Source organism: Monodon monoceros, unplaced genomic scaffold (genome assembly GCF_005190385.1).
Source record: "Monodon monoceros isolate NGI ecotype Baffin Bay Population unplaced genomic scaffold, NGI_Narwhal_1 Super_Scaffold_7, whole genome shotgun sequence".
Taxonomy (NCBI): domain Eukaryota; kingdom Metazoa; phylum Chordata; class Mammalia; order Artiodactyla; family Monodontidae; genus Monodon; species Monodon monoceros.
In genome coordinates, this window is record NW_021703784.1 from 61798168 (window position 1) to 61859115 (window position 60948).

General features: G+C 36.5%; 1 protein-coding gene and 1 non-coding gene across 2 annotated transcripts; both read left to right on the forward strand.

The window, feature by feature from the left end:
- The first annotated feature begins 10856 nt into the window (after positions 1-10856).
- On the forward strand, positions 10857-54940 carry IPO7 (importin 7). The gene is made up of 25 exons (XM_029208362.1): positions 10857-11075; positions 23413-23494; positions 26489-26642; positions 27771-27929; positions 31359-31515; positions 33295-33384; positions 35583-35677; positions 35800-35884; positions 37692-37826; positions 38475-38574; positions 39330-39406; positions 39790-39906; positions 42579-42668; positions 43079-43244; positions 43438-43598; positions 44696-44824; positions 46633-46699; positions 46783-46908; positions 47337-47434; positions 48586-48681; positions 49375-49595; positions 49688-49893; positions 51073-51279; positions 52652-52768; positions 53823-54940. The coding sequence occupies exons 1-25, from the start codon at positions 10992-10994 to the stop codon at positions 53918-53920; spliced, it is 3117 nt and encodes a 1038-aa protein (XP_029064195.1). The 5' UTR covers positions 10857-10991; the 3' UTR covers positions 53921-54940.
- LOC114887824 lies at positions 42812-42995 on the forward strand. The gene has a single exon (XR_003791589.1). It is a non-coding gene; the product is annotated as a small nucleolar RNA SNORA23 (small nucleolar RNA).
- Positions 54941-60948: the final 6008 nt, after the last annotated feature.

Genomic DNA, 60948 nt, shown 5'->3' on the forward strand with positions numbered 1-60948 from the left:
AGAAAAACAACTAAATGAAGTGGAGATAGGCAACCTTCCAGAAAAAGAATTCAGAATAATGATAGTGAGGATGATCCAGGACCTCGGAAAAACAATGGAGGCAAAGACCAAGAAGATGCAAATGTTTAACAAAGACCTAGAAGAATTAAAGAACAAACAAACAGAGATGAACAATACAATACCTGAAATGAAAAATACACTAGAAGGAATCAATAGCAGAATAACTGAGGCAGAAAAACGGATAAGTGACCTGGAAGACAGAATGGGGGAATTCACTGCTGCAGAACAGAATAAAGAAAAAAGAATGAAAAGAAATGAAGACAGCCTAAGAGACCTCTGGGACAACATTAAACGCAACGACATTCACATTATAGGGGTCCCAGAAGGAGAAGAGAGAGAGAAAGGACCCAAGAAAATATTTGAAGAGATTATAGTCAAAAACTTCCCTAACATGGGAAAGGAAATAGCCACCCAAGTCCAGGAAGTGCAGAGAGTCCCATACAGGATAAATCCAAGGAGAAACATGCCAAGACACATGGTAATCAAATTGGCAAAAATTAAAGACAAAGAAAAATTATTGAAAGCAGCAAGGGAAAAACAACAAATAACAAAGAAAAATTATGGAAAGCAGCAAGGGAAAAACAACGAATAACATACAAGGGAACTCCCATAAGGTTAACAGCTGATTTCTCAGCAGAAACTCTACAAGCCAGAAGGGAGTCACATGATACACTTAAAGTGATGAAAGGGAAGAACCTACAACCAAGATTATTCTACCCGGCAAGGATCTCATTCAGATTTGATGGAGAAATCAAAAGTTTTACAGACAAGCAAAAGCTAAGAGAATTCAGCACCACCAAACCAGCTCTACAACAAATGCTAAAGGAATTTCTCTAAGTGGGAAACACAAGAGAAGAAAAGGACCTACAAAAACAAACCCAAAACAATTAAGAAAATGGTCATAGGAACATACATATCGATAATTACGTTAAACGTGAATGGATTAAATGCTCCAACCAAAAGACACAGGTTTCCTGAATGGATACAAAAACAAGACCCATATATATGCTGTCTACAAGAGACCCACTTCAGACCTAGGGACACATACAGACTGAAAGTGAGGGGATGGAAAAAGATATTCCATGCAAATGGAAATCAAAAGAAAGCTGGAGTAGCAATTCTCATATCAGATAAAATAGATTTCAAAATAAAGAACATTACAAGAGACAAGGAAGGACAATACATAATTATCAAGGGATCAATCCAAGAAGAAGATATAACAATTATAAATATATATGCACCCAACATAGGAGCACCTCAATACATAAGGCAACTGCTCACAGCTATAAAAGAGGAAATCGACAGTAACACAGTAATAGTCGGGAGCTTTAACACCTCACTTACACCAATGGACAGATCATCCAAAATGAAAATAAATAAGAAAGCAGAAGCTTTAAATGACACAATAGACCAGATAGATTTAACTGATATTTATAGGACATTCCAAAAACAGTAGATTACACTTTCTTCTCAGGTGCACACAGAACATTCTCCAGGATAGATCACATCCTGGGTCACAAATTAAGCCTCAGTAAATTTAAGAAAATTGAAATCATATGAAGCATCATTTCTGACCACAACACTATGAGATTAGAAATGAATTACAGGGGAAAAAACGTAAAAAACACAAACACATGGAGGCTAAACACTACGTTACTAATAATCAAGAGATCACTGAAGAAATCAAAGAGGAAATCAAAAAATACCTAGAGACAAATGACAATGAAAACATGATGATCCAAAACCTATGGGATGCAGCAAAAGCAGTTCTAAGAGGGAAGTTTATAGCTATACAAGCCTACCTCAAGAAACAAGAAAAATCTCAAATAAATAAACTAAACTTACACCTAAAGGAACTAGAGAAAGAACAACAAACAAAACCCAAAGTTAGCAGAAGGAAAGAAACCATAAAGATCAGAGCAGAAATAACTGAAATAGAAACAAAGAAAACAATAGCAAAATCAATAAAACTAAATGCTGGTTCTTTCAGAAGATAAACAAAATTGATAAACCGTTCGCCAGACTCATGAAGCAAAAGAGGGAGAGGACCCCAATCAATAAAATTAGAAAAGAAAAAGGAGAAGTTACAACAGACACCACAGAAATACAAAGCATCCTAAGAGACTACTACTAGCAACTCTATGCCAATAAAATGGACAACCTGGAAGAAATGGACAAATTCTTGGAAATGTATAACCTTCCAAGACTGAACCAGGAAGAAATACAAAATACGAACAGACCAATCACAAGTAATGAAATTGAAACTGTGATTAAAAATCTTCCAAAAAGCAAAAGTCCAGGACCAGATGGCTTCACAGGTGAACTCTATCAAACATTTAGAGAAGAGCTAACACCCATCCTTCTCAAACTCTTCCAAAAAATTGCAGAGGAAGGAACACTCCCAAACTTATTCTACAAGGCCACCATCACCCTGATACCAAACCCAGACAGAGATATTACAAAAAAAGAAAATTACAGACCAATATCACTGATGAATATAGATGCAAAAATCCTCAACAAGATATTAGCAAACAGAATCCAACAACACATTAAAAGGATTATACACCATGATCAAGTGGGATTTATCCCAGGGATGCAAGGATTCTTCAATATACACAAATCAATCAATGTGATACATCATACTAACAAATTGTAGAATAAAAACCATGTGATCATCTCAATAAATGCAGAAAGAGCTTTTGACAAAATTCAACATCCATTTATGATAAAAAACTCTGCAGAAAGTGGGCATAGAGGGAACCTACCTCAACATAATAAAGGCCATATATGACAAACCCACAGCAAACATCATTCTCAATGGTGAAATACTGAAAGCATTTCCTCTAAGATCAGGAACAAGACAAGGATGTCCACTCTCACCACTATTATTCAACATAGTTTTGGAAGTCCTAGCCTTGGCAATCAGAGAAGAAAAAGAAATAAAAGGAATACAAATTGGAAAAGAAGAAGTAAAACTGTCACTGTGTGCAGATGACATGATACTATACATAGAGAATCCTAAATGTGCCACCAGAAAACTACTAGAGCTAATCAATGAATTTGGTAAGGTTGCAGGATACAAAATTAGTGCACAGAAATCTCTTGAATTCCTATACATTAGTGATGAAAAATCTGAAAGAGAAATTAAGGAAACACTCCCATTTACCACTGCAACAAAAAGAATAAAATACCTAGGAATAAACCTACCTAGGGAGACAAAAGACCGTATGCAGAAAACTATAAGACACTGATGAAACAAATTAAAGATGATACAAACAGATGGAGAGATATACCATGTTCTTGGATTGGAAGAATCAATATTGTGAAAATAACTATACTACCCAAAGCAATCTACAGATCCAATGCAATCCCTATCAAATTACCTATGGCATTTTTTACGGAGCTAGAACAAAAAATCTTAAAATTTGTATGGAGACACAAAAGACCCCGAATATCCAAAGCAGTCTTGAGGGAAAAAAACAGAGCTGGAGGAATCAGACTCCCTGACTTCGGACTATACTACAAAGCTACAGTAATCCAGACAATATGGTAATGGCACAAAAACAGAAACATAGATCAACAGAACAAGATAGAAAGCCCAGAGGTAAACCCACGCACCTATAGTCAACTAATCTATGACAAAGGAGGCAAGGATATACAATGGAAAAAGACAGTCTCTTCAGTAAGTGGTGGTGGGAAAACTGGACAGCTACATGTAAAAGAATGAAATTAGAACACTCCCTAACACCATACACAAAAATAAACTCAAAATGGATTAGAGACCTAAATGTAAGACCGGACACTATAAAACTCTTAGAGGAAAACATAGGAAGAACACTCTTTTTTTTTGCGGTATGAGGGCCTCTCACTGTTGTGGCCTCTCCCGTTGTGGAGCACAGGCTCCGGATGCACAGGCTCAGTGGCCATGGCTCACGGGCCCAGCCGCTCCGCGGCATGTGGGATCTTCCCAGAACGGGGCATGAACCCATGTCCCCTGCATCGGCAGGCGGACTCTCAAAGCAAGAACACTCTTTGACATAAATCACAGCAAGACCTTTTTTGACCCACCTTCTAGAGTAATGGAAATAAAAACAAAAATAAACAAATGGGACCTAATGAAAATTCAAAGCTTTTGCACAGCAAAGGAAACCATAAACAAGATGAAAAGACAACCCTCAGAATGGGAGAAAATATTTGCAAACGAATCAACGGACAAAGGATTAATCTCCAAAATATATAAACAGCTCATGCAGCTCAATATTAAAGAAACAAACAACCCAATACAAAAATGGGCAGAAGACCTAAATAGACATTTCTCCAAAGAAGACATACAGATGGCCAAGAGGCACATGAAAAGCTGCTCAACATCAGTAATTATTAGAGAAATGCAAATCAAAACTACAAGCAACTACCTCACACCAGTTAGAATGGGCTTCATCAGAAAATCTACAAACAGTAAATGCTGGAGAGGGTGTGGAGCAAAGGGAACCCTCTTTCACTGTTGGTGGGAATGTAAACTGATAAAGCCACTATGGAGAACAGTATGGAGCTTCCTTAAAAATCTAAAAATAGAATTACCATATGATCCAGCAATCCCACTACTGTGCGTATACCCAGAGAAAACCACAATTCAAAAAGACACATGCACCCCAATGTTCATTGCAGCACTATTTACAATAGCCAGGTCATGGAAGCAACCTAAATGCCCATCGACAGATGAGTGGATAAAGGAGATGTGGTACATATATAGAATGGAATATTACTCAGCCATAAAAAGGAACGAAATTGGGTCATTTGTTGAGACGTGGATGGATGTAGAGACTGTCAAACAGAGTGAAGTAAGTCAGAAAGTGAAAAACAAATATCGTATATTAACGCATATATGTGGAACCTAGAAAAATGGTACAGATGAACCGGTTTGCAGGGCAGAAATTGAGACACAGATGTAGCGAACAAACATATGGACACCAAGGGTGGAAAGCCGTGGGGGAGTGGGGGTGGGGGTGGGATGAATTGGGCGATTGGTATTGACATGTATACACTGATGTGGATAAAATTGATGACTAATAAGAACCTCCTATATATTAAAAAAAAAAAAAACACAAAGATTTCCCCCTGAAAACCAACAGGGAGATCGTTCAGTATATAAGAGGATTTAAAGGGAAAAATGTCACCCCAGGGGTGCTGCCTCCACCTCATATTATCAGAAGAACCAGATTTATGCACTCGGAGCAGAAGTACCAATTGTTTTCCTTCATGCTGTGGACTTGGATAAGAAAAATGTCTCCTCTCCATAATCTCATCATTTACTTTGGCTCCACCTATGTAGCCCTTACAAGAGAATTTGCTAATTTTGTTCTCCAGGACCAGAGGGCCATTGATTTACTTGGGTGGTCGAAGGACACCTACTCTCCTGATGAACATTTCTGGGTGACACTTAACAGGATTCCAGGTATGCGGAACTTGATTTCCATTCTACATAAAGTCTGGAAGCATTGTGTATGTGTGTGTGTGTGTGTGTGTGTGTGTGTGTGTATTTTACACTTTAAAAATATCTTCAATTGCATTATATATATTTACCTATGTTTCCAGCTTTATGGACACCCTGTAGACTGTTTTGTGTGTCTGTTTCAATGGAATCCATATAACATAAGTTACAGTTTTTACATATCAGTTCCAAGGCCCTGTCTTTGTGACTCTGAAGGACAGGCCTTTGGGGGTGGGACTCAAGGTAAACAGAACTTTGCACTTCCACAAAAAAAAAAAGAATTCACACAGGGGTTGTAGGGAAGGGGAAAGGTAGAGGAAATGATGGTATGAACAGCTAAACAAAACTTTTGCCCAGTTTGAGAGTGTAATTGTAATCGGGTGCGGTTAAGTTACTTGACTCAGGTTATTTAAAAGGTAATGGTTACAGTTGTTTAAAGCAGAAAATAAGAATAATAGGGCATCAAAGTTAGTGATGTCATATCAGTTGGCATTATTTAAGAAACTTACAAGCACAACTGAAAATTCCCAGTTATCAGTCTAGAAATGTTCACAGACATAGACTATAATTTTTTTTGGTAATTAAGTGATTTAAATTTAAGATTTAAGATTAAGATTAACAGATGGTAGACTCCTCTCAGCAGAGACAATAAAAAAAGACTTTACAATTCTTCTCAAAAAAAAAAAAAAGACTCAAGACATTGTGATATTGGCATAGGGACAGATAAATAGATCAATGGAACAGAATAGATAATTTAAACATAGATCTTCACATAGGTATTTGGGCAACTGATTTTTCAACAAAGTGGCCAAGTAAGTCAATGGTCAAAGGGTGAGCTTTTTAACCAACTGCACTGTACTAACTGGATATCCATATGCAGACACAATTAACTTCAATGCTTACCTCACACCATACACACAAAGAATTAATTCACATTGGATCATAAACCAAAACATAAATGCTAAAACTGTAAAATTTCTAGGAGAAAACATAAGAGAAAATCTTTACAATCTTAAGGTGTGAATGATTTCTTACATAGAACACAAAAAGCAAAGTTATGAAAGAAACAATTGATAAATTGGACTTTATCAAAATAGAAAATCGTTTTTTGAAAGATCAGTTAAAAAAATTAAGACACAAACCGAAGGAAAATATTCACAAAACAGAAATTTGACAGAAAGAATTGTACCCAGAGTATCTTACAACCCAAGAGCAGTAAGGCAACAACCCAATTTTAAAAACAGTCAAGGAACTTCCCTGGTGGTCCAGTGGTTAAGATTCGGAGCTCCCAGTGCAGGAGGACCGGGTTCGATCACTGGTCAGAGAACTACGTCCTGCATGCCACAACTAAAGATCCCACGTGTGGCAATGAAGATCCCAAGTGCCACAGCTAAGACCTGGCACAGCCAAATAAATAACTGAATAAATATTGAAAACAAAACAAACCAAAAAAACCAGGCAAAACAGGGAATTCCCTGGTGCTTTCGGCGCTTTCACTGCTGTGGCCTGGTGGTTCAATCCCTGGTCAGGGAACTAAGATCCCAAAAGCCACGTGGCATGACCAAAAAAAAAAAAAAAGACAGGCAAAACTGTTACTTTTCAAAAGATGATACAAATAGATACAGTAGCACATGAAAAGATGCTCAACATTATTAAGTCATCAGAGAAATGCATCTTGTACATACCATTACACATCCACTGCACTAGATAGACTTAAATTATTATTTTTATTTATTTGGCTGTGCCAGGTCTTAGCTGCAGCCTGCGGGATCTAGTTCCCTGGATCAAACCCAGGTCCCCTGCATTGGGAGCATGGAGTCTTACCCACTGGACCAACAGGGAAGTCCCTAGACACACTTGAAAAGACTGAGAATTCAAACTGTTGATGAAGATGTGGAACAATGAAATGTCCATGATGGCTGGTGGGAATGTAAAATTGTACAACCAATTTTAGAAATCGTTCGGCAGTATCTTATAAAGTTACATATACACTTACAATGCAAACCAGCCTTTCCATTCTTAGCTATTTACCAGAGATATGAAAACATATATCCACACAAAGATTTGTAAACAAATGTACATATCAGCTTTATTCACAATAGGCAAAAACTGGAAATGACTCAAAGGGCCACAGATGAATGGATAATTGTTGTACGTCCAGTCAATGGACTGCCATTTAGCAACAAGGATGACCTGATGTACTCAACATCATAGAAATAATCTCAGAAGTGCTACAGTGAGTGGAAAAAAAAAAAAAAAGCCAGACATAAAAAGTGCTTACTGAATGCTTCCATTTATATGAAACTCCAGGAAAGGCAAATCTGACGGGAATAGAAAGCATATGTGTCATAGGGCTGAGCACGTAAGAGGTGACTGGGAAGGGCTAATGGCTAGAATCTATATGTCGATTATGGTGGTGTTACATGGGTGTATAACTTTGTGAAAACTCATTGAATTTTATGTAAATTATACCTTGATGAAGTTGATCTTTAAAAATTTTTATATGGTTTAGGTCATAAACTTCAATTTTGTGTAGGTCAGTGTACTTAAAAGAAATGCAATAAAATGGTCTTCATGTGACAGTATCAATACAAGGTTGTCTTTTACCTTTCCTTGCATATACTAAGCTTTATAAGGACATCTATGTACCAAACTGTTGAAAGTGCACACTTACTGCTGGGAAAGATGCTCTGCAGAATGTCCCCATTTCTTCACTTTCTTTAACTTTCCTTCCTTGCCCTCTTACCTTCCTTTCTCCTCGGCCCTTTCCTTAATACCAGTACCAATTTATGTTTGTACTGAGCTTTATAATTACAAAGCACTTTCCAACCTCATTGGATTCTCAGAATAATTTTGGGAGCCTGGTATGGAATTATTTCCTCAATTTTTTTTTTTTTTTTTTGCTGTACGCGGGCCTCTCACTGTTGTGGCCTCTCCCGTTGCGGAGCACAGGCTCCGGACGCGCAGGCTCAGCAGCAATGGCTCACGGGACCAGCCGCTCCGCGGCATGTGGGATCCTCCCGGACCGGGGCACGAACCCGTGTCCCCTACATCGGCAGGCGGACGCTCAACCACTGCGCCACCAGGGAAGCCCTAACATGGTGCTTTTTCTTTTAATCTTCACACACTTATTTATTGAGCACACACTCATTTCTTTTCTTTTCTTTTTTTTTTTTTTTGGCCGCGCCGCACCATGCTGAATGCAGGATTTTAGTTCCCTAACCAGGGATTGAACCTGGGCTCCCTGCAGTGGAAGCACGGAGCCCTAACTACTGCACCACCAGGGAGTTCCAAACAGACACTCATTTCTTTGTCTGCCAGAAAGAGATAGATACGGTCCCTGCCCTGGAGGAGCTGACATCTAAATTTCCAGTCATATAAGTCACATTTTGTGTGTTACTAGCTAAAAATAAAAAAAACCCTACAAATTAGTTGGGTGTGCTAATCACTCTGCCAACTAAACTCCTGAAGGGTCGTGGAGCCAAGCTCCTCGTATGGATAAAGGAACTCTGGCTCCCTAGACAGGGTCTAGTACCCTATGAGCTATACTCTCTTTGAAGCATGAGACACAGGCCCCCACTCCAGCTATAGACCTGCAAACCTTGCCGGCTCCCAGTTCCCAGCACTATAGCTTAAAAACCATATTTCCCCCACCACTCCTTCACCGTTTCAGTTTCAGGCACAGGGAATTAACATTTTTGGAGCACCTTCTTTGTGTCAAGTGCTTTTACATACATTGTGTTATGCTGTAATTGTCACAATTCCATTATGTACAAGTCAATGCTGGAGTCTAAAATAGCTATGTAGTAATGCAAAGAGGACTGGCTTTGGAATCATGAAGACTGAGGTTTCAATTCTGGCTCAGCCACTGACAACTAAAAGTCATTACTAGTTCACTCATTCCTTTCTTCATTTATTCACTAAAATATTTATTGAACTCCTAGTAGATATTCAAGCTCTGTGATAGGAGGTGAAGATTCAAAAGTGAATTAAAACATAATCTTTATTTTCAAGGCCCTTTCATTTGAGGGATGGAATAGGGAGATGAAATTCTTAAACAGATTGTATCAATACAATGATAGATCTTACAGGTTATATTATGAAAACCTTATGACCTTTCACAATCTAAGCCCTGGAGTCTTCATTGGTAAGTCAGGAATAATTATACCTCACTTCCAGGCACAGTGGCTGGCACATAAGAGATTAATATTGCAAAGCCCACTATTCCAGGGAAAGTCTTTTGTGTCTCCCTTTTTCCTTTTTGTAAAGTAAAAACAATAAGTGATCTTTTAACAAATTGTATTTGAAGGCTTATGATTCATTTTAAGTAAATACATTTACATAACTTTATTACAACAATAACAGGTATGAAAGGAAATTACTGAAAATCTCACCATGCTAGAAAATCAGTTACTTTCATTTGCCAGCCTTGTTTCCCAGTTTTTGTCTATGTAACAAAGCTGTATCTATATATAAATATTTTAGTGTTGTTACATTTGTAATTTTTGGTGACTGTGAAAAATTTAATTGACTGGATTCCTGTAATTTGCTTAACCATCCCCTACGGTTCCACATTTCTTTTGAGAGGCAGAGTGATTCATTGGAGAGAATGAAAACTTTGAAAACAGAAACATCCTTGGTTTGAAATCCTAGGCAAACCTCTTACTAAGTGACCTTGGGCAAGTTATTTAACCTTTCTGAAAATGTTTGCCTGTTTAAAGAAGGTGGATTTTAATAGGGATTATGCTTTTATTCTGCATTTAGAGGTGATTTGTGCCAAAATTTGGATACTCAAAAAACAAACAAACAAAACAAACAAACCAAAAACCCCATAATTTTAGTATTTGATTATAAATATGTAATGTGATAAACACCTTTTACACATAAAGGTCATTTAACCCTTTATGTTATTTCCTTAGGATAAAGTGTCATAAATGGGATTAGTTGGGTCAAAGATTATAAACATTTTTATGGCATTTAGTAACACATCTCAAATTGCTTTTCAAAAGGCTTCCTTCAATTACACAGCTACTAGCATCACACATTGCATCAGCCTTACCTTATGGTTACCAAAGGTATATTATTATGTGGAATCTATGTGTAACTGATTGTTTTAATTTTCTTTCTGTGAAGTTTGAACATTTTTCTCTTTCTGAAGAACAGGTCTTGTCTGTAGGAGCGACAGCTCAGGGCCACGTGGGCTGCGGACTACCCAAGTGGACTACATCTCCCAAAGTGCTCCACGGGAGCGCCGACAGGAAGTGGCCAGAGCATCTCCCGCCTCCACGCCGAAGAGAAGAGGTTCTATCCGGGGCCTTGGCGCTTCTCTTTCCTTTCGCGCCGGTTGCCGCTGCGGAGCGCGGCGGGTCCATGTGCGCAGTGAGGGGCGCTATTCCTGGCCCAGTAGCACCCGAGCTTCGGGTTTGACTGCGTCCGCCCTGCGATGGACCCCAACACCATTATCGAGGCCCTGCGGGGCACCATGGACCCAGCCCTGCGTGAGGCCGCGGAGCGCCAGCTCAATGAAGTAAGGACGCTGGGCTGGCGGTGGCGACGGCGGGCGGGCGGGCGGACTGTGGCAGGCCGAGCCCTCCGGGCCTGGCCAGAGGCGGGGACGGCGTCGCTGAGGGGCCCAACTGGAGCCGTGGGGCGGGGACCTGACGGCGAGTGCCAAGCCGGGGCCCTCAGGCTGCTGCGGCGGTGGTGGCGGCGGCGGCCAAGGCAGCCTTTGCGTTGGATCCTGAGCTGGGCCTCTGGCTGCGGTTGAGGCATGAGGAGCCGGCTGGGGCGAGGCGGGCGTGACGGGCTGGACACATGGCTGACTCGGGTGGCCGGCCGCCCTCTGGCTCATTCCCAGCTCGTTCCTCGCGCCCAGGAGGAGGCGAAAGTCACCGGGAGGTTTTTCAGACGTTTCCGGTAGCAGTCCCGCTGGCGCCCGGATTCTGAGGGGCTACTGGGAATGCAGAGCTAGTCCCACTGGGGGCTGTGCCTGTCAGCTTGTCACTTCCCTGGGCTGATCGGTGACCTGCACAACTTTCTCCTCTCCGGCTGAGCTGCTAGGGACAGCTTTCAGAGGCGAGCCCCCACTTCTTAGGCAGGGTGCGGGGAGTGCGGGATACCCATGGGAGTCTGATTCACTGCTCTTCTACTCTGTTAACGCCTCGGTCGGGGAGGCAGCGCGATATAGTGCAAGGTGTCAGGTGAAGTGCACCCTTCTAGTTAGAGCTGTACCACTAATTTCTTGACTGACCTTGGGCAAGTCTCTTAACCTTTCGACGCTTAGTTTTCCCATTCATAAAATTAGGCCACAGGGTTTGCTGTGACAGTCAAGGGAGACGATGTAAGACAGTGCCTTGAAACGTGCCAAGCTCCATGTCAACTCTCTGAGCGTTGGTTTCTTTTTTAACCATATTTTTGGAGGAGACCACCCTTTGGAAAAGAGCCTTATTATGTGGGTATTTTATTGTACTTTTTTCAGTTTCATTCTTTGTTTCTAAATTTCTGTAACTTACATTTTAGTGAGTATTTTAAAGGCTTCTTTAAAGGATCGCTGTCACTTCCTGTGCCTTCCTATGAATTTGCCCAGCTTTAGTGACGTTTAGTGTACTTTTTTTTTTTTTTTTTACATAAAGAGAAGTCCGTCGTTAAAATAGAAATTCAGTTAGTTTATGCTCTTCTTAGCTGGTGGGTAAATTATTTAAAAACATTATTTATATTGACTTCCAGGAGTACTGATAATTGAGCATCTTCAGTGTACAATGCTGTTTTAGAGATTCCTGGCCTCAAGGAACTTAAATTTTAAGACTGCCCACGGAGTATAGACAAATTAAGTGTAAAATTATTTAAAAATGAAAAGTTAAATCTATTTTATATGTGAATAAGACCATTAGATCTTGCCAAAAATGATGCTGAAATTCTTAGGCTTGAAGACACCTTGGGAGGAGGATAGATTTCTTTTGGATATAAATAGTGAGTTGAAAGAAATTCCCACTTTGAACCATTACTAAACCATAGAGGGAGTTGTGGATTGCTTTTTATTTTGATTTGTTTTGTGATAGACACAGGTTAAGATGAACATTATTTTGTTGATGATGTGCTAATGCATATGTAAACCTAGACACACTAAAAGTTTAGTCATAGTGATTTCTACCATGACTTTGCCCTAAAAGCACATTATTTTGACTAAAATACTTGTGTGTAATTATTAATTTTAAAAATTGTTATTTGAAAGAATTGGTTCCCTTGTAGAAAAATTGGGTAAGTGATACTTTCTGCAAATTTAAAATTCATTTATTCCTCAATCAGGTTATTGAATGTTCAGTTGTATGTACTAACATCTTGTAGTAGAGACCTGGGGTAAGTATTTCACAAGCTAGTTTTTAGAAGATAAATCAAAATAGTATTCAAAGCATTTATTACTTAACCCTTAAGCTGCTGTTAGAGTTTTAAAATACTCTGGAGTAGTGAACACTGCTTATCTTTTCTTTCAAAAAAATTTGATATGTGGCCTGTATTTCTGTGATGGTTAAATGTTTACATTTTGCAAATTTCTTTGTCATTACACCTAGATTTTTTAGTAATTTTCCTAAGACAACTTTTCTATTAATTAGAATATTTATTCTCATTTCTAATCTTGATTCCATTTTAATGAAGTGCTTCCATTTGAATACTTTTCGCTTTGACTTTCTTGTGGCAGAACCTTGATTTAGGAAATAGATCCCAGATAAGTCTTGAAGAAGCTTTACTGTAGTAAGAAGGAGGAAGTTGCATTTTATTTTTGGCAAGCTCTTCTTGCTTTGGATAAAATAGGGTGAACCAATCAGTCCATGATGTCTCATTCAACTGAAGCTACATTTTGGTTCATTTAGCTAAAAGAAAAAGATCATTGCCATTTGAATGAATCTCTTCAGCTAAGTGAAGTAATCACTAACTCTATAAAAATTGTAAATGTTATCCAAGTATTAGAGTGCAGATGGTTTAAAAACAAAACGAAAAGTGCCTTTGTCTCAGCTATTGCACTTAACTGTTCCATCTGCTTGGAACCCCTTTTACTCAGTTGTCTCCCAGAAACTTCTTTCACTGTTCAACTGTCTCTGTATCCCTAAGGAGTGGCCTGACTACCATGTTTCTTGTCTCCCTTCACTTGTTTATTTTTCTCTGTGTCACTTATTTATCATATGTATTTTACTTATTGTTTCCCCAGTATAATTTTTGAGTTTCATGAGGTCAGGAATTACTGTGTTTTGTTACTGCAATTCTTTGTTAATGGTAGGCTTTACTGACTTCCTGTTATAATAGGGAACAGTATAGGCTTTAGATGTTTTATACCACCTCCACTTCAAGGATTTTAAGGGTGCTTTTTTTCTTTTTTAATTTTATTTATTTACTTTGTTTATTTTTAGCTGCGTTGGGTCTTCGTTGCTGCACTCGGGCTTTCTATAGTTGCGGAGAACGGGAGCTGCTCTTCGTCACGGTGCACGGTCTTCTCATTGCAGTGGCTTCTCTTGCTGCAGAGCACGGGCTCTAGGCATATGGCCTTCAGTAGTTGTGGCTCGCGGGCTCTTAGAGTGCAGGCTCAGTAGTTGTGGCGCAGAGGCTTAGTTGGTCCGCGGCATGTGGTATCCTCCCGGACCAGGGCTTGAACCCGTGTCCCGTGCATTGGCAGGCGGATTCTTAACCACTGCGCCATCAGGGAAGCCCTTGAATAATGTTAAGAATGTTAAGAATACTCATCTTTGAATTGTTAAAGTAGGTTTGTGTTACAGACATCTGTCACTTCTCATTTAAATTCTATACTATATATTCTAGTATATCTAGAAGTGCAATTTTTAAAAATTTGTTTAGCTAATCTAAAATATGTGCATTTGGTATTCATTCAACATTGTTTCTTATATTCCAGACTATTTGCTCTTGAATACAAAGACTGTCCTTTCCTGTCTGTACGCATGCGCACACATACACTCAGAAATACTTGTTTTTTTCATTTGTAAGATAAAGAAAAAATGTCTGGAGGTTTTTGGCAGATTATTATAACAGAACAATATCGCTGCTCTCTTCCTGCTTTAGCTGCCAGTGTTCTTCAGTGGAAACCTTTCTATATGCAAACCTTTACTCATGCTGCTCACCCCCCCTGTTAACCTCTTACCTCCTTAAACTGAAATTTTTCCTAACCATAAATCTCATTTAGATCTCTTTTAAACCCTCAGTTCCTAAGCTTAATTGCTGTAAAATGCTTATGTAGGCAGAAATGCTGCTTTTTCACGTGCTTTATGTGAAAAAAAGTAAGAGGACATAGCTTTGGTAAGTTTCTTGATATTTTGTGTTTATCTTTAAAATTCACGAACTACCTAAGTCACATCTGCTGTCTTCACAGATGGTTACTATTACAACCGAAAGTGATTATTTATAATTGGTTAATTTGATTTTATTTTATTAAAGGCTTATGAAATGTTTAATCAGTGAAAATCTTAGCTCTGGAAAAGTGCAAAATGACGGCACATTTATAGGACAATTTAGCAAGTCTAGAAATTCAGCAAATATTTATGAGGTTATGGTGTATGTTTTTGGAAGATAGAATAGTTTGTAGTCTGAGCAGGTTAACATTCTTTAATTAGGAATATCATGAAGTAGATCCTGTTGTGAATTTTGGAGAGGGAAAGTTCCTGGATTCTTGGATTGTTAGACAGGAAGTTACTCAGTGACAGAGCATGTTAAAGATCGGAAAGAAAGATAACACCATATTAATATTTGTAAGAAAACAATTTTCTTTTTCAGAAATAGATGCATGCATTATTTTACTTACTGTTTCTATCAGTGGCATGTTAACGATGAGCTTGATTTAAAGTGGGCACTTTGTTTTGGTTGCTAAGTAATTTATAATTAAGAAGTTTTTTAAAAACTCCTTAGTTGGAAAGCATTACCACAATTTAATGAAAGGCAGGAGGACACAGTGAAGAGCCTCAGCCTTGTCCCGGTTTTACCACTACACCGCCTTAACCTCACTATGCCTCATATTTCATGTAGGTAAAATAGATACAGTATTTGCCTTTGTCAACTCCTCTAGTACAGCAGAGGGTAGAAATTCCTTGGCTCTTGAAATTACCTGATTGTATTCATTTTATGTAAACTCTGATGTCATAGTGCCCTTAAGCGCCTCTCTTCCTTATAAATGATGTAAAGTACAGTAACTAATTGAAGGTCTGTTTGGTTACATTACAAAATGGTGAGAATTAATAAAAAGTTACGTCTTAAAGTAAGCTTTAAAAGATACTGACATTAGGTGATTACATTGGAAAATGTGGGTCTAGAAGGGAAATTGATATTGGAGAAAGCATGACTACAGTCTGTCTGGTTCGAGGAGCTGGAAACACCAAGGAGAAAATGTCTAGTAGGCAATTGGGAATGTGGAACTGAAGTTTAGGAGAGAAAGCAGTAATGGAAAAGTGATTTTTCTTCTGCAGGTGAATTGAGAGGAAGAGAGTGTGATCCAGAGGTGTGGGGTGGACTAGAGGGCTGCATACCCTTTGGGCCATGCCCATTTTGGGGACATTGAGAAACATAGGGAAAAGGAGATGGGAGAATTGTGCAGAAAAGCCAAAGGGCGCCAAGAAAAGGAATTTCAAGTAAGAAGATTGGTTGTAGGTTTAGTTTCCTTGTTCCATAAATAAATTTCATAAATTTTCTACCAGTGAACATGAATTCCTTTTGTAATAAGTAAAAAAGCTGTTAGAAAAAGAAAGGGTTGTTGATATTTCTAAATGAGGGAAGTTAAAGCAAAATGAGTTTGGTGGGGGCAGGGGAGGGGAGCTTTAAAAATATTGGCAACCTTGGAGAAAATTTCTGATTACAGGGTTAGTGAGTGAAATGCTAGTAAGGGGGTAGGAATAAGTTTGTAGGTTAAAAAGGTAGTAGGGTCAGGGGAAATTTGTTTATGTGATATGTATGTCTTTCGTTTTTTTTTTCTTTTGTAGTTTGACTTATTTTGGGGAGTAAGGGGAGCTACCTGTGGAGTAGAAGTTTTTCAGGCCTATTATTACCTGTTGTAATAATAATTTTCTACTTGTAATTTTTTTTTTCTTTTGTGGTACGCGGGCCTCTCACTGTTGTGGCCTCTCCCGTTGCGGAGCACAGGCTCCGGACGCGCAGGCTTAGTGGCCATGGCTCACGGGCCCAGCCGCTCCGCCGCATGTGGGATCTTCCTGGACCGGGGCACGAACCCGCGTCCCCTGCATCGACAGGCGGCCTCTCAACCACTGCGCCACCAGTGAAGCCCTTGTAATGTTTTAATAGTCATCTATCCCAGAATTATATTCTTCATACTGCTTCAGGACCTTATTCTTCCTGCAGCATAGATCTGATCATGTAAAAACTTGCAAAAAAAGTTCACACTTAATGGATCTTGATGTGGTCACAATATACCTATTCATTTTTTAAAGAGTAATTTTTATAGATTTATTTATTTTTATTTTTTGCTGCATTGGGTCTCTGTTGCTGCTCGCAGGCTTTCTTTAGTTGTGGCGAGCAGGGGCTATTCTTTGTTGCGGTGCGCGGGCTTTTCATTGTGGTGGCTTCTCTTATTGCAGAGCACGGGCTCTAGGCACACGGGCTTCAGTAGTTGGGGCTCACAGGCTCAGTAGTTGTGGCTCATGGGCTCTAGAGCACAGGCTCAGTATTTGTGGTGCACGGGCTTAGTTTCTCCGTGACATGTGGATCTTCCCAGACCAGGGCTAGAACTCGTGTCCCCTGCATTGGCAAGCAGATTCTTAAGCACTGCGCCACCAGGGAAGTCTCTACCTATTCATTTTTGTCTTCCACTGTTTTCTTTCATTTTTCTAGTAATCTCTTTAACATAACCCATACTTCTTTTCCTTTTAAAAATCTTTTCTCTCCATCTCTGTGGGTTTAAATCCTTTAGGGTCTAACTAAAATACTTACCTGTCAGTCTAATTAGAATTAATTTCCCAACCTACTTTAGAGTGGTGATCTTTTATCTCTGTCGTATCTGGCATGTTGTAAGTACTAGTAAGTGGAGTGGAGTTAAAGGAGATGGAGATGGAGTTGGGGCTATTGAAGAATTTTGATGAGGTGGGTTAAGGATGAATGTTGAATTATTTGGCATGATGACAGATCATGAGAAGGTAAGAAGTTGTCTGGAAAGGTAGTTTTGTGTTATGGTGAGCAGCTTTTAAACCTGAGTATTAGCAGTTTTAGCTCTACTTAATGATATGTAATGACTCATTTGTTGCTTCATTTCTCCTGGTTCTCTGACTGCTAGAAGCCAGATACTTTGACTAATAAAAGATTTATTGTAGCATCTTCTCAAGCCTAATCAGTGTTTTGCCAAACTTTGTGATAAAAATTGATGCTAGTGATATTTTTACTTAAATTTATTTTTTATAGTGTAAAACAAGACCTTTAAATTTATGATAGTTAATAAATATAGTAATAGTTAACATGTGATAGGAATTCTTCTAAATATGTGATAGTTTGCTATATCCAAGAATGCCAGAAAGTTGTTAGAGATTACCCAATGCTTGAGTTTTTTCCTGACTTGTATAGTTAGTGTATATCTTTATTTGTCCTGTGTTTTATAATTGTACAGATCCGTGGGGGTTTTTTCCCATTTTTAAACTTTATTGGGGTATAATTTACATATCGTAAACTTTACCTGTTTTAAGTGGAATCAGTGATTTTTGGTAGATAATACTATTACCACAATCCAGTTTTGGAACATTTCCATTATTCCAGTAAGATGCCTCTTTGCAGTCTGTAGTTAATCCCCATCCCAGTCTTAAGTGATTACGAACCTACTTTCTGTCTCAATTTTCTTGAGAACCTGATTTTTAATATTTAGTACTAATTTAAGTCCATTTGTTACCTTCTTAGGGAGAATACAAGGCTTCCTGCACTAGGGATTTCAGCTGGATGAGGCCAGTAGATAGATGTCCCAGGTTGAGATTGCTTGTGCTATTCCTGCTGACAGAAATATCCTTTCTTTCTTACCATTAGTCTAGCTCTGTTGTCTGAAAGTAACTTTTTTTTTTTTTTTGGTCAGTTGTACTTTTTGGATTTATGCTGGTTTGTTTATGAAGGCATTCAAAGCGACCTAAAATAATAGGGTAATAAACTAAGTGCTTGTTTTCAGTGTTTAGTTTTGTTGATTTTTTAAAATAAATTTATTGATTTTAGCCACTTTAGTATCCAGTTCAGTGATTTTTAGTGTATTCACAGTTATGCATCCATCACCACAAACTTTAGAACATTTTTATCACCCCTAAAGGAAACCCCATACCATTAAGCAGTTACTCCTAATTCTGCCCTACACCTCCAGTCCTAGGCTACATTTTTTTTTTTTTTTTTTTGCAGTACGCGGGCCTCTCCCGTTGCCGTGGCTCATGGGCCCAGCCGCTCCGCGGCATGTGGGATGTTCCCGGACCGGGGCACGAACCCGTGTCCCCTGCATCGTCAGGCGGACTCTCAACCACTGCGCCACCAGGGAAGCCCTCTAGGCTACTTTTTGCTCATAGATTTGCCTATTCTGGACATTTGATATATATGAAATCATACCATCTGTAGTCTTTTGTGACTGGCTTCTTTCACACAGCATAATGTTTTTAAGGTTGACACATGTTGTACCAAGTGTCAGTACTTCATTCTTTTTATTACTGAATAACGTTACATGAATGTATGGATGTGCCACATTTTGCTTATCCATTCATCAGTTGATGGACATCTGGGTTGTTTCTACTTTTTTATGAATAATGCTGTGAATGTTCAAGTAAAAGTAGTGTTGTTGGCTTTTTCTTTTAATTGAGGGTTAATTTACATATAACACAGAGCTCAAAAATATGTACAGCTCAGTCAGCTTTTACCTAGGTACCACCATCTAGATTAAGATAGGTAGGTAGGTAGGAAGATAGATAAGATAGATAAAACATTTCCATTGGCCTAGAATTTTCTCTTCAGACTTGTCTTCAGGTTATCATTTTTCTGACTTCTGTTAACTATAACTTGGATTTGCCTGTCGTTAAGCTTCACATTAATAGAATCACATAGTATGTGATATAGTCTGGCTTCTTTCTCAAAATATTTTTGAGATCTGTATTATTGCTTGATTCTGTAGGTTGGTTTTATTTTTTTAATTTATTGTATAGTATTTCATTGTATGAATTGTACCACAGTTTGTTTATACATTCACTTGTTAATGGACAGGTATTATTGTGAACATAAGCACTTATTTCTCTTGGATATATAAGGGGGAAATTGCTAGGTTGTAAGATAGGTGCATGTCAGATACTGCCAGTTTTCCAAAATGGTTGTACCGTTTTATACGTCTACCAGCACTGTGTTCCATTTTTTTTCCCATCTTGACCAGTGCTTTGGTGTATTGCATATATTGTTTTGTGGTAGGATTGTCTTGTCCACTTGTACTAATTCTTTGTGTGTGTGTGTGTGTTTCCACACTGCGCGGCTTGTGGGATCTCAGTTCCCTGACCAGGGATTGAACTTGGGCCATGGTAGTGAAAGCCCGGAATCCTAACCACCAGGCCACCAGGGAACTCCCCATTTGTTATGTCTTGATATTTGCCAAAATACTTTCCATATTTATTCCTTAGAGCTATCCTGTGAAGTAAATTTTGTTATACTGACTTGGTAATTAAGAGTTAGATTTGCTGAATCAAACTTGCTCAAGAGTTAAAAATGTAGGAAGTGACATCACTCATGTTTATAACTGTCTGATTCTAGCAGTTCATTCCAGGAGTTCACAATTTGATGCGGGAGACAAGATACCTACTGTAATTTTTTTTTTTTTTTTTTTTTTTTGCGGTACGCGGGCCTCTCACTGCTGTGGCCTCTCCCGTTGCGGAGCACAGGCTCCGGACGCGCAGGCTCAGCGGCCATGGCTCACGGGCCCAGCTGCTCCGCGGCATGTGGGATCTTCCCGGACCAGGGCACGAACCTGTGTCCCCTGCATCAGCAGGCAGACTCTCAACCACTGCGCCGCCAGGGAAGCCCCCTACTGTAATATTAATGGCTTAAAAAGTGCCATAGTAGTGGTCTTTGTGGGCTCATCGGTCTAAAAATATAAATACACTTTTTCACTCTGCACAGCCCCTAGGTGATCAGAACTGCTTCCAAAGCCCCTTTTTTGTTGATTCATTGTTATTCTTTCAATAAATTTGTTGAGTATTTTGAATGTCAAACATATGAGGAACTGGGTATACAGTAAAGTCCTTATTCTCAGTGGAGCTTAAAGTCTAATAGGAGAGGCAGACATAAAACCAGCTACAAATATAATAATTACAAATATGTAATAAGTATTATGAAGTAAAAATACCTTGGAGCTTATGAGAGTGATAGGAAGCCCTGCTTAGCCCTAGTGTGATCAGTGAGGAAATGCTTCTCTAAGGAAATGTTTAAACTGAGACCCAAAGAATGTGAAGCTGCTGTGGACCAGTTAACTCTGGTGGAGCACTGGAGAGAAGTGTTGTAGGTAGAAAGTCACAGCATGTACAAAGACTCTGCAGTGGGGTAATGTGTATTGTTGAAAGGACCTAAAGAAGGCTGCTAAGGTGGGGCAGTGGGGGGTGAAAAGGTTTCTTTATTATTTATTTATTTATGGCTGCCTTGGGTCTTCGTTGTTGTGCGAGGGCTTCTCATTGCAGTGGCTTCTCTTGTTGTGGAGCATGGGCTCTAGGCGTGCGGGCTTCAGTAGTTGTGTCTCGCGGGCTCTATAGCACAGGCTCAGTAGTTGTGGCGCATGGGCTTAGTTGCTCCATGGCATGTGGGATCTTCCTGAACCCGGGCTCGAACCCGTGTCCCCTGCATTGGCAGGTGGATTCTTAACCACTGCACCACCAGAGAAGCCCCGAGAAGGTTTCTTTAAATGAGGCTGAAGATATAGGCAGGAGCAAGATAACACAGGGCCTTTTAGGCTTTAGGAAATAGAGTAGAAAATTGTTAAAAGGTTTGGTTAAAGGGGATTAGTTTACAATTTTAAAGATTATTGGCTGCTAAATAGAGAATGGTTGGGGGGGCAGATGGCTACATTAAGAGAGATGATAGTCACTTGGACTATGTTGGTGATAATGGGAATGGAGCATTTTGTATATAGAATTGATAGGGCCTGATATATTGGGGTAAAAAAGAGGGAAGTATTAAAGATGACGTTCAGTTTTCAGACATGAATAACTGTGAGGATGGTGATGACAAGGGTTGGGAGAGGTGGTACAAGGAAGTAGAGTCACAGCTTTTAGGGGAAAAAAATGATTTGAACATAGTAAGTCTGAGAATCCTGTGAGACAATGAAGGTAGGGATGTTAAATAGGTCTGTTAGAGTGTCCTGGGCTGGAAATGACATATTTCCAGTAGCACTGACATATATACACTACCAAATGTAAAACGGATGGCTAGTGGGAAGCTGCTGAGTAGCACAGGGAGATCAGCTCGATGCTTTGTGATGACCTAGAGGGATGGGATAGGGAGGGTGGGAGGGAGGCTTAAGAGGGATGAGGGGATATGGGGATATATGTTTACATATAGCTGATTCACTTTGTTGTACAACAGAAACTAATACAACATTGTAAAGCATTTATACTCCAATAAAGATATGAAAAAAAAAGTCTGTAAGGAAGAAACTAAAGTAAAAATCACTAGTGTCCATGCGAACACATGCAGAAAAATACTAAAACTTGGGCTGGAAGGAGGAGATAACATTATAGGAAATGGTTATATTGGGGGAGAGGGAATGAGAACACATATGAGAAGAGATTTCAGTTCTTTATTAATAAATCAAAATCAAATATGACAAATTTAGGAATTATTAAATAACTTTTATACTGTTAATGAAAGTAACCCAGGATCATAGCATAAAATTTGGATAATAGAAAATAACATATACAATAGTTCCTCTATAATCTTACCATCCCAGATACAACTTATTAGCATTTTTGGTGTATTTCCTTGTTTTCTGTATATGTTGCATTGTATATTCATGTAAATATATTTGCTAAATTATCGTATAGTTTGTATCCTACTTTTATTGTATGTTCAAAGCTCTTCATTTAAATTTCCTATTGAAATATGCATATAGAAAAGTGATCGTGAGGATACAGTTGATTAGTTTTCACAAACTGGACACACTTTTATAAAACAGACGTGTTAAGAGATAAAACGTCGGGCTTCCCTGGTGGCGCAGTGGTTAAGAATCTGCCTGCCAACACGGGACATGGTGAGTTCAAGCCCTGGTCTGGGAAGATCCCACATGCCTCGGAGCAACTAAGCCTGTGCGCCACAGCTACTGAGCCTATGCTCTAGAGCCCGTGCTCCGCAACAAGAGAAGCCACTGCAATGAGAAGCCCACGCACCGCAACGCAGAGTAGACCCCGCTTGCCACAACTAGAGAAAGCCCGCGCGCAGCAACAAAGACCCAACACAGCCCCCCCCCCCAAATAATAATTAAATAAATAAATGATTTTTTAAAAAAAGAAAGAAACGTTATTAGCACCTTGGAAACCGCCCCTCAGGCTGTTAATTTTTACTTATTTAATTTTTGTCTAGCCACTTCATAGAATGTCTCTGGAGAAATTATTACTGAATTGAGGAAATAGGTATCACAAAAGACACTGTTTTTGAGCTGCTGCCACCAGTGTAGGTCAGAAGTGCATTGGTACACAGGCAAATGCAAACATACAAAAGTTTTAGGAGTTAGGTTACTGAATTTTTTGAGTTCCTTATATGTGAGTGATAGGAAATAAGGCTGGAATCAACTTGTGGAGGAGAGCCTTTTGTGCCAGCCAAGCAGTGAAATAGAGTACTGAGAATATTTATTTGCAGAAATTTAAAATGTATTTTTTTATTTGTAGGCACACAAGTCTCTGAATTTTGTTTCAACACTGCTTCAGATTACTATGTCGGAACAACTGGATTTACCTGTGAGACAGGCAGGCAAGTTTCCTGAATTATTTTCTTGGATGTATGTAAATAATATCATTTCAAAGGTTCATAGTTGAATAGCAGAAGTATCCTGGGAAGGCCCTTCAGTGATTTTCTTCACTGAAAATTGGTTTGCTCCCTTTACTACAAACTGCCACAAGTGCCTTGATATCTGGTGACAGAGTTTAAAGGAATGTGATATTTCACTGAGTTAAAAAAGAAGCTGGAAGGAGAAATTGATGGGGTTTATTGAAAGAGTCTCCATATTCCCTGTTTTCTTCCATGATGGATGATTCTAAGATACAAACCTCCAGCTGTTTGCTTTTACTATTTTATTTTAACCATTTAAAAGGTACTGTTTCTTAGTTCCAGTTTCAACAAAATATTGAGTAATTCCCTCAGTATCAGAGTCTATGAAAATGAGGCATACTGCTCCTGATATCATCTGTTAGTCTGCAGAATAATGGAATTGACCTCTTTAATGCTTGTTGTTTAATTTATTTGCAGATGTATTTCTTATAGGAAATATAAAGTACCAATAACCTTACTATTCTAGAAAAACCAGTTATATTCTGGGGTTATTTCTTGCTGTTCTTTTTCCCTACACCAGTTTTGTTAAAAGAATTTTTTTTGCTTACGGTATTTAATGTATAGTAAGCACATCCCTTTTCTCTACATAGTGTTTATCTTAAAAGTTATGTTTTAATGGCTAAATAATTTACAATAATGTGCCATATGCAGTGAACCATTTCTCAGTTGTTGGAATTTAATCTCAGGTCTGTTTGATTAACAATTGTATTCCCAGTGCCTAAGGTATTGCCTGACACACTGCAGGTACTCAGTAAATGAATGAATCAATGTAAGTTGTTTATGATTTTTTTTAATTGGTATATAAGTAGCACAAAAATGGGACATTTTTTGTGCCTATAAAATACAGTAATTTTGCTGAACCCTGGTCAGCAGTAAATCTTTAAAAAAATTTTCTAGTTAAATAGGAAAGGTTGCTTTGTTTATTTTAACTGTCAGTTCTTTTTTACTAATGAAGTTAACATTTTCCCATTTAGTTATTTTTTTAGATAAGAATCTTTGCCTTTAAATCTCAAAATTTTACTAAGATGTTGAAAGCATTTGGCATTTAGGAGGGACCTTAACACATTAGAAACTTGATTATGTGTATTAGCAAAATTAAATTCTACTAGAAAGTTGTTTATTAGTATGTACAAAACCAGAAGCAACCAAACTATGAAATTGGTCCTAATTTTCAAAATATAATCATTACTTTAAAATTTATTACATCCTTGTAATAATTGAATGATATTTTGTAGTACATGGTATATGGTGGTTTCATCTGCTAGACTTTGAAAGATGCATTCATTCTGTCTTTGTAGTAGAACTCAAGCATTCTGGATGGAGTAGACTGTGAATCACGAGGTTCTTTCAGTGCAGTTCTCACCTGTTTATGTGTTTTGTTCAAGCAAACACTTTTAAAAATACTGAATCAAAAGTGTACAAATAAGTATATATATTCACTTCCTTTGTGCATTTTGTTGGAAAGAAATACTCAGAGGCTATATCTGGAAGACATAGGGGCTATATCAAGTCTTAATTTCTATCTTTGTTCTGTTTTGGAACTAAAGAATAAAATAGTATTAATCTGAAATATGTCAGTCCCACATGCTGAATCAGTGTTCTTGACTGTAGATGTAGTTTATATTAAAGCTTTTGTTGAAGGATATTTTAATATGTAGTTGTAATCTTTTTTGAAATGCTGTAAGATGGGGTATTATTTTAATTTCCAAGATAAACCAAAGTAGAATATAAAAATCATATTTGTATCAGTTATCCTTGTTTGAATAGGTACAAGACTCCAGGTAAGTGTTAATTACTAATCAGAGAAGAATCAGCGTTTTGCAGAATTTAGAAATTAATTTTGAATAATTTCCCTTTCCTATACATTCTGTACATTCGTGTTCGAGGATTCTCTTTCTCTCTCATTTGGGTGGAGGGGTCTGGATAAAAAGCATTATTACCAAGCTAGTTCAGTTAGAGTTAACTAGCAGTGTGCAGGCTAGCAGTATGATAACTGACAGAAGGAGCTAGCAATGTGCAAGGTGGCAGTATGATAACTGACAGAAGGTAGTAGTCTGTAATTTTTGAACATAGCAAATTCTCCCATAAAATAACACGAATTTGAATTGGTATGATTGTGGTGTATGATTGAAATACTTAAATTTATTGACTGAGAATCTTTATATACTGTAATTTTTCTATGATTAAAAATAACAACCTGTGTGTGTGTTAGTCACTTTGAGCTGCTCTAACAGAATACCATAGACTGGATGGCTTATAAACAACAAATTTATTTATCACAGTTCTGGAGGCTGAGAAGTCCAGAATTAAGGCACTGGCAGATTTGGTCTCCGAGGACCTACTTTCTGGTTCATAGACCCTCGCATGGTAGAAGAGGAAGAAGCTCTCTAGGGTCTCTTATAAGGGCATTAATCCCATTCGTGAGGGCAGAGCCCTCATTAGCTGATCACCCTACTAAAGCCCTCATCCCCTCATCACATTGGGGGCTAGGGTTTCTGTATGAATTTTGGGGGCCACAAACATTCAGTCTGTATAACAATGTTATTAATTATAGAAACTTGGTATATGTATGTGGTTTTGTTTTTAGAGGCTTCATTTAAAAAGCGGATTTGGTAAAACAGCTTTCCTACAGAAAACAGGGATGAAAAGTGTTGTGTATAAATGTGTTGTAAAAACAATTTTGTTTGTAGTTTGCAGAGTTCTCTTAGACTGTATGTTTAATAATAACTTTGTGGGTGATTACTGTAGCTGAGCATTAAACTTGTGTTTTATCAACTTTTAAAATTATATAGTATTTTGATTTTAAAAGGTTAGCTTTCCTAGCAATGTTTGGTCTGACAGAAATAAGTTGAGGTGTAGACACAGGGATATTTACAGTGCTTTCACTTTCTTTTGTCAAATTGATCTATATTTTAGGTGTTATCTATTTGAAAAATATGATAACACAGTATTGGCCTGATCGGGAAACGGCACCAGGGGATATATCCCCTTATACTATTCCAGAAGAAGATCGACATTGTATTCGAGAAAATATTGTAGAAGCCATTATCCACTCTCCTGAGCTCATCAGGTATATATATGTTTTAAACTTAGCCTTTGTTGCAGATACATAATTTGCGGGCTTTGGAGGGGTGCAGAAGAGGGGATCTTTTCAGAACATAAAAATCTGTCATTTTTTGTGGCACAAAACTTAACAAATGCAGTTACAGGGGAATTCTTTTTTGTTTTATTTTCTTGCTACAGTTTAATTTTATATTTATTAAAAACCAAAACTTCATGTAAAACTTGTGAAACATACTATGATCAGATGAAAGGGGGTATAGAAAGTTATAGAATACTGTCATATACTTTATATTGTATAGTCTTTTGATATTTGAAAGCTCGCTGTGTATGATTTTGTAGAATTTTTTTTTAACATCTTTATTGGAGTATAATTGCTTTACAGTGGTGTGTTAGTTTCTGCTTTATGACAAAGTCAATCAGCTATATGTATACATATATCCCCATATCTCCTCCCTCTTGCGTCTCCGTCCCACCCTCCCTATCCCACCCCTCTAGGTGGTCAGAAAGCACCAAGCTGATCTCCCTGTGCTATGCGGCTGCTTCCCACTAGCTATCTGTTTTACATTTGGTAGTATATATAAGTCCATGCCACTCTCTCACTTTGTCCCAGCTTACCCTTCCCTCTCCCTGTGTCCTCAAGTCCATTCTCTATATCTGCGTCTTTATTTCTGTCCTGACCCTTGATTTTGTAGATTTTTTTTTTTTTTTTTTTTGCGATACGCGGGCCTCTCACTGTGTGGCCTCTCCCGTTGCGGAGCGCAGGCTCAGCGGCCATGGCTCACGGGCCCAGCCGCTCTGCGGCATATGGGATCTTCCTGGACCGGGGCACGAACCCGTGTCTCCTGCATCAGCAGGCGGACTCTCAACCACTGCGCCACCAGGGAAGCCCGATTTTGTAGAATTTTTAATGAGAATAGTTGATGTTCTAAATGAAACCTGTCAGTTGATGATGGGGATGAAAAATAAAAATAAAATCACTTGCATTTGTAACATTGTTGGGTTTCTTTTGAGTCAGTAGTAACAGTTTTTGCTTAGTGACTTACTTATTTTTGTTTAAACAGCCTTTTTCTTTATATGAGTTAACAAAACTTGAGGTAGCATTTCTTCCTCCTTATTGTTTATTTTTGACTTTTAGGGTACAGCTTACTACATGCATTCATCATATCATCAAGCATGATTATCCAAGTCGCTGGACTGCCATTGTGGACAAAATTGGCTTTTACCTTCAGTCTGATAACAGTGCATGTTGGCTAGGAATTCTTCTTTGCCTCTATCAGCTTGTGAAAAATTATGAGTAAGTATCTCTCTCAATTCCTGTAGAGTTTTGAGAAGTAGAAAAGGCTTGGGAAATTTAAGCTAATTGGTTTGAACATCTTGAAATTTCATTTGGTATATATACTAAAGTTAGTGAATTACATGTTGATTTTAATTGTGTCTTCCTTTTGAAATAGCATTCTTGCTTTAATTCTGCAGTCTCTTCTGTTGATTCAACTATGAAACTCCTTGTGCCCTTTTTTCTTAATCATGATCTGTTTCCCTGTTCAAAACCCCGAGTTATCCTTAACTTCTCAATATAGGCTCCTCAATTTGTGGTGATAAAAGGCCTAAAGATATGGTTTTAAGATGTGAAGGGGGTCAAAGTACATTGATCATTAGAGCTCTTTATTCTGCCTTTCTTTGAATTTTTATCTTAATTTGGGTTCTTGTGAAGTTTCAAGAACCTACCTCTAATTTTTTAAGAAGAATATGTTGGAATTTCATATGATCATTTTTAATCATTGTGTTTGAGGGATTCATAGTCATCTGCTTCAGTGTTGGCATACTTGAGCAAATTATAGTTCATGTAAGTAATTGGTATCAGTAAGAAAGATTTAGGGATCATTTTAGACCTGGACTTAAGGATCAGAAAAAAATCTAACCTTGGAAGTTGAGGTATAGCACTAAAAGTAGTAAGCCAAATGTTGCAGAGATTTTCTCTTAAGTGTGTGGTGAAAGTAATAAAATTGGTAGGCACTTGAAAGTTTTGATATTAGCAAATTATGAGGAAGGAACACTTACACCATGATGGTGGCTTTATTTCCAGCCCTAACAGCTACACAGATGCCATTGTGAGCCCTCTAATTCTGGGACTTGTAGTTAGCCTCCAATACCCTTTTTGGGTCCCAACTCAAAGTAGCTGATGAACTGCTGCTTTTGTTCTGAGCAGGAGAGAAATAAACCATTTACAGCATTGGTACTGGTGTTTTCTTGTGTTCCCACCAGCTACCCATCTTCCTGCTAAGGAATGTTCCAGCTGTTGCTCCAACCTCTGTCAGAGTGCCAGTTGTAGTTCTGGTAAGTGAGTGACTAAACTGAGAGAGAATAACAGTAATAAGCTCTCATTGTCATTGAGGAGGTTTGTCTCTCCTGTCCTTAATCTTAGCAGGAGAGAGTATGACAGGGATTTTTAAAATGGGAGACATAGGCTGCTACAGTGTTGGAATTACAGTTCATTTTCAGCTAGTGTTCGATTGTGGAGCACAGGGTGTTCACAAGGGATCTGTGTGGACTGAAGCAGTTCTAAGAAAATTCATGGAGAAATTGGAAGTTGTGATGGCCTTCAGGAGCATAGATCCTCAGGAAATGCTTGTCAGGTGAAGGAGCATAGAAGGAACATTTGAAGAGGAATGCATCTCACACCACATGGAATAGTATGAGCAAAGAAAGAAAGGTACAGAGGTGGAAATGTGACACTGTCTTTAGTGGGTAGTGAGGAGACCGCTAAATGGTATGGATAACTTCTGTTGAAATCGGGGATCATTTTGTCTTCTTTTTTTTTTTTGGTGGTAGAGGGGGATCATTTTGAATTGGTAAATTGGGACTGTGTTAAAAGAGGGTTTTGAATGCCATGATGGGGGATTTGTATGTGATCTCTTACATGATGAACCGTTGACTTTTTTTTAACAGAACAGTGATGGGCTAGTATTTGAGGATTCCTGTGAGTATGGTTCACCAGTCTGACACACTGCAGCCTTGTGGTAGTAGACTTTTATTGGTGGGAGGAGGTGAGCTCCACATCCTACTCCTCCACCATCTTGATCGCTCCCTAGGCTTTTATTAGTGTCACATTTTCACGCTTTCAGGAACTTTCAGGTCGTATGAAATAATATTTGTTTCCTTGCGTAAATTACTTTCATACCCATTAGTTTGGATATGGTACCACCCAACTTCCAGTCCACTACTCAGTGTAGAGAAGGAGGTAGGGGAGAAGAATATCTAACATGGAATGGGTATTCAAGCCCTCTTAATGTGGGTGATCACCTGGGTTGGATAATGGAGAGAGGTGCATAATATAATATAGTCCTCACCTTTATTGTTAAAAGATAATATTGTCAGTAATTAATATAGTTTGTCTAATCAGATTGGAGAGTGCAAATGGCTTCCTTTTGTAAATTGTTATTGCTTTATTGACTCAAAGAAATGTACAGGTAACCTTTTAAAATGTATGCTAAGTGTAATTTCTCAGCACATTAAATAATATTTAGAAGTCTGTCAGTTAATTGTTTAATAATCTCAGTCATTATTAGCGTGAACATTTCTCTTGGTGTTTTTTATTCTTGGCAATTTACTTTGCTTCTCATTTCTCCCAGTAGGAAAAAACAATCCAGTCTTTTAAGAGTGTCTACCTTTTAAACTGTGCTAAGATATTCCATTCTTAGATACATTTTCTCCCTTCAAAAAGGCTACCGGTAGATAAAACTGGAGTCTGGTAGGGAAAATCAATTATTTAAAAATTAAAAAAAAAAAAGCCAACAGACTTTTTAACAATACTGTTAAAATGCTAAGGAATCTATATGGGGGAATGTCTCAATTAGCTATTCTTCACTCGTATCCTTGGAGCAAAATGTGATTCAGAATTTAGGATTTTTCAGATTTTAGAAAGGTAACAAGGTTCACATAATACACTCCTATGTACCAGTACCCAGGGATCAAACATATTATTATTATATCTGATATAAAATGTGAATATTCACTCCAAATGGGATAAATAGAGATCATAAATAGCCTGTTGAGGTCAGGTTTTGTTGCCAAAAGGTTACAAAGAACTGCTGATTTATAGTGCTTTTAGAAATAGAATATTTTCTGCTTTATAGATGCCACTTCTGCTTTAATGCACTTTGTATGTAAATTACTTAAGGATGGTTATATGTAATCAATTTTATATTGATCAGCTGCTAATGTTTAAAAGCCAAATTGTTGTAGCTCCTCAGTTGTATCAGTATTCACAGTTACAGATGGCATAGTGAGGTGGTTAAAGGGCAGATCCTGAATCTGCTGAGGTTCATACCTAGATGTCTGTACTGGGGAAGATACTTAACTTCTCTGTCCCTCAGTTTCCTCAACTATAGAAGTGAGAATACTAATGGGGCCTTGAAGATTATTTACCTCATAATAAATGCTCAGTAAATTTTAGATACTATTATTTGAGGTTTTTTTCAAGTTGCTTTTTGCCCGTGGTTTGATTCCATAGTAGGTTTTTCTTCTTTCTAGGAATATAAAATTGCTTAGAAAGTATTTGCTTATATTTGTATGAACAGACAAGTAGTTTAAACTTATATTTCATTATATAAGATATAAATATATATATAATAGATATGTATAAATATATATACTTATCTACCTACCTATCTATATATAATTGTGAATAAATTCTCACAGAATTAGTTTGTATTCCTACCCAAAGGTATAAGAAACCAGAGGAACGGAGTCCATTGGTAGCAGCAATGCAACATTTCCTGCCAGTTCTAAAGGACCGTTTTATCCAGCTTCTTTCTGATCAGTCTGATCAATCTGTCCTCATCCAGAAACAGATTTTCAAGATCTTCTATGCTCTTGTTCAGGTAATTTTATAAAGTAGTTTTTATATGTAAAGTCAGTCTATCATTTGCCACCTTAAACAATGATAAAGAATTTCAGCCTCTGAATAATAATTTCACTTGAAAATCTACATTAAGTAGATAAATTGATAGTCAAATATAAATTGCCAAAATTACAAATACATTAAAGTCTAACCAAGCATACTTTGCCAAATACACAAATAGCTCTAATAAATCTTAAATTATAAGTGGGCAATCTTAAGTTCTCTTAAACCATCTAATACTATTTACAAAATTAGTAAAATTTTCTTATGTCTTTCACCTTAAGAATTCACAAGTCTGAAAATCAGTTACTGGATTAGAGTTTACATCTAACGTGTGCTCTGTTGTGCCAAATATGCATAGATTGTCGCAGTAATTACAAAACCTATTCCTAAGCTTGATACAAAAATACTAAAACTGTGGACTTAACTGGCACACTGTAATGGGCCTTATTATCTTTGTATATTGTTCTAAATCTTCCTGGGATAAAAGATCTCACTAAAGAAATGGTTGTGTCTATAGTCTCAGTGGACTATAATTACTTATGAAACAGAGTTTTTGATTTGGATTAAAATTCTGGCTCTTTTTGTGCCACATAGCCAAAGAAAGATTCATCTCATCTACCAGGACCTTTGGTTCAATTCATGCCATTACTTATTTTTTTTTAAATCTCATTTAAATAGACCTGTGACTTTATTTCCACTAAGATTATTATAACTGACTCACTCCATTGTTTGGTTGGATTTTTCATGCCCTTGCTAGATTTTTAAAGATAATCTAATATCTTTCTAATGGCTGCTTCTTATATAATTTTTTTAAAAATGATTTGGATAGACAATGTACTGTTTTTTAATTGTTTTTCCCTCTAACTGGTAGGATCACAACTTCTAGATTATAAAAATAAGTTCTTTTTATAAATTATTCTAGGGCATAGGACCCAACCAATTTTTTGAGACTAGCATACCTTGAAATCAAAATATAGTACTGTCTCATTTGTGAAAATAGAGGTCCTAAAATCCTAAATAGGATATTGATGTTGTGAGCCTATTAAGTGATGTGATTTATCCCAGGAATACAGGAATGGATCAAGAGTAAAAAACCAGTTTTTGTGATTAACTTTTATATTACACAAAAAGAGAGACCTGTAAACAATCTTTAAGGATGCCAGATAAAGTATTTGATAAAATTTAATAACCATTTCTGCTTTAAGACAAAACAAAACAAAAATACTTAAGAATCCTGGAATAGAAATTTCCTTACCTTGATAAAAAATGTTCACTAGAGGGCTTCCCTGGTGGCGCAGGGGTTGAGAGTCCACCTGCCGAGGGCAGGGGACATGAGTTTGTGCCCCGGTCCGGGAGGATCCCACATGCCGCAGAGCGGCTAGGCCTGAGAGCCACGGCCACTGAGCCTGCATGTCCGGAGCCTGTGCTCTGGAACAGGAGAGGCCACAACAGTGAGAGGCCCGCGTACCGCAAAAAAAAAAAAAATGTTCACTAGAAATCACAATAAATATACCTCATGGTGAAAATCAGATACATTCCCAGTAATTTGGGAATAAGACAAGGATGCCCACTGTCGGTGCCACAGTTCACCATTGTACATAACTAACCAAATCAGCCAGATGAGAAATTTGCCTATGTACTGAAAGAGGAAATGTGGATTGAATGAAGTACTTTTTGTAGGTTTTGTGAAGAGTAAAAGGAAGTTGGATTTTCTATTGTAAGGATTTTAAAATATTGATTCTTGATTTTAATTTAGTATACACTACCACTGGAGCTGATAAACCAACAGAACCTGACAGAATGGATAGAAATTTTAAAGACTGTTGTGAACAGGGATGTACCTAATGTAAGTCTCTGTGTATTTCTTATATCACTAAGCTTAAATATTTAGTTACCTTTTGAGAATTTTAACTGATATTTCCTAAAACATTCTTTGTGAATTTATATTATTTGTGAGGCAGATTTTTCTAGATAGAGACACCATTTCATTTGTTTACATATGTGAATATATTAAGTGAAAAATTGTAAAGGGTTATTTTGTATATTATTAAGTGCTTGTATTATATCTTTGTTTATTCCATCCTAATTCTCTGTTTCTTCAGCTTTTAATTGAGTTCATAACATATGTCACCTGACATAGTTAGAAATTTTTTTTCTTGTAGTGAGAACTTTTAAGATCTATTCTCTTAGCAACCTTCAGATAAACAATATAGTATTTTTAACTATAGACACCATGTTTACATTACATCCCCAGGACTTACTTATCTTACAACGGGAAGTTTGTACCTTTTCACCATCTTCTAAAACTTAACTGTGGTAGTCATTTCACAGTATATACGTATGTCAAATCATTATGTTTATACATTAAACTAATAACAATATCAATTATTTCTCAAAAAGGAACAAAGAGCCTATAGCTGGATTTTAGGCTAATAATTTGTTAGACGTGCATGAACAGGGGTAGAACTTGATTTACAAGTTGGTCACACTTTGTAGTTACTTATATTACTTGCTTTTTAAATAACAACTTCATGGAGGTATAACTCAAATACCGTAAAATTTACAGTTTTAAAGTGTACAATTCAGCGGTTTCCAGTAGTACATACAGAGTTGTCCAACTATGTTATTTTTTTCACATAATGATTTTTAAAATAACCACAATTTTTCTTTATTATCTAGTTTTCTAGAGAGGTAGGAAATTTACAATTCCTGAATCCCTAGTGTGTTTTAAGTACTTTTATATACCTTGCTTATTTAATCCTCAAAATAATTCCTTCTGAATTTATTTTAAACAGAGACATGGAAGGGTTGTGTAATTTATCCAACATAATTTTATTAGTGAGATAAGTGAGACCAGCCTCCTGTTTTGTAGTTTATTGCTCAAATTTTTATTTAAAAAAAATGCAGAAGAAATAAATAGGACGTTTCTTGCGTTCCATGGGAAACTAGTTTGATGTGTTATTTTCTGTACACATTTAATAGGTATAAAATACAGCTTTAAGAGTTTTCATACTTACATTCTGCACCTTTTTTGGTATAATTTGTAATCATAAACATGCACATATAAGTAAACAGTTCAGTGGGTTATGAGAGTCATATTCACCGGAGTAACCATCACCTAGAATGTTTGCTGGTGGCTGGGTCTGGTCATCCCTACCATCACCATTCTCATTTCTAGCACCATAGATTAACTTCACCTGTTCTAAAATCTAATAAAAAGGTAATTTTTTGTATCTACCTTCTTTTGCTTAATATTACGATATATTCATGTTGTGCCATGGGTAGTTTGTTCTTTTTTATTGACAAGTAGTACCCCATTGTATGGATGTACTACGGTTTATTTATTTACAAGTTGATGGACATCTGGGTGGTTTTAAGATTTTAAGATTACAAATAAGGCTGCTATGAATGTATATGTTTAACTTTATAAATAACTTCCAAAGTGGTTGTACCACCGCTCTCACTGGCAGTGTATGGGAGTTTTGGTTGTTCCACAGTCTCATTTCTCTGTCTTAACTTAAAAATATGTCATGGATGTCTTAGGTCAATATATAATGAACCAATTCATTCTCTTAATGGATGTTGCATAATTAAACATCCCCTTGTTAATGAATGTTTAGTTCTTGGCAGTTTTTTTCTGTTACAAATGGTTTTGTAAATGAACATGCTCATACATACATATTTATGTATGTATACTAATATTTTTGAAACTGGATTTCTAAAATGAAATTTTTCATGCCCTTTTGATTTGAACTATACTAGTTTAAGCTACTTGCCATGACTTTGATTTATATTATTTGGATCTTGACTAAAATGTTTGAGTTTAAACTTTTATAAGACTTTGAGAAAGCATGTCCTTTGTAACTAAGTAGTAAAGTGAAGTGCCTCTTATATTTAAATAAGGGTTAATACTTTTCCTGTTCTAGCCTTTTATTATGAAAGGCCATCATTGGAGGAGGATTCATGTTTTTGTGAGTCTGTTCTGAACTCACACTATTCCTTTTAGATTGTATTGTCTATCATTAAATAAATGTCTCTTTAAAGGAAACACTTCAAGTTGAAGAAGATGATAGACCTGAGTTACCATGGTGGAAATGTAAGAAGTGGGCTTTACATATCTTAGCAAGGCTTTTTGAAAGGTACACATTTCTCAATATATGATAATTTGAGTTTATTTTTTTCAAGAATTTGTTTTTTTTTTTTATAAGTGCTGATATAAAGCATTTATGAAGACATGATGGGCATTTGAATGTTCTTTTAGATATGGAAGCCCTGGCAATGTTTCCAAGGAGTATAATGAATTTGCTGAAGTATTTCTGAAGGCATTTGCTGTTGGTGTCCAACAGGTAAGTCTAAGATAATTTTTCCAAGTAGAAACATGACACTATTTTGTTAATTTGTCTTCCTTATTTCTAGTTTCTTTGGCATTCAAAGATTGCATGTAGCAGTCTTCAACATTTTGAACACTGTAGTAGTTCTCAAATGTTATGGTCTCAGGACCTCCTTACACTATTAAATTATTGAGAACATCGACAAGCTTCCATTTATGGGGGTTATACCTTGTGATATTTACTGTATTAAAAATTGAAACTAAATTTAATGGTATTAAGTTATTAAAAAATAACAAACCTATTACATATTAACAGAATACATGTTTTTGTTAAAAATGTTTTCCAAAATGAAAAATTTTTAGCAGGAGGAAATGGCATTGTTAAACATTTTTACTACTTTAATGTCTGCCTTAATAAAAGGCAGCTGTATACCTGTCTACCTCTGTGTTCATTCTGTTTCAATTTGTTTTAATGGAAGTAAATAAAGATAATTTGGTCTCAAAGATAAGAAGTTGGAAAAGGAAAGACTTTTAATATACTTTTCATATAATTGGGGAAAATTTTGATATCACACCAACATTTGACAATGGTATTTTCTTAAAGGTTAATTGTAATTTAGAGTTTGAAACTGTAACAATAAACATTTCATCTTCTGTTATATTAACATCCATTGCACTTTGAATGGGTCTTTTATCCATATATGATTTTATAACATACTGCCCTGGTCATTGGAAAATATTGACTTATTGAGTCTATGCCGATTTTCTAAATGTTTATAGATTTCCTTATGTAGTTTTAAAAAATTACAGTCATTAATATCACCATTGATCTCATAACTGTCTTTAAATATTGGAAAGCTGTCAGGTGGATCTAAGTAGTGGATGTAAGATTTTGAGAATTCTAGTTTTGCTTGAAAGCTCAAATTTTGACACCAGTAACATATTGTCAGTTTCCTTGGAGAGGCTCATTTTGTTCATTTTTGAGAAAAAAATCTGCCACACACAAAAGTCTAAATAATCATAATTTGTCTATCAGTTTTTCTTTCATGCTTATGATAATATTTGGTGGAAAAAGCTACTATTTCAGCTTTTCTTCCAACCATCGTACTTTGGTATGTAGCAGAAGTGCTATATGTATACTTCCCATTTATTAATATATTTCTGTTTCACTAAGGACATTCCTAAGGAAAGTTTATTCTGCGATTATGTGTCTGTAAAGAATATGATGACTGCTAGTACACTTTAGTGCCACTCCTTTGATTCATGTTAGGAACCTGAAGTTTTACTATCACTGCTTTTGTACCATCGATGCAAATGTCAACACAGTAAAAAGGGCACATAATGTTTTAGCATTATTATGAAAATAGTTTTGACCTGTCAGACCTTCTGAGAGGTCTGTGGACCATATTTTGACAACTGCTATTCTCAAGTATCAAGTTGAATTAGAACTCTTGGCAGACGTTAAATAAGTAGATGAATGGTTTGGGTAGGATTTGCCTAGAAGCTGATTTTAACAATATAGTGCTGTCTCAGAATATTGTGGTATGTTCCACAAGTAGCATATGGTTTTCTCTTCTTTTTATACTTAATCAGAAACTAGTCCTTTGACACACAGTGTTACTTCAGTTTGTTTATTTTAAATACTTTGGGAATAAATATGGATCTCCAATACATAATTTAAAAAATTACTTTCTTTTTAAAAGAATATGGTGGTTATTTTATGATAATGACCTGGGTAAGAAGTGTCAGATGTTTTTGCTAGCTTGTAACTGGTTAAACTTTCTATTTAAACTTTATTTTTTGATCAAAATTTTTTTTCAAAGGTTTTATTGAAAGTGTTATATCAGTACAAGGAGAAGCAATATATGGCTCCTCGAGTTTTACAACAGACATTAAATTATATTAATCAAGGAGTTTCTCATGCTCTCACCTGGAAGAATCTGAAGCCTCATATACAAGTAATAATTTTCTATCTGAACTATTTTTCTAGAAAATGTAATAGAAATAACATTAATTACCAAAAGGTTGAAAAAGTGCATTTTTTTTTGTTGACCTATGTTACTTAGTCTAGTTCTGGTAATTGTACATTAGGAAAATGATGCAACATCCTGACAAACTTTATAAAAGGTATATTGTGGATATTCAGATTATTTTTTAATCTGAACCTGTTATCTTAAAATTTGCTTTTAAGTTCTTACTGTTGGATCATGATTATAGTTTAATATGATTAGCTAACATCATGTAATTTGGAATAGGCAAAGGACTATTTCACCAAATTACTTTTGAGGCTAATTTGCTTATGTACTATTTCCAATGTAATTTATTTGCTTTATTTAGAACTGTAGGGTTTGATGGACTAAAATTTCATGTTGCATTTTCTCGGAATACTTAATTGCTACCTATGTACACATGTCTTACAATGACTCGTTGCACAGAGGGTAAGAATATGTACGTTGATAGTCGATCTGAGAATGCATTAAATGCTTTACTGAAGTTTGATGTTAAGCTTTAAAACACAAACTGGAGAGTTACTTTTGTTTTAGCACTTAACGGAAATTTGAAAGTTTAAATTTGAAGACTGACTTATCTTAACCTTCAAATTGCAGGGCATTATCCAAGATGTTATTTTTCCATTGATGTGCTATACAGATGCTGATGAGGAACTTTGGCAGGAAGACCCCTATGAATATATACGCATGAAGTTTGGTAACGAATTTTTATTTTTTAAGAAACAAAGTATGTCGGTAGTTAAATTTGTATATAGTAAACCTTGAATATTAAGGCCTCATCTTAGGAACTGAAAAGCCTTCTGTTGTTTTAATGCAATTTATTCATTGTTTAGACTTTCAGGAAGCTATTCATTAGTTTTGAGAATGATAATCTTCATTTTTAGCAGAAACAAATACAGTAGTGTTAGTAGTTATGATTATTGGATATGCTTCTGGCACATGCCAAATCTGTTAGAAATTCAAGGTTACACCTTAAACACTAAGTGTCTAAACTATACTTTTGGATTCCACGTCAGTCATCATGTGTGTGGAAATGGAGACGACGCATACTGGAAGCTAGAGTCTCTGCATGGGACTAAAGAATTGTAATTTGGCTAATGTTGAGTATTAGTCCTTCTTTGTACCAAAATCTTATGTACTTTCAGTCATTTGTACTGTTGTGACCCCATTGTGAAAATTCTCACAGTAGTGGGGTTTTGTATGAAAGAAAATAATCATTGGGAGAAGTTGATGGATTAAGACTTAATTTGTACAGGAAAGAAAAGGAATTAGGCTTTCGCAAAGTTATATGGGGATCTGGGTTTGTTTTCATGCTTGTTTTCTGTGAAGATTTAGCAAAAATTTAAGGTCCTTTTTTGTTGTTACAGAGTATCATTTGCAAATTATGTGAAAATGTTTGTTGAAAAAATTGAAATTACTATTTTCTGTATTAATTTTAAATTTATTCTCTAGATGTGTTTGAGGATTTCATCTCTCCTACCACTGCTGCCCAGACACTTTTGTTTACAGCTTGTAGTAAGAGGAAAGAGGTAGGTTATTTAATATGTGGATAACTTTTGCTTTAATACTTAAAATATGTTCAGATATACACTTGGGTTTTTTTTTTAATTTATTTTATTGAGTGTAGTTGATTTACAGTGGTAATTTCTGCTGTACAGCATAGTGATTCAGTTACACATATACATACATTCTTTTTCATATTCTTTTCCACTATAATTTATCACAGGATATTGAATAGATTTCCCTGTGCTATACAGTAGGACCTTGTTTATTCATTCTGTATATAATAGTTTGCATCTGCTAATCCCGAACATTTAGTTTTTAATGGTAGCCATATAGGTCATTTTGTTGTCAATGTTTTAAAAGGGTTGTTTGGATATCCAGTAAAGCATACTTTTCTCTTTTAATCTAGGTACTACAAAAGACTATGGGATTTTGCTACCAGATTCTTACAGAACCAAATGCTGATCCTCGAAAAAAAGATGGAGCCCTACATATGATTGGCTCTTTAGCTGAAATACTTCTGAAGGTACTTGTGTGTGTGTGTGTGCGTGCGTGCATGTGCAAACGCGCACGCATGCACAAGCACAGTTAGTTTGTTTTAATGACAGCAGTTGAGATAAAACAGAATTGAGGTACAATTCACATACCATATGGTTTGCCCATTTAAAGTGTACAATTCAGTGGTTTTTCGTATATTCAAGGAACTGTGCAACCGTCAACTCTAATTCCAAAGCATTTTCATCATCCCCAAAAGAAACCCTTTTATCAATCACTCCCCATTTTCTCCCAAATTTCCCAGCCCTAGCCCTAATCTACTTTTTGTCTCCTCTGTGGATTTGCATATTCTGGGCATTTCATATAAATGGAATGATAAAACATGTGGTCCTTTCTGAGTGGCTTCTTTGACTTATCATATTTTCTGAGTTCATCCATGTTACAGCATGTGTCAGTCTTCATTCTTTTTTTATTGCCAGATAATATTCCATTGTATTGATATGCTGCATTTTATTTATCCATTCATCAGCAAGTGGACATTTGTTTCTACTTCTGGGTTTTATTAACAATGGAGCTATAAACATTTCTGTACACATTTTTTTGTGGACATACATTTTCATTTCTCTTGGGTAATACATACCTAGGAGTCAAATTGCTGGTCATATTTTGAGAAACTGCTAGACTGTTTTCCAAAGTGGCTGTACCATTTTATATATTCATTAGCAGTGTGTGAGGGTTCCAGTTTCTATGTCCTCATCAACACTTGTTATTATCTGTCTTTTTAAATTACAGCCATTCCAGTTGGTGTCAAATGGCACTCATTGTGGTTTACATTTCCCTAATAGCTAATGATGTTGAGAATCTTTTTATATGCTTATTGTCCACTGTATATCTTCTTTGGAGAAATTTCTATTCAAATTTTTTGTCGATTTTTATATTGGGTTTTTTGTCTTTTTATTGTTGAATTGTTAGAGTTCTTTATATATTCTAAATACCAGAAACTTTTCATATACAGTTGACCTTTCAACAACACAGGTTTGAACTGTTTTTGGGTCCACTTAACACGTGGATTTTTTTCCAACAATAAATACTACAGAACTACATGATCTGCAGTTCGTTGAATCTGCAGATGCAGAATCACAGATATGCAGGTCAAATTGCCAATTAAATGCAGATTTTCAACTGCGCAGTGTCAGCACCCCAACCCCCTCGTTATTCAAAGATCAACTGTTTGTGGTTTGCAAGTATTTTCTGCCATTCTGTGGATTATCTTTTCACTTTCTTGCTGATGTCCTTTGAAGTACACATTTAATTTGATTTTGAAATAATGTCCTCTATACTTTTTTGCTGTTGCTTGTGCTGAAGGTAATTCTTTTTGCATATGAGTTATCTTCTTTTCATGTTGCAAGACAATTGTAAAGTAGTCTTTTTTTCTTCTCAGAAAATTGATCTTTAAGGAAGTTTGTAAGCATGAATATATCCCTTCACAGCCTAGGAACATCATGCTTTTGTGGCACACATTTTCTGGTAAAGAATGGCTGACTGGATTAGATGTATGTTTAGAAACCTCACCTTAATTGTACACATTTCGTCTGACTTCATAAGATCTGAAATTTGTTTTCACTTTAAAGTTAATAACTATTTCAAAGTATAAGTAAATATTTAGACAACAGTTCATCCTACTCCCAGAAACCTTGCTGCATATGATGCTCCACTGAATTCATCACCATTAATTTGTGGGTATATTTTGTGTATCTTTCAGCTTTTCTATATCTGTCCACCCATTATTCTCTTCGTTTATAAAGGGTAAATTACGTGGTTATTTGTTGTGTCTGGGAATCTTGAGTGAGTTCTCACATTCAGGTTTTTGTTTTAACTTTATATTTTTAAATGTTATACTTAGAGAAAATTTGCAAAAATAGTTCCCATTACTCTTCACCCAAATTTTTTCTAATGTTAACAGATAGCCATGTGGCAATTCTCAAAACCAGGAAATTAATATTGATATGATACTATTAACTAATCTACAGACCCCTTTCAAATTTGATAAGATTTCCCACTAATGTCCTCTGTTATTTGGTCCCTGATCCAGTCCAGAATCCCACGTTGCATTTAGTTTTCATGTCTCGTTAGTCACTTTCGTTTTTTAAAGTGTTGTCAGTTTTTAATGTTGATCCTAATATGCAATTCAAGGAACTCTTCTTAAAAACTTGTTACCGTTTAGAAAATATCCTATTTTAAGATTCACAGGAGTATCTTTAGATATCCAGATTATTACCCTGAGAGCAGGATATTTCTCAATCTATGTCGTATTGTTCATTTAGAACCTTTCCAGAGAGGTTCTTTCACTATAATAGTTTTGTATTAACGTTTTATAGTTATATTACTATAACTTTATATAAATAGTTTTATAACAAAAAACGTTTAATAAGCTAAGGAATAAAATTAACCACTCTTCCCATTACTTAAACACCATTGATGTTAAGATTTGGCATAATTGCTTTCTAAACAAATGATGTAAAAGGACTAAAAAAATGTACCCAGTGATTTTTGATAGTGACGTTCGAGAATAAGAAAATGGATGTGGATCTTGTGGTTCAAAATTCCAGAATAAATGTATGTTTTGACATCAGTAGTCATTTTTAAAACTTGTGTATCTATTTGGCATTTGAGATGATTGTATTTGGAACTTTATTTTTACAGAAAAAGATCTACAAAGATCAGATGGAATATATGTTGCAGAATCATGTATTCCCTCTCTTCAGCAGTGAACTAGGCTACATGAGAGCGAGGGTATGTTTTAAAGCTGTATTGATTTATACATTTATGTCTTGTAATGAATAACTGCTTATGTGGACTTTTATATGGAAACTTTTAAATGTTCACTTTAAAGCCATGTTTTATTCTAGACTTTCGTATAAGTCTTTAAATGGCTGCTCATAATGTGTGCATAGTTTTCATCTGTGTCTGATAGCAGTGTCTGTCTGTGTTTTGCATTCAGGTCTTGCTATCCACACAAACATCATGTAGCCAAAGAGTAAGTTGGGATCATAGTACTGGTCGAGTGTTGTGTCTTTGGACATATCTACCACTGGCCAGCCTCCAAATTCCCACACAGCACTTTGACACTAGAGATATTGTCACATGGTGGAATTTAATGTAAGATACCTATAGTAACTCACTGCATTTTTTTTAAAAAAAAGGCTTGCTGGGTCCTTCACTATTTTTGTGAAGTGAAGTTCAAAAGTGACCAGAACCTGCAAACAGCCCTAGAGCTGACACGAAGATGTCTGATTGATGATAGGGAAATGCCTGTTAAAGTGGAAGCTGCCATTGCACTTCAAGTGCTGATCAGCAATCAAGAGAAAGGTAAAGGATTTATATCTCAAAAATAGTGCAATGTGCTTACACATAATTGTACAAGGCATAATCGTAGAAACTTGATACATTGTCTTCCTTTTTATTTGAAACGATTTCTTGTTTACTCTTTGGTATATATTGTGTCAGGTTTTAAGGAGTTTTAGCTGTTTTGGCCAAAAGTTTTTTTCTCTTTCTCTTACAGCTAAAGAATACATCACACCATTCATCAGACCTGTCATGCAGGCTCTTCTTCATATTATAAGAGAAACAGAAAATGATGATCTTACCAATGTAATTCAGAAAATGATCTGCGAGTATAGTGAAGAAGTTACTCCTATTGCAGTAGAAATGACACAACATTTGGTATGTTATTTGAACCAGTCATTTATGCATTACTTAGATTACAGTATTTTCACAGAGCTTCTGTATGTCAGGCACCATTCTAAGCCCTTGATATATATTTTAACTCATTTAATTCTCACACAATCCTATGAGGAATATTCCTATACTGAGAGAAAATGTGAGGTATAAGAAGTTTAAGTAATTTGCCCAAATTAGGAGGGGTGGGTCTGGGATTCACACCTGAGCTGTATGCCTCTACAGTGCAGAGCTGTTTACTTGTACTCACATTGCATCATGACTGCCTTGTTTGTGTGGTTTCCTGGAATGCTTTGGACTAACTGAAAGATAGAGATAATCGTTATAAATAGATTTTTAAAGTGAAATTTGTGTAAATAGTTATTTCGTAGTTGACCTTTGTCTATTGTACATTGCCCTGAACTTCTGAGAATTAACAATTCTTAATTATTTAAGGGTATTTTTTAAGGGTAATAGAAAATATGGACATGTACCCAACAATTATCCATTCATATTCTCTATACAATGGTTTACTTGGTGCAGTTTGTATTCTTGCTATATACTGAGGTTTGAAGAATCTAACTCTTGGTATTTGCTGTGTATATTTTTAACAGCTGGTTTTGAAGTGAGTAAAGACATTTGGATAAATACAGTAGTGTTCATTAAAAGTATATTGCATTATAAAAAGCTGATTATTTTGATTCCTCATAACTAATGACTTTGCTCAGTTGCTCAGTATTTTTCAAAATGATTGAATTCAATGGCAACAAAAACCTTGATGACTAGTATTTGGGCATTGTCAAATGTTAGCCAGTAATTTAAATAAAAATATTCATAATATTAAGCACTTTCTATGCCTTGCCCACAGTATCTATGGAGATGTCAGGAAAAAGAGGTCAAGTAATCTGTTTAAGGTGACCTAGTAAGTGGCAGAGCAGTACCATTGATTATAGAGCCCAAGCTCTTAAGTAATATTAGTTGATTTGGAAATGCTGATCGGTTGTGCTGTCCCAGTGAGAACATTTTAAAAATTAAAAGTTTTAGACAAAAACGTGTTTATAGTGCTTTAATGGCAAACCTTAATTACATTCTCTTGAATGTAGGCAATGACATTTAATCAAGTAATCCAGACTGGGCCAGATGAAGAAGGAAGTGATGACAAAGCAGTTACTGCTATGGGAATCCTGAATACCATCGACACACTTCTTAGTGTAGTTGAAGATCATAAAGAAGTAAGAAAACGATCCAGTGTTGTAAAGGTTTTAGGGAATTGCAAGCCATTCTTCATCAACTGTTCTATGCTTTTTGGAGGGCTCTGACTTACCTATTCTCTGGTCATCTTCTCACATACCTTGATTTTGCTGTCTATTAACTAGTACCCTTGTGTAGGTACCTTACAGATATTTTAGAAGGAATAGGAAGGAGGTATTTGTATCACTGTATCTTTACCCTCAAGGCTCTGGGTTTTGGCTCCCTCTTAGGGTTACCTTTTCAGATCCAAAATTATGGTGATTCCTAGGAAAACATATTCTTCCTAGTTTTCCTTATTAATAAAATTTTTTTTAGTTAGGGTATAATACATATAACATACACCACCTTAACCGTTTTTAGGTGTACATTTCAGTGGTATTAAGTACATTCACGTTGTGCAACCATCACCATCATCTTCCTAGTTTTCTTCTTTTACTATTGTCTTTTGGAAAGGTAAGCGAATTGTAATGAATATTAAAAGTGGAATTATTTAAAACATACAGAAAAGAGTAAAAAACATAGAAAACTAACCAGTACCCCTTACCCACCACCTAAATTTATTAGATTTTTAACGTTCCGTGGTATATCCTTAGACTTCCAGTAAGAAAAATTTTCAGATAATGTAATTGAAACCATTAGGGCACCACTTCTTAATCTCATTTCCCTACTTCCTTCCCTTAGAAGTAAGCATTGTTCTAAATTTGGTGTTTATAATTACAATGCAGATATTTAAATCCATAAATCATGTTTTCAGATTATCTACAAACTGCCTTTTGCAACCTGAGAGTTTCAGTAAACTTTCGGATTTTTTTTGTAGATTATAATTGGAAATAGCTAGAAGCCATGAGGAATCCTATAGCTACCTTACGGTTAACAAATCAGTTGCTTACTGTATTTGAAGAGTTGAAGATGTATTGAGTATATGTATTCGAAATGGATATCCTGCTTCTATATCTGATTAGTAAATTTTTTTTTTTTTTTTTTTTGTGGTACGCGGGCCTCTCACTGTTGTGGCCTCTCCCGTTGTGGAGCACAGGCTCTGGACGCGCAGGCTCAGCGGCCATGGCTCACGGGCCCAGCCGCTCTGTGGCGTGTGGGATCTTCCCGGACCGGGGCACGAACCCGTGTCCCCGCATCGGCAGGCGGACTCTCAACCACTGCGCCACCAGGGAAGCCCCTGATTAGTAAATTTTATCTCATTTCCTCTCCCCCACTTTTTAAACATTCTGATGACTTCCAGGGATTTGGGATCCAATTGAGGACCATACTGACAAAAGGGGAGTGTGTATTTTCTGTCTATCTTGTATGACTTGGGGGCCTAGCTCACTGTTATATAAATGGAGGTGGCTTAAAAATTATTGGGAGTGGTAGGAATAATGCCTTATTTTAAATAATTTTTCAGTAAGCTACTGATTTACATCTCAATTACACTCTATTATATCTGGCCTGAATTATTCTATGTTTACACACAAAAAGATTTTAGTCTCTGCAGAATGATGTGGCTCCTTTATTTTCATACTTACCTGCATTTTTCCAGGAAATTTTTTTTTCCTTTACTTTATAGGTAAACTATGCATGTTCTTTCTTCGTCTCATTGTAATGGTGTTTCATTAAATTTCATACCCATATTGATTCATAATTTCATAATATGAGTCATTTCGAAACAGGTTTAAAATATTAATTTGTTCACAATATTGACTTTACATTGAAATGCATTGAATTATTATACATTATTTAATAATTCATTCAGTGTGCTACAATTCCATATGATTTTTTTCTTCTCTTTTAGATAACCCAGCAGCTTGAAGGAATCTGCTTACAGGTCATTGGAACTGTTTTACAACAGCATGTCTTAGGTATATATCTCTGATTGTGTTAAGAATACACTACTATTTCATATGAGCAAGCATTGTCCTAATGACTCAGTATTCTCTTTTAGAATTCTACGAGGAGATCTTCTCTTTAGCACATAGTTTGACATGTCAACAAGTGTCTCCACAGATGTGGCAGCTACTACCTCTGGTATTTGAGGTTTTTCAGCAAGATGGCTTTGATTACTTTACAGGTAAGTCAAGTCATCATAGAAATACTAAGGATTCCTCCCCATTTGTATTCAATTTTAGTGTATCACTTGAATACAAACTTTTGAATATTCTAAGTGTTTTGTTGTTTGGATAAGTTATCAGTAGCAATTAGTGCTCAAAGATGACCCATTATACATTTTGATTTAGTTATCACTTGAGATTTTTTTCTTTAACACAGATTCTTACCTTCTGCCCCCTGTCAGTCTTCTTTGTATAATCTTTAACTGCTAAATATGAAGGAATGCACTTTAATAATAGCCTCATTTTTCTGTTTAATTATAAGTGAATAATTAAAAGTGAACTTTAGGGACAGAACATTAAGACTTGCTTTTTTTTTTCTGAGATTTTTTTCAGAAACACAGCATATATGTTAGTAAAGATACTTAACTGATGCTTTTTATTAATACAGATATGATGCCTCTGCTTCATAATTATGTAACAGTTGATACAGACACACTTCTGTCTGATACCAAGTACCTTGAAATGATATACAGTATGTGCAAAAAGGTAGGTCACTTTTAGTTAATATAAGCATGTGAGACTGGTGCTATAAAAAGTACAAAATTGTGAAGAGACGTGGTACCACATTATGGTGAACATATTATACGGGTCTGACAGAATAAGAGCTTTAATAGTTATAAACTGAAAATGGCTTTGATTTCTAGATCTCTCAGTAATGGCTTTGACAAGTATTTGTTTTATGTCTGCCCTCTGACATTTAATTGGAGTTATAAATGTTTGGGTTTTGGGTTTTTTTAAATAAATATATTTATTTATTTATGGCTGTATTGGGTCTTCTTTGTTGCGTGTGGGCTTCCTCTAGTTGGGGCGAACTGGGGCTACTCTTTGTTGCAGTGCGCGGGCTTCTTATTGCGGTGGCTTCTCTTGTTGCGGAGCACGGGCTGTAGGCGCACAGGCTTCTCTTGTGGCTCGCGGGCTCTAGAGTGCAGGCTCAGTAGTTGTGGCGCCCGGGGCCAGTTGCTCCGTGGCATGTGGGATCTTCCCGGACCAGGGCTCAAACCCGTGTCCCCTGCATTGGCAGGTGGATTCTTAACCACTGCGCCACCAGGGAAGTCCCAACACCAGGCATTTAAAAAATGATTTCACTTTACGAAGTTTTTAGATGTGTTTGTCCTCATCGATGTCATTCCTTTCTGAACACTTAGTCACAAAATAATCATCTAGTTATGTTATTATTTATTGCCAAATTATATTGTTTATGTTAATACTCTGGGAACAGAGATGTCTATACCATCCGCTTTCCTATTCCAAAACCCTTATCCTTAACCCTTACATTCCTCTAGTGCTAATGAGCACATCAAATCCATGATTTTATTTCTTGTCTGGAAACAGCCTTTGCCATCAACAGATTGCCTCTACTTCCTGCTCATCTCACTCTCCATTGTCAGTATGTTTTTAGACATAGCGGTTGTCAACTTGCTATGGTCCAGAATGGCACTACATGGGATGTGCTTTGATTATGTAGACCAGTATTACAGACGAATAACTCCAAATCCTACGGGTGCTTTAGACTATAGTCTGTACAATGACTATTGCAGTCACTCATATTAATTAGAATACCTTAAATACTTCAGCAGCTATAGACTGATTCAAGGTTTTGTGACGCCTCCTTGCAGTTTATATTTTGTATTGATCAGGTTCTTACAGGAGTTGCAGGAGAAGATGCAGAATGTCATGCAGCAAAATTGTTAGAGGTCATCATTCTGCAGTGCAAAGGGCGTGGCATTGACCAGGTCAGTGAAGCTATTAATGATTCGTGTTGGAGGATTCAGAGAGGGAATCTTTCCCTTCACTTTTTCATTTTGGGCATTTGTTCTATATATTTTGTATGTTGTTTATTATGACACCTAGATAACATGTTAAAATTGTTCATTTAAAATTTAACCAATATTTAATAATGATTGTATATTTAATATGTATGGAAATATGACTGGCAAGTTTTATGGCTACTTGTTATGCAAGGTAAGTTTTGACAAGATTTTTTTTTAAGTATATTGTGAGAGTATTGTTTGCCACACTATCACTTTGCAGTAAGATAGATTTAGTCATTAAATTTCCATGGTGAGTTTCAACGGGACTTTGAAAATCCATCTTTATTGAGACATAGTTGAAAGATAACGTTGTATAAGTTTAAGGTATACGGTGTGATGAGTTGATAAATGTTTATATTACAAAATGATTACCACAATAAGGTTAGTCAGTAGGGATATTTTGAATCCAATATTGCTATTGTGGTGGGGCTCTAATAGCTCAGTGAGGACCAATTTTTCTTTAAAATTGGATTTCCCACTGAATTGGCTCAACAGTAAAAATTGGATCATTTAATGGAAGGGGGTTAGTTGAGGCAACAAGAAAGTTAATATGGGTGGGTAGTTAACGGCTGCTTTACTTACAGTTTTGGAATGTTTCGCTGTCTTTCTCTACAGTGTATTCCCTTATTCGTGGAAGCAGCTTTAGAGAGACTGACAAGAGAGGTGAAGACAAGTGAACTTCGAACAATGTGCCTGCAAGTTGCCATTGCAGCTTTGTATTATAATCCACACCTACTTCTCAACACCTTAGAAAATCTTCGCTTCCCTAATAATGTTGAACCAGTTACAAATCATTTTATTACACAGTGGCTTAATGATGTTGATTGTTTCTTGGGGTAAGTGACATTGGATCTTTATTTACTTTGTAAGGAACTCTGCAAAATCTTTTTTAAAGGAAAATAAGGAAATATTTTATTTTATTTTTTAGGCTTCACGACAGAAAGATGTGTGTTCTGGGCCTATGTGCTCTTATTGATATGGAACAAATACCACAAGTTTTAAATCAGGTTTCTGGACAGATTTTGCCAGCTTTTATTCTTTTATTTAATGGATTAAAAAGAGCATATGCCTGCCATGCAGAACACGAGAATGACAGTGATGACGATGATGAAGCTGAAGATGATGATGAAACGGGTAAGGGATTTGCAGTGGAGGCAGCCAGTCTTATTACCCAGTTAGAAACATCACTGGACTTGTTCTTTTAGCCCTTCTCCTAAAGAAATGTGCGATCATAGCCAAATGCTTTCATGTTCATTCATTCATAGAACTAGAGTGTAAGGTCCATGAAGGCAGGAACTTTCAGCTGTATCACCATTATGTAAAGCAGTTCTAGGCGTATATAGTTCCAGTGTTGGCAGGTTTTTTTGTGTGTTCTTATATTTATATATATATATATATATATATATATTTTTTTTTTTTGGCTGTGTTGCATCTTTGTTGCTGCACGTGTGCTTTCTCTAGTTGTGACGAGTGGGGGCTACTCTTTGTTGCAGTGCACAGGCTTCTCATTGCAATGGCTTCTTTTGCTGTGGAGCATGGGCTCTAGGCGCGCGGGCTCGGTAGTTGTGGCTCACGGGCTCTAGAGCGCACAGGCTCAGTAGTTGTGGCACATGGGATTAGTTGCTCCACAACATGTGGGATCTTCCTGGACCAGAGATCGAACGCGTATCCCCTGCATTGGCAGGCGGATTCTCAACCCCTGCACCACCAGGGAAGCCCTGTTGGCAGATTTTTAGTGTTGGTAAACATCTGTCTATTAGTGCTAAGATCTAGCTATATCTACACTGTAAAATTAAGTTAATTAGATGTTGGCTAATACATTTCACCTGTAAGACAGTATAGACTACAAGAATATAAACTGATAGGATGTTGTTTAGAAGAAATTATTGTAAAGGTTTCAAAATATAACACTTGCCATTTTTGTCTTTTTATCATTTACTATCTTAGCCAGCTAGGCTTTTAAAAAAAAATCTCATAAAAGGTATTCTGTGGATATAATAAACTATTTTACGGTACTGTTGGTATTTGATTTGGTATATACCATGTCTCAGCACACCAAGTGCTGGTTCTCATATTATGCAGTCCTTTTTCAGACTTCTAGTACTAACAGTTGTGGTTCGTTTTCTTAGATTTCTATGAGAATTTTTTTTCTGTTTATTGCTGAATATGTATTTAAACACCAATTCCTGGAACTCTTCCTTGAATTTATTCAGTTGTGATTTGTAATTCACCAGCAATGATCACTGTCACTGAGTTACAGTGAGTAACAGAATATTCCAGTGTTAACAAGAGCACCTTTTTATGACTTGGCAGAGGAACTGGGGAGTGATGAAGATGATATTGATGAAGATGGACAAGAATATTTGGAGATCCTGGCTAAGCAAGCAGGCGAAGATGGAGATGATGAAGACTGGGAAGAAGATGACGCTGAAGAAACTGCCCTGGAAGGCTATTCCACGATCATTGATGATGAAGATAACCCTGTTGATGAGTATCAGATATTTAAAGCTATATTTCAAAGTAAGTTAACTTGTTATATGTAATTCAGATAGCTCCATATGATCCATTTTCCTGAACCAATTTGTTCTTATTTACGTCTGCCCCTTAAAGAAGGGGGTTTGGGTATATCAAACCCAAACTAAAATGTGATTTAGGATTGTTAGGCAGAGTAACCAAAGTTACTTCTACTGTTGCCTTAGAGATTCAGTGTATTTTCCTCATCCTATTATTTTACTTTTATTTAGGTTGTCATTTTGAAATATGCACGTCATAGGAAAATTGTATAGTTCAAAAAGTTTATACAACGAGTTTGTTTTTCCTACTTCTGATTTCTAGCCTCCCAGCTTTCCCCAGAAATATCTACTGTTATGTCTGTTTCTTATGTTTATGTATTTGTGTATCTTTTTTTTCCCCCTGGCTAAACCCATGCTTACCTGTCTGAGAATTTGACCAATTATATAACATTTATGGTCTTGGAATCTATTCTTTTCTCCTGTTTCACAGTGTGTGGCTACGGAACACTAGGTGCCAGTTTTTGTTTTTTACATCTGTGTTCTTTAACCCAACTTAAGAAATTAGAATTGGCACTATATTTGAACATCCTTTCTCTCCAGAGTTAACTACTGTGCTATTTTATCATTCCTATGCATTATGAACGTTGATGTAGAATAAATTCTCTGATAACCAAAGCATTAATCTTCCAAGCCCATGACAAAGCAATTGTGATGCAAGCTTACAGAAACACAAGGAATTGTTTCTGAGCTACATGGCAGGCTGTAAGGATTGATTGAAGTGCCAAGAACTTACTGACTGGCTTTTGTCCATGACTTTGTATTTTGTATACTTAAACATATGTTAATCCCTAAAGGATGGTTTATTATAGAAGGCTCATCCACAGCAAATGCAATAAAGTAGAAGTAGAAAATCATGTTATAGAGAACATTTTTAACTAAATACTGCAGAGCACCTTTCTATGGAAAGACAGTACATATATCTAAGAAAGGGTTTTTTTGAATAAGCAATGCAGAATAAGCAATGCAGAAAAAATAAGTTGCTTTAACTCTGAATCTTTTAAGGGGTTTGGGTTAACTTTGTTTCTAGTTTCCCTAGTTTGTTACTTATTGTGTAACAATTGGATTAGGCTCTAAATCCTTATTTACTAGAGATAAGAATTACGACTATGATTAGATTTTTGAGGCATAATGCTAAGCCAGAATTTTTTTTCCCCCTGTATCTTTTTTTCACAAGTAATTTAAAATACCTTAGATTATTATTGGGAGAATATAAACTAGATCAGAATTTCAGTATTGGAGGTGGAGTAGAGGGAATAGAACAGAAAAGAACTACCAGGACTCTCTTATTGCCCTTTTTTCCCTTGTTTTCTTTTTGATAGCTATACAAAATCGTAATCCCGTGTGGTATCAGGCTCTGACTCATGGTCTTAATGAAGAACAAAGAAAACAGTTACAGGATATAGCAACTCTAGCTGATCAAAGAAGAGCAGCCCATGGTATGTTAATTGACCTCAACCCCTCTTTTTTTTTTTTTAATATTTATTTTTTAATTTGGCTGCACCAGGTCTTAGTTGCGGCATCGGGATCGATCTTTAGTTGCAGCATGCAAACTCTTGGGATCTAGTTCCCTGACCAGGGATCGAACCTGAGCCCCCTGCATTGGGAGCGCAGAGTCTTAGCCACTGGACCACCAGGGAAGTCCCAACCTCAACCCCTCTTTAATGCAATTAATGACTTTGATACAGCTTTAAAATTTAAATTAAGTAATTTAAAATTACATAAAAGCTACAGTTGTTGGAGGTGATAAGAAATTCATTCCAATCTGTAGGAATGAAAAAAGGAATTTTGGTTTTGGCCATAATTTACTGATTTTAAGTATAGTTGAAGACTACTTTCAGTGTGCAGTAGCTTTGATAAGGTCGCTAAATCTCATGGGGCTGGTTTGATAGTAGAAAATTCCATTAAAATTGTGAATTTTAAAGTTATGAAAACTGCAATTTTTTTTTGAAAACTGCAATTTTTAAAAACTATATTAAAGACATATTTCTTTTCATCGTTAAACATTTCAGTATGCCTTTCAATACAAGATGTTTCAGATAATACACAGCCTAGTAGTTTTCTAGAGGTCTTAATACTGCGTCAGACTAGTTTTATCTTCAAAGAGGTTCCTCCTTATAAAAAAGGCACAGGTTTCTGAAGTATTTAATCTGAATTTGCATGCATTAGATTCATTAGCTGTAATTACCTTTGGAGATTGGATCCTTCTGATTTAGTATTTGACTCAAAATAGAGTAAAGATTTTTCTTTTTAAACAATGCAAAGTGAAAGTTGGCTAAGAAGTCTGTAGCATACAAGAGAGTTCATCTTCTCTACATAATATACTCTTCTCTTTCTTCTATACATTTGGAGGGAGAACAGAGGCCAAAGTTTGGAACTTCCTGGCTAATACTGATGGTTAAGCTATTGTTAATGTCTGTCAATTCCTTCTTTTCTCCAAAGCAGTAAGGTGATCGAATGCTCTATTAAACATTCACATATTTGTTTTTCTAGAATCCAAAATGATTGAGAAGCATGGAGGATACAAATTCAGTGCTCCAGTTGTGCCAAGTTCTTTCAATTTTGGAGGCCCGGCACCAGGGATGAATTGAGTTACCACTTTCCTGCAGTGTGATTGTAGTGAAGAGCTTGTGTTCCTCCTAGTAGCGGTTCCAGAACTGGTTCATGTTATCCACTCTAAACTAATTGATGAATAGATGGACAAAAAAAACCCCAGGAGGTGGGACCTGATCATGCAACTTGGCACTGAAAATGAATCCAGAGGAATTTTGGCGGGGGAGGGAAGTAACCTGGGGGGCAGGGAGTATTTTCTTTATTTTTTGAAGAAAGTAAGATTCTGACTGAAAGTTCAAGTGACACTGTGGAAATCTGCAACAAGAGGGGATGTCATGAAGGCAGCTTTTCTTTTTCCGAGGAAAAAATAGGCATGGGCTACAGGACTATTTAAAATGTCTCATTTACAGTATAAGCTCAGAGGTAGATGTAATTTTTACACCTATGAGTATTTGTCCGATTTCTGTCTCTTCCTCACCATTGGGTATCTATTCTTTATATGTAAATAAGATAAGGTAATCGATAGCCTTATTCAATCTTCATCATTTTCATCATCAAAGATTGTTCCTATGTAGATTATTGGACATTTATTGTAGCACTACATAACTGATTAAAAAAAAATCTGTAAATGAATTAGCACTTTCATATTGAAACAAGCCTGCTAGCCTATGTATAAAATAGCAAAATGTTTGCTGTTTATAAAAAGATGGGATGTAATGGGGTGGGGGGCAGGGGTCATTTCAAGTTATTAATTTAAAAATGAATTAGCAATTTTGTACCTGGTGATTTTGTGGTGCACTCACCTCTGATAGTGACTTGAATTCGGTATGTTAAAAGGGGTTAGTGATATTTCATTGCTGCTAAAAATGGCAACTCCCTCTGTGTCCTGTTTTTTCTTAAAGCTCTCAGTGTACAAGTGGATATTTGGATACAAGACCTTACTGTAACAAATAGGAAAGATGATATTTGAAGCATGTAAATTGGATATAAAGTTCTACTCTTAAAGAGTTGATAAAAGAGTATGGCTAAACATCTATATATGCAATCTATTAAAAGAACTTAATTCGGCTTTTATGTCTTCATTTGATTGCAGTTTTTTCCTAATTATAAATTTTTTCCTCATTGATCTGTTTTTATGCTATACCTAGAAAGAACACAAAATGTACACTTTTAAAATTGACATTTAACACCTGCCCACCTCCCTTTTCCCATCTCCTCTCCCCCTCTTGTTGATGGTGGTATCTGGTCTTAGATAGGCTGAAGGCACAGGGTTCCCTCCAAAAACCACTATTGATACCACTGCAGAAACAGGCCAGCAACAAGACAATGTAGAGAGGTTGGCTTGCTTCCCTCTCTTCTAACTGCATGTTCAAAAATAAGCTTTTATTGATATTAAACATTTGTCAGAAGAGTCATACATTGGTTTATTTTTTATATACATTATACACACAATATTTCAAATTGAAAGCAACATCTCAATGGATTCAAGACTATTAAGTGCTGTTGTCTAAACAGACCAGAAAATTTATAACTGTAAAAATGAAACATGCACACATTATTTAAAATGCATAATGAAGAAAACCCATTGGTGGTGTGTTTTTCTTGTATGCCAGTAATTAAGCCACTACTGTTGGCACTGTTTGGTTTTCTATTTTAACACTGAAGGAGTGAAAGTATTTCCTATATTTATGAATTTACTATGAAAATCTTGGCAAAAAAAGAAAAAAAAAAGTCTGTCTAAAATGTGTGGGTGAAAACTGTTAATCAAGTGTGTTCCTAATTTGTTTCCCCCCAAGTTGGACACCATCTGTAAACCCTAGGTTGCTTCAGGGGATTTCACTATTATATAAAATCAGTAAAATTAAAGTGGAGTAGTTGTATATATGCAACATTGTGTACAGAAGGGAGATACTGAATAGTATTAAACATTTTCGTCTTCCTTTACCTTTTATCCCCTACCTAATATCTAGTCTACTTTTTTAAATTTCAAACTTCACTGCTCTTTGAATTGATAATTCCAATTTTCACATTGTTATTGGAAACCATATCTAATAAAGGTTTTAGTTATTCCCATGCACAGTATGGAAATTCTCGTTTGCTGAGGTTTTGTTTAAAGAAAATGTATTGGCATGTATTTGAGAACACGTTTTATTGTCTCCTCTGTCATACAGTCCAAACTAATCTACGTTTATGGATTTTTGACTGAAATGAAAGACCTTAAAATTAAACTATATTTAATATTAAATATTGTTCAGATGGTAGTTTCTAATACATCAAATATATACCTCAATTATTTTCAGTATTTCCTTAAATATAACATCAAATTAGAGTTTCTTATAGATTATGGATCTTGATATGTGTCGGTGTTTTTAAATAAGGTTATAGGACTTTTAGATAACTTTTCGAGAGTAGTATTTATAAACTTGTAATTAGTTGCATGTAGATTTTATTTATTTATTTAACATACAGCCTTTCCCACAGTTTCACTAACCTATAACTTATTTTTTAATTTATACAAGTTAATTCTGATTTTGTCTGGGTTTCAGTATTTTGTCTTTTTTAATGGCTGACATTAGCATAAAATCTTCACTTTTTTGTAAACTTAAGCCATCCATTTTTATAAAAGCTATTCGTTTATCAGTATTAAATAAAGGATGTTAATCTATTTCTCTGCAGGTAACAGAATGGTGATTACTAATCTACACACCTTATCAAGATAGTGGCTGCTGTGTTCACCTCTGGAAGAGACCAGAGTGTAGAGCAGGGGTGGCCATACCGCAGCCCTATGGCTATGTGCTGCTATTCAGTCCCAGATGTAGTCCCTGAAGCAAGCATGAAGAAAAAGTCATTAGGAATTGTATTAATATAAACCGTGTCTTTGGGAAGATCTAGCACAATGATTTAAGCATAGTAGGCATTCCATAAGTGTTTGTAAAATGAATGACCTAAAATTACATTAAAGCATATTGGTTATAAAAATGTCAGTTCTGTTCTATATAATTTTAAATTTTGGTGAAGATTATCTGTGAATATTTATCAGTATCCCTCCTGAATTCTAGGTTTTACCCTTGATGAGGTTGGCCACCCTTGCAATAATAGCACTTCACACTTTGGTGCATGTGGGTTTTACAAAGGGAAACTAGACATCCAGCTGGAAATCCAGAATTTTATTACTATGAGAGGAATATATATATATATATATATATATAAATAATTTTTTCTTCTTCTTCTTTTCAGTACGCGGGCCTCTCACTGTTGTGGCCTCTCCCGTTGCGGAGCACAGGCTCCGGGCGCGCAGGCCCAGCGGCCATGGCCCACGGGCCCAGCCGCTCCGAGGCATGTGGGATCCTCCCGGACCGGGGCGCAAACCCGTGTCCCCTGCGTCGGCAGGCGGACTCTCAACCCTTGCGCCACCAGGGAAGCCCGAGAGGAATATATTTTCAGTAACTTTTTGAGACGTAATTCCCCTTCGAGGTTTTTTAAAAGCACAGATGAGGGCTTCCCTGGTGGCGCAGTGGTTGAGAGTCCGCCTGCCGACGCAGGGGACACGGGTTTGCGCCCCGGTCCGGGAGGATCCCACATGCCTCGGAGCGGCTGGGCCCGTGGGCCATGGCCGCTGGGCCTGCGCGCCCGGAGCCTGTGCTCCGCAACGGGAGAGGCCACAACAGTGAGAGGCCCGTGTACCGCAAAAAAAAAAAATAAGAAGAAAATAATAAATAAAAGCACAGGTGATAATTCCTTTATGTATTTATAGATTCTGCTTTCATGTATAGATAGAAATTTGCCAATTACACTTGGTATTTCCTATATTTAAATGCTTCCTACCAGAGTCTTTTTAAAGTTTCTTTTAACATCCTTTTAATAATTCAAAATGAAATAAAAAGGAATTTCCTCAACCTGAATAAAGGCATCTACCAAAACCCTAAAGCTAATGGACTTCATGATGAAAGATTAAAAACACTTCCCCCTAAGATCAAGAACCATGCAAGCATGCCCATTGTTGCCACTTCTTTAGCATTGTACATGAGGATTTAGCCAGGGCAATTAGACATCCAGATTGGAAAGGAGGAAGTAAAACTATGTTCACAGATGACATGATGTCACAGAAAACCCTAAAGAATCCATAAACACACAAAGAGCTAATGACTTCATCAAGGTTGCAAGATATCAATATACCCAAATCAGTTGTATTTCTATACAGCAGCAGTGAAATTAAGAAAATTCCATTTACAATAGCATCCCCAAAATTCTTAGGAATAAACAAAAGTGAAAAACTTACACTCTGAAAACTACAAAACACCTAAATAGAGACATCCCATGTTCATGAATTGAAAGACATACTATTGTGAAGATAGCAATACTAACCAAGTTGATCTGCAGATTCAGTGTAATCCTCGTAAAAGCTACCTTTTTTGCTGGAATTGACAAACATTCTAAAATCTGTATGGAAATACAAGGGACTCAGAATAGTCAAAACAATCTTTAAAGCAAACATGATTGTACTAGTAAGGATACTTTTTTTTCTTTCTTTTTTGGCTGCATTTCGCGGCTTGTGGGATCTTAGTTCCCTTACCAGGGACTGAAACTGTGCCCTCTGCAGTGAAAGTGCAGAGTCCTAACCACTGGACCACCAGGGAATTCTCAAGGATAAATACCTTATACTGACCAAAGGAATAAAATAGTCCAGAAATAAAACCTTAAATTTATGGTCAATTGATTTTCAACAAGGGTCCCAAAACCAATGTAGGAAAGAATCTTTAAAAATGGCTCTGAGACAGCTGGGTATCTACATGTAAAAACGAAGTTGGACCCTTAACACTATATACAAAATAATTCAAAGTGGTTTCAAGATTTAAATATAAGATCTCAAATTCTTAGAAAAAAATACAGGTGTAAATCGTGACTGAATTAGGTAATAGTTTTTGGATATAACACCACAGGACAAGCAACAAGCACCACAGGACAGGCCCACGTACCGCAAAAAAATAAAAAACAGATGACTTGGACTTCATCAAAACTTACAGCTTTGTGCTTTAAAGGACACTTTTCCAGAAAGTGAAAAGACCCCAGAGAATGGGAGAAAATATCTGTTAATCTTGAGTATATACAGAAGTCTTAGAACTCAACAACACAAAAACCCCACTTAAAAACCGTAAAGAACCCAAGTAGACATTTCTCCAAAGAAATAAATGGCCAGTATCATAGGAAAAAATGCTTAACATCACTAGTCATTAGGAAAATGCAAATCAGAATTCATGATGCGATATTTCATACATACTAGCATGTCTATAATCAAGAAGGTGCACAATTACAAGTATTGGTGAGGAAGAAGAAATTGAAACCCTCATAGTGTTGATACGATGTAAAATGCTTATCTGTTGTGTAAAATTTTGGCAGTTCCTCAAAAGGTAGAAAATAGTGTCACCTAGCAATTCCACTCCCACATGATGCGTATATCTGAGAGAAATCAAACATATGTCCACACAAGAACTTGTACACAGTTGTTCATACTAGCATTACTATAGCCAAAAGGAGGAAAGGACCCAAATAGCCATCAGTTGATGAATGGATAAACAAAATGTGGTATATCCAATTAATCAGATATTTGGCAATAAGGAATGAAGTACAATTACATGCTACATGTGGATAAGCCTTGAAAACAAGGCGAAAGAAGTCAGACACAGGATTCCATTTACATGAAAGATCTATAATTAGCAAATCAATAGGTTAGGGAACACTGGGCAGGGGTGGGGAGGGAGGAGGGAATGGAGAGTGAGTGCTATTGGGCATAGGGTTTCTGTTGGGCATGATGAAAGTGTTTACCATTAGATAATGGTGATGGTTGAACAGCTTTGTGAATATACGAAAAACTACTTAAGTGTATGTACACTTTAAAATGATGAATTTTATGATATATGAGATTACAAACTTTTTTTTTTGCTGTACGCGGGCCTCTCACTGTTGTGGCCTCTCCCGTTGCGGAGCACAGGCTCCGGACGCGCAGGCTCAGCGGCCATGGCTCCCAGGCCCAGCCGCTCCGCGGCACGTGGGATCCTCCCGGATCGGTGCACGAACCCGTGTACCCTGCATCGGCAGGCGGACTCTCAACCACTGCGCCACCAGGGAAGCCCGAATTTTATGATATATGACTATCTCAATTTTCAGTTTTCTTAAGCCTCAAATTTGTTTAAAGTTCTCTAAAAAGTAACATAAAATGTTTATTAAATACAAATTAAGATCTAGCTATCCCCTTATTATAGGGAAAGTATTCTTCCCCCACTTTGTTTTGCTACCAGCTGCTCATTTGTTTTTTAAATCCCATCACCCTATCAAATAGCCCTAGCTGGTGCGAGTTTGGGTGGGTAGCAGGAGGAATCTTCAGGAGCTTTAGATTGATAACATTTTGTAAATTGAGTTTACTCTCCTCTTAAGTTTCCCACTAAAATAAACCTAACACACATTAACCACAACTAGTAACCTTGGAGCTCACTTACTGGGTGATATTTTCAAAGATGTAATGAATGAATGGGGTTAACACGTGGTCCAGGGGTAGAGTTGGTAAAATGAAAAATTGCACACACTGGAGTCACTATAGATAGCTTGAAATGAGGAGAATCATGCAATTAGCCACTAACAAAACATTACCGGTTGTATTATACCTATGCCTATGTCAGCATATATACTGAGAACTATATATCTGAGATTGGAAAGGAACATTTTAAGTAACTTCCTCATACACTTCCAAAAGTATGTTCTAATTAAGCTCTGATTAATGCTTTCGGTGTGGAAGCTGTGAATGAGTTTATTCTACAGACCAAGGACTCTTAATTCTGGGTCCAGGAGTCCTATGAAACTGCAGTCTTTAGTATATTTTTCATAGCTTTCATCTGAATCTCAAAGGAGTTGTCAAAGTGCTTAAGAACCACTGCTGTTGACCATTAAAGTGAGGACTGGAGAGAGATGGGCTAACATTTATTAAGCACTTGAAAAGTATCTCTGATAAGCACTGTGCTACATTTATCTACATTCTCATATATCCTCCCAGTCACACTGTGAAATAAGTGTT

Excerpts from the sequence above, each read along its gene's own strand:
- IPO7 (XM_029208362.1), top strand. The coding sequence starts at position 10,992 with ATGGACCCCAACACCATTATCGAGGCCCTGCGGGGCACCATGGACCCA. Across the intron at positions 23,495-26,488 it reads TTTACCTGTGAGACAGGCAG|GTGTTATCTATTTGAAAAAT; the intron begins GCAAGTTTCCTG and ends TCTATATTTTAG. Across the intron at positions 49,894-51,072 it reads TGAAGATGATGATGAAACGG|AGGAACTGGGGAGTGATGAA; the intron begins GTAAGGGATTTG and ends ATGACTTGGCAG.